Source organism: Crocodylus siamensis, chromosome 3, assembly GCF_052110815.1.
Source record: "Crocodylus siamensis isolate JL-2025a chromosome 3, ASM5211081v1, whole genome shotgun sequence".
Classification (NCBI taxonomy): domain Eukaryota; kingdom Metazoa; phylum Chordata; order Crocodylia; family Crocodylidae; genus Crocodylus; species Crocodylus siamensis.
In genome coordinates this window covers 176,211,083-176,283,171 of record NC_143397.1, presented here as the reverse complement: position 1 = coordinate 176,283,171, position 72,089 = coordinate 176,211,083, and the positions used below count along the sequence as shown (strand labels likewise).

The 72,089-nt window shown below is 43.9% G+C and overlaps 1 long non-coding RNA gene across 2 annotated transcripts; it reads right to left on the bottom strand.

The window, feature by feature from the left end:
- Positions 1 to 31,620: 31,620 nt before the first annotated feature.
- On the bottom strand, positions 31,621 to 60,823 carry LOC149869167 (uncharacterized). 2 transcript variants are annotated; one of them, XR_016441082.1, is made up of 4 exons: positions 60,743 to 60,823; positions 39,848 to 39,957; positions 35,660 to 35,901; positions 31,621 to 33,402 (listed from the first exon to the last, which is right to left on the bottom strand). It is a non-coding gene; the product is annotated as an uncharacterized LOC149869167 (long non-coding RNA). The 2 variants fall into 2 exon arrangements; XR_016441081.1 differs by having other exon boundaries at positions 31,621 to 35,901.
- Between the last annotated feature and the right edge of the window lie 11,266 nt (positions 60,824 to 72,089).

The window sequence follows — 72,089 nt, the reverse complement described above, 5'->3', positions numbered from 1 at the left end:
AAATCTGCCTTCTTTGCATCTTTGTTTAGGAGTTCCCCCTGATTTGTTAACAGAGGACCCACAGGTTTTTCCTTGGTCCTTCTTTTCTGGCTCATTACAGAACCTCTTCTTTTTGTCCTTATCATTCTTTATCATTGCCTTCCTGATTTTGCCCCTGTGGGTTCTTGCTATTTCCTGGTATGCTTCCTTGGTGGCCTGCCCATTCTTCCATTGCTTCTATGCTTACCTTCTGTATCTGAGGCATTTTAGAAGCTCCTTGTGCAGCCCCCTAGGTCTCTTGCTATTCTTCTTGTGCTTCCATTGTGTTGGAACTGTTTTTTTGTCAGGCTTGCAATACTGTGCCATTTAGAAGCACTCAGCCCTCCTTGGTGCTTTATCTTGCAATCTATCTTCCCATTACACTATGCATATTCACTCTTTGAGTCAGATGAAATCTACCTTTTTCAAAATCTGGCATCCTAATTTTACTGACCACATGCTTTCGGTCTCACAATCTAGAATTCTATCAAATCGTGATCACTTCCTCCCAAGTTACCCACCCTCCACCACTCCTTTCCTGTTGGTCAAGACAAGATCTAAGATAGAAGATCTCCTAGTTGTATCTTCCACTTTCTGGAACAGAAAGTTGTCCTCCACATAAGTTAGGAACCACCTTGACATTTTATGTTTGGCTGCATTGTTCTTCCAGAAGATGTCTGGAAAAGTCATCCCATCAGTACCATCCCATAACTTTTGGATAGATTTGTGACCTGCTTGAAGAGTGCCCCATCCACTTCCTTTTCCTGATTTGGTGGCCTATAATAAATCCCCACCAATATATTGGAGCTTTCATCTTTCATTTTCACCCAAATGCATTCTGCTTTGCTGTTTTTGCTAATCACTCCTTATCTGCTTTTTATTCCCCCTCGAAGCAACCTTCATGGAACTTGAAGGGAGAAGCCTGTGCTATGTAAGCGAGGGAGGAGTTTGGAGGCAACATGAGGAAGTTGATTATAGCTAGTTGCAGTTGCCAGCATCTCTGTGAAAAGTTATTTTGATAAGCACTGACTCCTTTCTGGTGGGCAAGCTGACAGGCTGAGGTATTGATGAATACACAGTCACATGGGTGGCAAACTGGCTCCAGAGGGTGGTGGTGGACGGGTTGATGTCAACCTGGGAGGGTGTGGGCAGTGGAGTCCCCAGGGCTCAGTCCTTGGGCTGTTCAACATCTTCATTAGCGACTTGAACGAGGGTGTGGAGAGTACCCTGTTCAAGTTCACTGACGACACCAAAGCTGTGGGGTAAAGTGAATACACCGGCAGGCAGGAACCGCATCCAGGCAGACCTGGATAGGTTAGAGAAGTGGGAGGATCTGAACAGGATGCGGTTCAACAAGGACAAGTGCAGAGTGCTGCATCTGGGAAGAGGGAACCAGCATTATGGTTATAGGTTAGGGGCTGCCCCTCTCAGCAGCACAGAGGCAGAGAGAGATCTTGGAGTCATGATTGACTCCAGGATGAATATGAGTCGCCAATGTGACGACATAATAGGCAGAGCCAACTGCACCCCCTCATGCATCAACAGGGGCATCACTAACAGGTCCAGAGAGGTCTTGCTCCCCCTCTATACAGCGCTGGTCAGGCCGCAGCTGGAGCACTGTGTCCAGTTCTGGGCGCCACACTTCAAGAGGGACGTGGAGAACCTGGAGAGGGTCCAGAGGAGGGCTACTCAATGGTTGGGGGCCTCTGTGGCCAGCCCTATGAGAAGAGGCTGAGGGACCTGAATCTCTTCATTCTCCACAAGAGGAGACTGAGGGGGGATCTTGTGGCTGCCTACAACCTTATCAGGGGCCAGCAGCAAGGGCTCGGGGAAAGTCTGTTGACCAGGGCCCCATTTGGAGTCACCAGGAACAACGGCCACAAGCTGAGGGAGGATAGGTTTAGGTTAGATATTAGGAAGAACTACTTCACGGTAAGGGTGGTCAGAGCCTGAAAAAGGCTTCCCAGACAGGTGGTGCTCTCACCTTCCCTGGAAATCTTCAAAAGGAGACTGGACAGGCACCTGGCTGGGGTCTTATGACCCCTCCCACCCCCAGTGCTCATTTCTGCCCATGTCAGGGGGTCGGACTCGATGATCTGTCTAGGTCCCTTCCGACTCATTGATTCTATGATTCTATGATTCTTTCATATTAATTTCCAGTAGAACTATGTGAAGCTTCTGGTGCCGATTTGATTCAGAGATTCGGCCTGATTCGGTAGCCAAATCTCCAAATCCAAACTGAATCAGAGGACCAATTAAAAGGTCTGAATCAATGCAAAGCTCTCTGAATCAATTCAGAAAAGATTCAGAGAGCTTCGGTGATTTGGGCAGTTCCCAGTCACTACAGCAGGGAGCTGGACCCAGACTCCAAGCTGGTAAGTAGGGGGCGGGGGAGGGAAAGCTGGAGGAGGGGGGAGGGGACCATGCGGGGACTTCCACCAAGCCCCATCCCCTGCCTGCCCCTCATCCCCCCTACCCCCATCCACTCCCCCAGCCCCCTCCACACAGCTGCCCTGCCCACCCCAGCTCCCAGTGCTTTAAAAAAAAGCCCCAAATCAGTGGGTGCTGCCCAGCAGGGGGCGATCCCTGCTGCCTCCATTGCTCCATGCTTCTATGAGCCCCCTAACTCCCCTCACTCTCCCAGCCCCCCATGGGTGCCCCGCCCATCCCAGCTGTGGCCCTTTAAGAAAAAACCCCCCACTCACCAGCTCCTGCAGTGGCCTTGGGGCTTTGGGGAGCCTGTGCAGAGCCCCCTATACAGTGTGGGGCAGTGTGAGGCAGCAGGGATGGCCCCCTGCCCAGCAGGAACCAGTAAGTCAGGGCTTTATTTGTTTTTTTCTTAAAGGGCTGGGAGCTGGGGCAGGCGAAGCAGCCATGAGAGGGGCTGGGACAGAGTCAGGGGACTTGTGGCAGAGCCCCCCATGCAGTGGGGGGCAGTGGGACTCACTCCCCTGCCTGGCAGCACCTGGTGAGTGGGGGCTTTTTTTCCTCCAAGTGCTGGGAGATGGGGCAGGTATGGCAGCCATTGATGGGGCTCAGAGAAGAGGCAGGGGATGGGCCTGGGTGATTCAGAGATTCAGCCAATTCGGCAGCAGCCGGATCTCTGAATCAGATTCAACTGAATCAATTTGGGACAGTGATTCGAATCACCAAATCGAATCACTGTCCCCCGAATCAACTGAATCTGAATCTGAAGTAAATACTAGATGAGATGGCTGGCTCCATGGATGTGGGGAAAGCAGTGGACATGAAACCCCTTGATTTTAGCAAGGCTTTTGATACGGTCTCCCACACGATTCTTGCTAGCAAGTTAAGGAACCATGGGTTAGATGAATGGACTGTAAGATGAATAGAAAGCTGGCTGGATCATCAGGCTCAATAAGTAGTGATCAATGTCTCAGTGTCTAGTTGGCAGCTGGTATCAAGTGGAGTGACTCTGAGGTCAGTACTGGAGTTGGCTTTCTTCAATATCTTGATTAATGATCAGGACGATGGAATGGAGTTCACCTTCAGCAAGTTTGTGAATAACACCAATGTGGAGGAAGTACTAGATAGGCTGGAGGGTAGGGCTATGCTTCAGAGTGACCTAGACAAACTGGAGGATTGGGCCAAAAGAAACCGCATCAGGTACAACAAGGACAAGTGCAAAGTCCTGCACTTAGGATGGAACAATCCCATACATCACTGCAGGCTTGGGATCAGCTAGCTAAGCAGCAGCTCTGCATAAAAGGGCTGGGGGGTTATAGTGGATAATAAGCTGGATATGAGTCAACAATGTGCTCTTGTTGCCAAGAAGGCTAACAGCATACTGGGCTGAATTAGTAGAAGTATTACCAGCAGATCAAGGGAAGTAACTATTCCCCTCTATTCTGCATTTGTGAGGCTACATCTGGAGCACTGTGTCCAGTTTTGGGGGCCCCACTACAGAAAGGATTTAGACAAATTGGAGAGTCTAGTCAAGAGCAACAAAAAAGGTTAGGGGGCTGAGGCACATGACTTATAAAGAGAGGCTGAGGGAACTGGGCTTATTTTGTCTGCAGAAGAGAAGACAGAGGGGGGATTTAATAGCAGCCTTCAACTACCTGATGGTTGGTTTGAAAGAGGATGGAGCTGGACTGCTCTCAATGGTGGCAGATGACCGAACAAGGAGCAATGGTCTCAAGTTGCAACAAGGGAAGTTTAGGTTGGGTATTAGGAAAAAACTTTCTCATTAGGAGGATAGTAAAGCACTAGAATAGATTACCTAGAGAGGTGGTACCTACCTTTAGAGGTTTTTAAGGCCTGGCTCAACAAAGCCATGGCAGGAATGATCTAGTTGGGGATGATCCTGCTTTGAGCAGGGGGTTGGCCTAGATGATGTCTTGAGGTCCCTTCCAACCCTAATTTTCTATGAGTCTATGATAATAACCTTATTCATAAGTTCATTCCATTTCAAATAAATGGAAGGGCAAAGTTTTGTATAACCAAGTTGCACTTCTGTCCCTCCCACTCCTGTCCACCTGCCCTACCAAAGGACACATTTTGACAACTGAAGGAAGCCAGGTAGCAAAGTCATGTGGAAAGAGGAATTCAGGGAAATGAATGCAGGAAAGTCCTGACTGTCCTGTAGGTCCAATGTGGTAGGTCTGATGTATACCTGGCAGCACAGAGCCCAAACTTGCCACTGCTGCTGCTGGGAGTTCAGCAGTTCTTGTGCTGCACACTGTACAGCCACACAGTCACAGCAGAGACACTGGCCATGCAGTCTCCAGTTTGCCAACCAGTTTGGCATAGGCGAGTCCACAGCAGGAGATGCAGCGCAGATGTTGCAGGCTATGCAGCAGGTGCTGGCTCTGTGACTCACCCACATCATCAACCCATGGGAGGTCAGCAGCAGGAAGAGGGCTCTGGTACTAGTTCTGCTACAGGAAGGAGGTGACCCTTCATCCCAGCCATGATCTTAACACATTACAGCAGCCTGTCTCTGTACCCATCACAAGGGGACTTCCCAGCTGCCCCACCGCCCAGCATGATTCTGATGTTGCCTCTGCTTCACAAAAGGCCCTGAGGAGACTCTCCTTCACTGATTGCATTTTCTGTTTGTAAAAGAGGGGACCTGGACAAAGGCTCAACCACCCACGAGTTCGTGCTCAGTGTCCTTGTTCTCTGTAATGACTTGTTGGTTTCTGTAGCATAGCAGCTACCATGTTTGCCTCACAAAAAGGTTCAAACCTGACAGAAACAACCCCCTCCTCACTGCCCTTCCTGTGGCCTGACTTATAAATAATGCCAGATGTGCTGACTCAGCAGGAACAGCTATTTCTGGAAGAGCAGAGGAGGTGAATTCCTGCCCTGTTCATGTGGGAGAAAGGACGTTATCAAGTCCATAAAGAAAGACAATGCTGAGCAGTGTGACTGTGGAAATCTGAGACCTGGGCTCCACCTCCCTAGGGCAGTAGAGCTCAGCATGATAGAATCCATGGAGACGTATGATGAGAGGCAGGGGGCAAGGAATGCAGTTTCTTGGGATGCTGGAAGAAGGAGGCATGCCCTGTGGTGCCATGTGTAAATGGATAGGCATAAGACAAGGCACTGGAAAATGTTGCCTTGCCAAGGAATTGCAGTTGTAAAGAATTAATATTTCTTTGTGAAACTACCATGTTTTTTTCCCCAAGAAATACTACTTGAATGGCTATGCAGCTGAGTTTTGCTGTGCTAAAAGAGTGTATTCCTTGTTAGAAATGTAACACCCATCCATGGGCTGCACCCATGGAAGATAACTTAATTAAAAAGCTCCAAAGCAGCACCTAATAACAGAACAAATGGACAGCATGGAGGGAATTAGGCTATTAGGAATGGCCTTGCACAAATGCAGCATCTGAGGAAGTAAGAACTGAGTCTGCATACAGAGCTAGCTATGGGAATAAAATGAGAAAATGGAGATAAATCTGTTTAACTATCTCATTGGGACAAAAAGGATGAGAAGCAAGTGAAACATTGCTGCTACGAATGAGACCCAATTGGAACAACTGGGCAAGGTGTTTGACAAGTACTTTGACCCAAGATTAATGAGGCCATAGAGGGATACTCTCTTTTACCTGAAACCAAGTAGCGAAGAAGGGGAACAGTTACTTATATTACAGAGCTGAGAACTCTGCATCTTAAAGACATTTAACTTTGGAGTCATTAAAGATTCCCTAAATAAAGATATTTGTTTGTGGGGGACACAATTCTATCTTTGAAAAAGGTTGTTGAAAGAAATAGATCTAACCATAGAGAAGTTTCTCCAAATAGCAAGGCAACTGAACTGATCAGGGACATGCTCAATACAATAATAGCCACTAGCAGAGAACAAATGCAAAGACCAAAGCTAAAGGAACCCAGGAAGAAGGGCTTGGATCATTCAACTTTATTCTGAAGTCATGAGAGTTTCCCCCATTCCCAGAAACATGCTTAAACTAATCATCAAATAGTTTTTTTTCTTGCCTCTTTAACGAGACCACCGTCTTGCTGAGAACAAGAACTCGACATGCTTTGAATCTAGCAATGCATGTTCTAGTCTATGATATTGTTACAAATTGCATTTTTCCAGGCTATTTACTCATATCTTTAATTTACATATTCCTTTCATAGTATCTGATGGAGTCAGCTGTTGCTCACAAAAGCTTATGCATTTAAGTTGCAGTTAGTTTATGAAGTGTCTCTCTACTTCATCTTCTGCCTCACTTCAGACTAACATGGCTAAATATCTCTCCCTTTGTAGGGATAAAGTAATCACTACAAGCCCTAAGTTTCATTCATTTCCCTTCAGTAGTACCTGTGACTTTTCTTCTAGTGCTAAAAAACTGCTTATGGCAACCTACTGGCTTGTGTACAAGTGCTCAACAAATGAGCCATTTATTTTCAAGTGTCTAGTCTAATCACCAGGGATTCTGGTTTTCTCTGATGAAAAAAATTGAGAATTCTCTGATTAAAAACTTCACGTCCATGATTAAAATGAAAGGCTGAGATATATATATGTATGTATGTATTTATGTATCAGTTGAATACAATATTTTATTGATATATTTACAGTTTTGAAAGCCTACCAGTGTCTCATTCACTATAATAAAATTAATTCTAAATAACTTTATATTTTGGCATTTGATTTTGTAGAATATGTACTGGATTTCATCATGAAAAATCGGAGTTCCTGCTGCAACCACTCTGTACACTCCAGGGAATTATGCACAGAAAAATTCAAAATTATGTGCAGGAAAACATAAATTTAAGCTAAATTAATTACTTTTTTTTTTTTTTACAAATTGAACTAAATATAACACTATTTGAACCTTCTTTAGAAATATATGCAGGTACTTTGTATGGTTGGGCGCGTGGGTGTGAAGTGTGTGTGGCTGGGGATTTGTGAAGGTGTGGGCAGATGTGTGGGATTTGTGGGTGGATGTGGGGTTTGTGGAGGGGTCATGAAGGGGTGTGGGGCTTGTGGGGTGTGGGAGGAAGTGGGCAGGTATGGGGTTTGTGGGGAAATTGTGAAGGGGTGTGGGTGTGTGGGGGGTATGTGTGTGGGTGGGTGTGGAGAGTCAGTGTGGGAGTATGTAGAGTTTGTGGGTGGGTGTGGGGCTTGTGGGGGAGTCGTGAAGCAGTTTGGGGGGCTGAAAGTGTATGTGTGTGGGGTTTGTAGGCAGGTGTGAGGTTTGGGGTGCATTGCCCCCTCTGCTGGCAACTCAGCAGCAGGAGGCTGTGGGTTCTCAGGGTGCTTACGGCCATGGCAGCCAGAACCCCTAGTAACGCCTCTGGCTGAGTCCCAGGGGCTGCACATGCTGGCATGGAGCTGGCCTGGCCCACTGCCACATGCCTTCGAACAAAACTGGGCTGGCTTCATGCTAGCATGTGCAGATTGTGGTACTGCAGGCAGAAGCCACGTGCCATTGGGCTGGGCAGGAAGCCACACATGGAGGCACAGGGTCATGCACCACTGGGCCGGGCAGGCTCCGTGACTCCATGGGCAGCTTTCTCCTGTGCCCTGTACCAACTAACTGCACAAAGCAACAACTTCACAGAACAGAAATCTCAGAACATTGTTCTTGCCATGTGGGGACTGTGCATCCCAGACAGAGGGTTTCAACATCGTGTCCCCAACCCTCTCAGGGAGGGAGGATCCAAGCATGCTCTGCCCACCCACTCCCATCCACACATGTCAAACCCACAAATTCTGTGGTGAAGGATGCTCCTGAAGACTTTTGTCTCTGGCATGCTTAAGAGTAGCCATAGGGGCATCCCAGAAATAGCTTCACCAGTTACTTCCAGGTTTGGCACATGGAAGCAGGAGTGGGGCATGCTGGGGAGCCTCCTTCCTTAATAGTTTTGGGAATAAAATGTCAACATATCCTCCTTCTTGGAAGCTCATTCCTTACAGGCACAGTTCCCACCCTGCAGGAAGAACGATCTGAGATTTGAGCAGCAAGGTGCTTGCAGGAGTATGATAGATTTGAACTGTTTATAACTTGGCCAAATGTGGACAAGTTTTAACAAGGCCAAAAAAAATTACTTTTCTGATTTGCTTTGGATTTACCCCAGTGCCACATTTCAAGTTTCAACTACAAACTACATTAGACGGATCTCAGAGCTCTTCTCAATTAGAGTTAGAAGAAGTTTATCATGGAGTTAGACAGCCTAAAGAAGGGGCTGGTCTCACTCACACTGTAAAGGCTAATGCTTCATATTAATACATTCACAACAAATTCTAAATTATTGCAGCAAATTACAAGCTCCCAGAGGTGTGCAGTGACTTAATATGTGATACCTTTTATTTATAACTATGCTATTTACAGGTTATGAATATTTAGTATAGTGAATGAGGACATCAGAGTATTGGGGGCAAATCTGTAATTGTCCAGGTCAATTATCTGACCACTGGGTGTTATGCAAGTGTTTTAGGTTGCACCTCCCAACCTGGGGCTGACTGTGCATCTTGCTGCAACACTTCACACTGCATCACATTGGGTCACATCCATCAGATCTTATTATGTCATTCTGAATCACTCTCTGTCTCACAGTGCAGCTTGATCGACAAACCCAGTCTGATGTGCCACAGTCTCATTTTTCAGCCAATATGTCAAACAAGCACAAGCAAAAAAACTTAATTGTGTTTAACTATGTAGAACATACTGTCATTAATGGTATAGTGATAACAACATCATCCTAGAGGCCCCACTAAGGTCAGTGCTCCCTCGTGCATGGCACTGTTCAAACACACAGTCAGAGTCTGTCCTATACGATGGAGGCTACAGTCTAACAGACTGGCACAGTGGCAAGTTCAGAAATGGAACCCAGTCTCCTGGCTCCTAGGCAAATGCCCTGTGCACTTGACAGGGCTGCATCTGTGAAAGTATTAACAAAAATCTTTTACATGCTTTTGTGTAGGATTGTCAGATGACCCACACAATCCCTGCACACTGTAGGATCCACCAGCAAAGGGATTAGTATATCCTTCTACATAATCTTTTCTCGTATGGATTCTCCAGCAATGAATAAACTGCAACATCTCAGGCTGGCGTGTCACTGGGAATCAATGGCAGGTCCAAGAAGCTTAAAAAGGTGAGAATCAACCACATCAAAGGCTCTGTAGAAGCTTTGCTTTACTCCTTTCAAAGTAGGTGGCTTTATTTCTTGCTATCACAGACAGGTACTGGATTTCACACTCAGAGGAAACCTGAATCCTAGTGAAAAATATAGTGCGTGGCCTTGTTTACTTGCATACCCCTGTAGACATTTCTTTGCTTTTGTCAGCTACGCCAAAGCAGAGAGATTCTATACAGGCCAACAGGCTGCCCCCTCAGTCCCAGTACTTTAGCATACACAAGTACTAAATGACTGTGCAGTAACCAGTGTTACTACACAATAGCATCCCTGAGCAGCTTCTTGGTGACACTGACTTCACAATAGCTCATTACTACTGCACAGTAGCATCGCATCACACTTTATGCTTCACAATGCTACTGCATGGTCGTAACAAGCTACTGCGCAGTCGGCATCTTGTGTAGACGCAGCCAGGGAGCTTTGATAGTGAGAACAAAGCTGGCTTCATTGGCTTTGAGGTCCATGTTCAGGGATCACTGGTGATGGGGTTAAGAGAAAGAAAAGGTATTCCAGTAGTGGCAGAAGAAAGAGCTGTGGAGTTCTTATTCTTTAGCTCTTCCCTGGCTACCACAAGTGCCCTGGCAACCTGGGTGCTGGTCAGAACAACAAGCTGATCTGCTGTCAGCCGATTGAAGGAAGTGATTCTTCCCCTCTATTCTGCACTAGTGAAGCCACATCTGGAGTACTGTGTCCAGTTTTGGGCCCCACTACTACAGAAAGGATGTAGACAAATTGGAAAGAGTCTGGCGAAGAGCAACCAAAATGGCTAGGAAGGCTAGCACACATGACTTCTGAGAAGAGGCTGTGGAGACTAGGCTGATTTTGTCTGGACAAGAGAAGACTGAGGAGGGATTTAATAGCAGCCTTCAACTCCCTGAAGGGGGGTCCAAAGAGGACGAAGCTAGACTGTTCTCAGTGGTGGCAGATGACAGAACAAGGAGCAATGGTCTCAAGCTGTGGCAAGGGAAATTTAGGCTACATTAGAGGTTTTCAGCCTGTTGTCTGTGGACCACCCACAGGTCCACAGACTATGTCTAAGGCAGGGATGGGCAAAATACGGCCTGCAGGTCAGATCCAGCCTGCCAGTTGATTGTTTCTGGCCCATGGCTGCCCCTGTGGTGCTGTGCATGGGGTCAAGCCCTTCCACTCCCACCCACACCCATCCCATGCCCAACAACAGCACTGCCCCAGCCCCAGCCCCAGCCCCAGCCTTGGCCAGTGCATGTAACTTCTCGGTGGAGCTGCTGCTGCAGCCACCCGGGTACTGTTTGGCTCCCCATATCTCCAGAAGCTCTTTCTCCTCCTCCTCTGCTCCTTCAGAGCCACTCCATGTTGAGGGGGTAAGCTGAAGCTAGGTGTCTCCTGCCACAGTGTGCAGGGCTCCAGCTCCCAATCACCTTTCATCTGCTCTGCTCACCTAGTGCGATGAGGTGCCACCTACGGGTGGCCGAGTGGGTAGAAGGTGGCTGGGAGCTGGAGCTGGACTCCAGCCAGGAGCAGGAGCCGCCCAGCTGCAACTTCCCTCTGACCCTGGAGCAGTGCAGCAAGGGCAGGAGGAGGAGGAGCAGCCCTACTAGGAAGCTGTGTGTAGCCAGGACTGAGGCTGGGGTTGGGGGCGGAGCCAGGGTGGTGCTGTTGGTGGGCACAGGGCGGGTGTGGATGGAAGCATAGCATAGGGTGCCCCAGGTGGGGCTCAGCCCCATGCACAGGATCACAGGGGCAGCTGTGGGGCTGTATGGCAGGGGTGGAACGCATCTGCACAGCACCACCTGGGCAAGCCCTGCAGCACATGCCCCCTGTCCCCTCCTCCTTCCCTCCTAAGACCTAGGATGCAGGCAACCACCACCATACACTCCCCCAACTCAGCCACACCAATATACAAAAGTAAGACTTATTTTGAGCTATTATGTGATAACCTCTATATACACGACTCAAAAAACATAGATCAGGACAAAATATTTTTTAAATAAAATTAAAATAGGTTATAGTAGATGTTTGATTTTTAGTATATTTTTTTATCACTAATTTGTTAAAATGATACCTTCTGGAATATTTTATGAGTATGGTTGACAGCTTGTTAAACGCATTAAGTGGCCCACCAACCAAAATGATTGCCAACCCCTGGTCTAAGGGATTCATAAAAGATAAAAGTGTATGAGTACCCACAGTTATAATTCAGAGGGGTCCACACTTCCATTTGAAATTTGCACCTCCATTCAATCTTTTTTTAGGGATCCACAAATGGAAAGAGGTTGAAAACCACTGGGTGAGATATTAGGAAAAGCTTTCTCACTAGGAGGGTAGTAAAGCATGGGAACAGGCTACCCAGAGATGGTGTGACATCTCCATCCTTTGCCATTTTTAAGACCTGGCTAGACAAAGCCTTGGCTGGAATGATCTAATGGGGGATGGTCCTGCTTTGAGCAGGGTGTTGGACAAGATGACTTCTTGAGGTCCCTTCCAACTCTCATTTTCTATGATTCTAACCCTAGTGTGCAATGAGGGTGAACCAGCTGTTGATACTCCTAGCAACACAAAGCAGTGCACCCATCCAACCCTGCACAGAGCTCCAAAAAGATGCTCCACAGATTGCTTGCACTAGGGCCTCACATCTTTCCTTCCATCTAACCACCATCCTCTGAACTGTTCACCAGCAACACAGCATCATTGTGGCAATCCCATCGCATTCAGACATATAGTGAGGGGTGGGGTTTAGCCCATTGTGCAGGTCTCATTTTGGTTTTTTTCCTTGCAATGAGTCAACATATACAAGGGGTTTATGTTGCTATCATCCAAACAATGATCACACAACTTTTTGTATTCCCTTTTCCTTCCCTATCAGCCTAAAACAAAGAAAGGAAAATCGACAACAGAAAATGCATTTTTAGCATTAGTATGAATGTCAGAAATGAGACATGGACTGGGTTTTTTTGCCTTTTCCAATGAATGTGTGATACCTGATATATTAGGTATTAACAAAGCAGGCTATTTTATATTGTCTATATTGGTAATATAATACTGATCAGCTGAGGGGGTAGGAATGTAGCTTTTCCTTTTCTATTATTGCCCAGTCAGAGCTGATCAAGTGTACAACATGCTTTGGTTTTCCTTTGATTAAAACCAGCTACCTGCATTATATGTACAATCTATAAAGTGTGTGTGCTTAACAAAAAGATAAAGTAATAATGGAGCAGCAGCCTTGTGTATGACTCTGGGCACTATCAATGTATTACGGAGGCTGTAGCCTACAATCTGCTAATTCATATCTAACTCATGCTCACAGTAATGATCTTGAGAGGTGCTGAAAACTTGCAGCTCACACTGAAAAAGGAGAAACTTTAGTATCATCCAAGGGCAAAGATCCCAATCTGTATTAATAAAGCATTGCGAGCCAGATTCTGATATAGTGGCAATGTATACAGGGAATAGCATTTTTATCTTAGTTGTACATAAAAAGGAGCAAGTTATAGGTAGATGAAGCTGTTCAAATAGCGTAAGATCCTTTTGAAATGTTGTGCAAAATCCATCGATACATTTAAGCATAACTGCTGCTCTCCATTACTGTCAAGCTATGTGCTTTCCAGTTTTTCTTCAATCCCGTTCAGGAGCCTAATCATGTGGCCCCTAAAATCAGTGACAGCACTCAAGAAGAGGGTCAGGTGCTTGCTGAGAGAGAATTCAGCCTGCCTTGTTGTGTAACACCTTTCATGAGCAGGCACAAAAGTCTAATGTGTCCTGTACCCTCCAGGAAACTGGTTGGTGACGGTCTCAGTTTCATTGCTCCTGGACAGAGGATTGCATCATACAAACCACAAACAAAACTGGCACTAACTCCTCTATAAATCCCAAAGAGCAGAGCAGAATACTGGATGAATAGTCCAGAACTCCCTTTGCTTGATAACTGTGCTGCACCTATTCTTTAGATACTAACTGCAATGCTTCCATTTCCAGGGAAGCCCCAATGTGGCCCCTTTCATCAGTGCTGAATCCCCATTGTGATCAATGGGAGCTCTAAGCATTCAGTACTTCTTGGGGTCAGGGCCTAGATCTCCACTGAAAGGCTGGATTTGAATGGAAAACATCTCTGTACTGTATTAATAATCCTCTGAACCACTTAGAGACCTAGAAACCATTCTACCTCCTTACTATTACTTTAACTCTTTGTGATTATCGGAATAGTGTAGGTTAAAGGGGACAAGTATTAAGATCCTGTCATGTTCCTTCTGTGGAGTCCTTTTACTGAGTGATAGACTGGACAAAACATTTATCAGGGCAGCAAGGAAGAGGAGCTGTTTTATGTAGGATTTTCTTGATTGTCGAGTGCTATCCTGTGTATCTAGCACCATGGTGTTGTTTAAAATGACTGCTTCCCCTCTGTTTTATTTTATAGCAACTTTAATTTATGGAACACCTGGAGATGTTTATGAGACCATCCAAACCTACTTTTAGTATATCTGATATACACACACAATCCATTTCCTATCACTTGCTTCTCAGAATTGTGTGTCATACATAGAACACAGTGGAATTTAACACAGAAAAAAGGAAACTTCTGCCCTAGCTGTAGAGAAAAATTTTGAAGCCACATGGCCATAAGCAGCATGTTATGTTCTAATAGGATAATTATGGTACAGAAACATGGGGAGGGGGGTGTTCTCAACTTTTCTTTGCTTGTAGAGGAAGTGACAATGGGGTGCAAACACCTAGCTCGAGATTCTACCAGAAGGATGAATTTCCCTGTGTGCATCGTGATACTGCAGTAAGTTCCCGCACCTTGAGCATGTCTACATGTGCAATTAATTTGAAGCAATAAACTCCAGCGCAAATTGTGCCAGAGTTTATAGGCCCTAGGTGTACTGTTTGAGCACATGGGACTGCAGCATGTTAAACCTGATCGGAGCAGCCCCAGCTGAGCTACCAGCCCAGGACAGCTCAGATCCAGTGCAACATGCTGTGGAGGGGCTAGCTGGGGCACAAGGGTGCTCCAGTATTGATCTAGCTGGCAGGCAGCTCCCATACTGAAGTACCTTCATGCCCCAGCCAGCCATGTCAGTGTCTACACATCCGTTGCTGCACGTGAAAAAACTCTGCAGCAGGATAGTACTTGTATTTACAAGTATTCTCATACTGCAGAATTTATTAGTTTCCTGCGGCCTAATAGGGCTACACATGTAGATGTTGAGATGTTTACTGTGGAGCTAATTAGGCAACTCATTAAACATCTCATATAGACGTGCCCCTTCTTTCCTACAGTCCTGCACTTTGAGGGATTAATTTTGGTGAGATCAGAATAGTTTGAACATATGTACACTTGCAATCCCTAGTCTCAACATCATTAACAGCTGGTACATGTTAGAGCCGCCTCCAGACAGCTCTAACCTTTGTTGGCATGAAGGCTGCAGCAAGCAGGAAGTCAGAGAGCTGGTTCCACAGTGCAAGATAGAGCCAAGAGAGAATTTGGAACTTCGTTTCGTGTTTATTGTAGCAAGGTCTTGGATGCAGTTGGATGTTGAGACTAGTGTAGATAATTATTATTATATGTCCCAAATCTTCATTCCAAGGAAACATAAATATGTCCTTTTTCTGAAGTTCAAAAACATTGAGTATTTCTCTGCATTCACAAAGGAGTAAAACTGTTTTGCTGAGATGGGTGATGGCTGAATTTGTAGTAGAATTTTATAAACCTCTGTGCTTTCAGGATTTTACAAGGAGCAGGAATAACTGTTAATCACATAATACAACAGAGTTCCAGTGTTTTGGACAGTCTTCTGATGAGGTTTAGATAAACGTTTCTAAAACACTCAACTACCTGTAGGCAAACTTTCTGAAATTGGCTAGTCTTTTGCAAAGGGGTATTTCTTTCCTCTCAAAATCCTTGATTTTTACAACTGAGAAAGCTCCACAGAGAGACCTCCATTCCCTTTCCTCTTGCCATCTTGTGAGATTTGGCATGTAATTTTGTTATAAGCCAGAGGCCACATTATCATGAGCCTCAAGAAACAATTAGGGTTGTGGTCACAGTAACTTGCAGAGAGTGACATGAATTAATAGCTTCACATTAGATCTTGATAATGATGGCATGGCCCAAGTTTAGCATCACATGGCATGATAGGTCTCTAATACTAAAAATGGACCTGAAATAGAACCCCAAAACACTCCCAACCTTTGAAATTTGGCTCTTAATCCAAATGTGGCAGCTGGCCAATAACAGGCTGAACCAAAACCCTGGATCTGAACACCATTTCATTTGGGGCATATCCAGGTCTGGGAACCTTTTTAATATTTACTAAATAATTCATCAATGTTCAACAACTTACACCAAAGTTTAACTCAGACTCCATAGATAACTGAGGTGCACAGCTGTCTTCTGTTTGTAATGGTATCACCTCCAGTGGCTGGAGGTATAAAAGTTGTATCTAAATGCTGGTTTAACAATCCCTATTGTGAACTTAAGTTACCACATGGCCATGGAAAGAGTAGGTCTGCCAAGTGTGAGCTCCAGTGGGACAGCTCTTCATGCTTGCGCCCAAAAGGTTACATTTTGCTTGGTTTGGCAGAAACTCACCTGCTAGTGACTAGAGGTCTAAAATGGATATATATTACTAAATGAAGTGCAATTGCTTCTGACTATACAACTGTTCCTCGTTTATCTTCACTGAGAGAGGAGTTGAGAAGTTCCTTTGGGTCCAAAAGTTATCATTTCGAGGCGAAGGAGAAGCAGATTACTTATTTATTCAAGACAAAAGGAGATTCCAAAAACCAGCCTCACCACATGTAAAAACAAAGTTTCTTTTTGTAATCTCACATCAGATTAGATTATGGGGTTTTCACATGGTACATATGACTAAATCTGAAAGCAGTTCTACCTGTGGTCTTCAGAAGTTTTTTCTATTTCCATTCTGGAATTTACCTACCATGCTGTGTATCCAACTGTAGCATTGGCTTCCATTCATACTCTGTAGCCAGGATGTTAAGCCAGCACCCTCCTCCTCATCTGTGGGCTCAAAAGTTATTTCATGGCCTGATGAACATAGAGCAATGTCTGTTTCCCCTGTACCCCAACAATGTCCACTCCGTGGCTCTAAATGGCCTGGGAACTTTACCTACAATGCTGTTACCAAAATGATTTAAAAGACTGGGACACAAAAGCATAGATTTCCCTTTGTCATTATTGTATTTCAATTTTTTTGAACAAATGCACAAAATCAGAATATGAGAAGTAGAGATGAGTCTGAAGAGCATCACATTTGACCTCCAGGGAAGTTTGGATCTTGATCGTTATCTCAGGCTAAACTCTAATATCTCTGACAATGCCCTCCACTGACTACCCCAGCTCTTTGTCTATACTTCTTATCACTACCTTCCATAGCATTGTCTGGTGGACTGCATCCTGTGGACTGTCTGATAGTGTCAGTATTTCAGTGTTACTCCTAGGCTTGCATTTTGTTTGTTAAGATGTATGCCCGTTTCAAAACGCAATGACAGAAGACATGAATTACAAATATTATGATGCATTAAGCTGTGAAAAGACAATGGTTAAATAAGAAAGCTGATCGGCTGGGACCAAAAGAAAATAACTGGAATTCCATCAAAAAGGAAAGATGAATAGCAGAGCTACAGTGACATCTGCTGGTCCATTCATTAGTATTAGTTCTATAGATGTTGGCTGCCAGTGAAACTCGCTTTAGTGAGAAAAAATAATTTATGTTAGACTTAATAAACTCTAAACATGTGCCAAGCACCCATTCTTTGAAAATCAGGCTCTTCTAAAACGTCTTATTTGAGCTCTTAAAAACAATGGCACGCAACATCACTAGTCCATGAGTGTTTGCAAAGCCCATGGAAATTGATGCACTGAAAAACTATTATTTTGCCTAAAAATGTAGTCTCTTCACTATGATCTGTACATTTTGCTTAATAATTATAGTCTTTTAAGTGCCCCAGCAAAGTACAATCTTTACAATAAAGGCAAAAGATAGAGATCCCCAACTCCTCCCCACCTCATAATCTAGATCATGCATTACTTTTATTTGGTTTGAGACACGTTGTTTTTTTTTACAAGGAGTGGAATTTTTCAAAGTAATATTCACTTAACCCTGTATAACAATTTGCATAGTTTAATAAACAATGTATCGTTTTTTACTTCTTACCATACCTTTTCAGAGCAGCATCTTTTCAGGAGTCCCACTTTTTTCTTTAAAGGATATATTAATATTTTTCTTTTGCCTTTACTGAAAAAGTAATAAAGATACATTCCTTTGGAAAACAGGTGAATTATTTACAATTATGGAACTCACGCCCTTGATTTCTTAATCTTAATAACAATGGGATAGGCATGCCCCATCATTTCATGTCCAAAATACTGCTTTAGGATTGCCCGGGGTGTGTTTAGATTCCTGGAAGACAAGGTTCTTTGGGTAGATGTGATATCTTTTATTATACCAACTAAATAGTTGGAAAAATTGGTTTTTGCAAGCTTTCAGGTACACTCACCCTTCTTCAGGAAGAAAGAGAGTCCCAATTTAGATTCCTGTGATCTTATTGTGCTCACACATTGCACATCTAAAAGAGGAAGAAAATAGATCACATCATTATAAGGTGCAAGAGGGAGAAAATATATTATCAGGAGAAGTGTATAAACGTGGGAATAAGCCATTTGGAAGCCGTCTTATTTTACACCTATGTTTATCAATACCCAAGAGTCAGTAGCAGCAAACAGCAATAACGTATACTTGATAATACATGGCAATGAAGATTTGCTTTAGGACTACGCTGCCTAAGCAGTTAATTCTAGCCTACTGCATATATCTCTCACCTCAATTCACTACACAGTGTTACAGGACCAGAAGCAGATAAAAGGAAGTTGAATGAGATCTGTACCTGTCTATCTTTACAAGCTGTAACAGACACTGTTGTTATGTAAGTGGTTATGGAACTCCCTTTCCAATTTAAGTAGGGTTTGGAGATTTTCTTTTCATTTTCTTTGTTTAATTAGAATAGAGGACTTGAACATACAGTCTACAGGCTGGATCCAGTCCACGGAGTAGCTCTTTCCACTCCACAGGACTACCAGCATGGCTTGGGGAAGTGGTGAGCCACAGAACGGCACATGATGGCAGGAAAGTGATCGAAGGGTGAGAGGCCTGGCCACCCTCTGGCCACTTTGCTGGTCACCACAGTCACAGCCCTACCTTCCCACCGACCCACACTGCATACCCTGTGCTGGAGCCAGAGCTGGAGCTGCTGATGAAGCAGGAGGGGCTAGAGCCACCACTGCATGCTCCAGGTCACAGCAGGAACTTCTGCCACCACCACCGCATGCTCCAGGTCATATGTATAGCTGCCAGCACCATTTGCTCCAATCCAGAGCTGGTGCTCCAGTGCAGAGTTGGAGCTGTCACCACTACTACATGTTCTGGACAGGAGCTAGAGCTGCTGCCATCACAACAGCTTCTTCATGCCCCAGTCCAGATTCTGCCCACAAGGAGCCATGCAGTGCAGATCTGGCCCAGGGTACAAAGTGAGTTTGATTCCTCTGAATTAGAACTTTTTGCATTATTGTGATCCATACATGTTACATTTTTACATTTCTGAAGGCCAGAGGGCACTGGTGTTATTATCTAGCCTCCTTATCTAATAATTGGCTGTAGAATTTCCCCAGACTTCTACTTCAAGGGGTACAAAGTCAAATGAACATTCTCTAGGTCACCTTGAATTAGAGCAGTGATTCTCAACTACAGTGTCATAGCGCCCTGCAGTGCCTTGCGATCCTTTCAAGTATGGCACAGGGTGCCCTGCAATGTTACCACCGTTAGGAGTGCAAACATGATTCACTGCATAAATGCAGAGATTTCTGTGTTGGATACATTCTGAACTGCTTTGGTATTTCTGAGTTCTTTGCAACGGAAGAATTTCTCTCTCATTTTTTCATAGTCAAAAACACAACTGAAAACTAAGAGCTGGCATTTTCTGGGGCACATTGAGTCAAATGGAGGGGTGCCTTGAGTCTAAAAAGATTGAGAACCACTAAACTAGAGCATATAATTTAGAGAAAAATGCCAGTCTTGATTTTAAAATTTTCTGTGATAGAAGCTCTAGTACCAACCTTGGGTAGTGGCCCTGATAATGAATCATTTTCTCTGTTAAACATTTAGACCTTATCTCTAATCTAAATTCTCTCAGTTTTATCTTCCAGCTATTAAGATGATATATCTTCATCTACTCCAGTGAAGAGCACTCTAGTATTGAGTTTCTGTTTCACAAGAACATACCTATGGACTCTGATCAATTCATCCCTTGACCTTATTTTTGATAGGCAAAATATATTGAGCACCTTAAGCCTTTCACTGTGAGGCATATTTTTCACCTGTTAGCCATTCTTGTGGATCTCTGAACCTTCTCCAATTTTTAGCTTCTTTCTTCAAGTGTTAACCTAAACTGAGTACAGTATTCTAGTAGCAGTCATACCACTACCGATTGTATAACATCTCCATTCTTACTCAAATAGTCTCGTTTATATATCCAAGGATTATATTAGCCTTTTAGCTATTGTATCACACTGGGATCTCATGTTCCCAGGAAATAATCCACGATTCCCCAAAAGTTTTTTAGTCATTGCTTCCCAAGATACAGTCCTTGGTCTTGTGAATAGGCCCTGCATTCATTGTTCTTAGCAGTTTGCCATATTGAAGTACATATTATTTGCCAGCACTGTGTTAGCCAAAACTGTAATTTCTTTTAACAAAAAACATAATAAATGAGACGATGAGACCCAGTTTCTCATGTGATTCCATTTACTTTATCACCTTCCTTTATTTCTTTATTAATTGACTCCTATATCCGTTGTTTTACCCAGGATGAAGTCAAGCTGGGGTGCCAATAACGACCTAGATCTTCTCACTTGTCCTTTCTTAAATACTGACATTAGCTTTTTTGCAGTTAGCTGGAACTTCCCTAGTATATCAGGACACAATGAAAAGCAACTTTTACAGTGCATTAACATAACACTAATCAATATTCACAGAAACCCAGCCTTGTCCAGCTCTTTTGAAACTCTTGGATGCAAGTTGTCCAAACTTGATGGTACATTTAGTAGCTTGTGTTTAACATTGTCCTTAATTACCAGTATTTTAACAGTAGAAAGGAATCATAAGGTATGCATTATCTATTTTTCTTTCCCAAATATAGAACATAAACATTGTTAATGGTCCTGCTTTTTTGCATTATGGTTAGCTGTTCTTGCACGTCCAGACAACAGACAAGTGGATGATTCCCCTTGCTGTATGAAATCCTCCCTGTGTTCACAGTATAGCCCTAAATAAAAAAAAGCTGGCTCCGTCAGTTCTGATTCAACCACAAGGCGAAGTTTGATTTCTTGCACAATTTGGTGCTGTGACTCGGGTAGAGATGCCCGGAGTGATCAGTTGGGACAGACATCCCTTCACTGAGGCCCTGGCACCAAACCAAGATTAGAGACCTTTTGAAATCTCTATTGGGGCTTTTCAGTGAGAGGCTGTCTCTGTGTCTTCCTGATTCACTGCTTGAGGCTCACACTATCCAAACTTTTTTCTGCCAGAACTGTCAGACCCACTGTGTCAGTAGTAACTGTGAGTAGAAAGAGTTAAGGTTAAAGACGCTGTGTTGCTGTTGTCAATGAAAGTATTTCCCCGTGTGAATTGAGTTAAGTTCTGTAAAGAACTATGAGGTCTCTCTGAGGCCAAGGGTGGAAACCTTGTGCAGCCGTCTCGAAGACAACAGATTTGTTCTGTGTGCTCTTCGAAAACAAGGGTGCAAGGTAGAAACTCTTAGAGTGTGAGTGTTTGCATGATAACCGTTCACAAAGGATGAGACTAAAGAGATGCTCTTGAACCTCGTGCCTCAACGCAGAAATTCCCTTGTGTAAACTGAGAGAATGACTTGAGAAATACGAGCCACTGACCAGGTCTGAGACTAAGGTTGGGTTCAGCCGCCCCAAGGCTGTCCGGAAGGGCAGTTTTGAATGCAAGGGGGCCCAGCTGGAACCTTGTGACCTAGTGGACAGGTTTACCTTTTCCCCACCCTCATAAATGAGCCATGTCTAACTGTGAGTAACTGCATTGTGTGCTGTTATTGCAGTGGAGTCTTGTCTTTGGACATTAGCCATAGCATCTCTGTGCTGCTAGCAAATCTCACTACCTGACCGGACACCCTCAATAAGCCATTCCTGTATGAAAGACCTGTGTGAATTGAGTTTAAAGATATGGGGAGCAGAAAGTCTAAAGACATACCAGCTCCGCCAAAAGGGACTCCAGCCTTGTACATGTACACATACTATGGCCATAAAAGTTGTAAGTTTATAAATAAATGGAATTGGTATACCAGAGATAATTTTAGCTGGCAGTTTCCCCTGGGGGGAACATTTGATTTAAGTAAAATCATTCATCTCCACAGAGCCCTTGAGTCAAGAGGCAGTAATATACCACAGACTCAGTGGGACACATTTTTTGATTAGTATAAAGAAGCTTCCAAAAGACATCAAAAAAAAATCTCAAGTTCGGAGTCTTAAGGACTCCCAAGAGAAACTGAAATCTCAGATAAAGGAATTAAAACAGAAAAGTGCACCAAAAGTGCCCCATCAATAGTACCATCAGCACCAAAACAACTGGAAAATTGGCTCCGTGGTCAGACCCAGAAGGTAGTAATAGATGGAAGTCAATCATCATGGTGTCCTGTGACCAGTGGGGTCCCCCAAGGCTCTGTCCTTGGACCCATATTGTTCAATATCTTAATTAATGATGTGGACATTGGAGTCAGAAGCAGACTGGCCAAGTTCGCCGATGACACCAAACTTTGGAACAAAGCATCCACACCAAAAGACAGGCGGGTGATCCAGGCTGATCTCGACAGGCTCAGCAAATGGGCGGACGAGAACCTGATGGTGTTTAACACTGAAAAATGCAAGGTTCTCCATCTTGGGAGGAAAAACCTGAAGCATCCTTATAGGCTTGGCAGTGCTACGCTGGCTAGCACGACGGAAGAAAGAGACTTGGGGGTCATCACTGACCACAAGATGAACATGAGCCTGCAATGCGATGCTGCAGCTAATAAAGTAACCAAAATGCTGGCTTGCATCCATAGATGCTTCTCGAGCAAATCCCGGGATGTCATTCTCCCCTTGTACTCGGCCTTGGTGAGGCTGCAGCTGGAGTACTGCATCCAGTTTTGGGCTCCACAATTCAAAAAGGATGTGGAGAAACTTGAGAGAGTCCAGAGGAGAGCCACGCGCATGATCAGAGGTCAGGAAAACAGATCTTACGATGATAGGCTGAGAGACATGGGACTCTTTAGCCTGGAAAAGCGCAGGCTCAGGGGTGATCTGATGGCCACCTATAAGTTTATCAAGGGTGACCATCAGGATCTGGGGGAACGTTTGTTCACCAGAGCGCCCCAAGGGATGACGAGGTCGAACGGTCACAAACTCCTGCAAGACCGTTTCAGGCTGGACATAAGGAAGAATTTCTTTACTGTCCGAGCCCCCAAGGTCTGGAACAGCCTGCCATCGGAGGTGGTTCAAGCACATACATTGGACACCTTCAAGAGCAAATTGGATGCTTATTTTACTGGGATCCTATGACTCCAGCTGACTTCCTGCCCTTTGGGTGGGGGGCTGGACTCGATGATTTCCGAGGTCCATTCCAGCCCTAATGTCTATGAAAATCTATGAAATCTATGAAACTTTATCCACAAATAACTGAGAATGAATCTGCAGAAGAGATAATTGATTTTCTTAATGTGCCACCCCCATATCAGTCCCAGACACAATCCGAACCTGAAGAAGTCCAAAGTAACCAAATAGACTCTTCCAGCAGGATTAGCCCACCTCACCAGGAAACTATCACTCAGCAACCGTCACCTGCCCCCGGGCATGCCCACGTCCACTGGAGGCAGGGCGTCTGTCTCCTGAAATCTCAACCCCCTCCTCTTGTTTAAGGTCTGGTACCCAGTATGGTCCAACCCCTTCTTTAAAATCTAAAAATGCCCAACTTATGCCTTTACACCAACTTCCAGGGCAAGGTACAAATGGGGAAACTACAATCACAGCCCATGTCCCCTGGACCCCAGGAGATCTCCTAAACCTTGTTAAACAATTTCCCAACATCAGGGAGGAACCCCAGAAATTTAGAGATGAATTGGAAACTGTAATCCATTATTATAATCCAACATGGGCAGATTTGAACCATTTAATGAGAAGTGTTCTGCCCTCTGACATCAGCAACCACCTCATCGCACAGGCTACTTGGCCTACTCAAGACCCCAGAATAGGAGATCACTTAGCAGATGCCTGAGGACGCCTCCTTGAGGCTGTGCTTAAAATTTGCCCCAGGAAAACTGACTGGGCCGAAATACATAACTGTAAACAAAATAAAGAAGAACCCCCAGCAGACTACATGGACCGCTTGAAACTAGTATTTGAAAGACATTCTGGTATTGAAAATGCAGCTGAAACTGCCCCAGAAGCAGTTGCTTCTGCTTTTGTCCACGGACTTCTTTCTAAAGTCCAGGAACAGTTGTGCACAATTGCTGTAGGTTGGCAGACTAAGCCACTTGCAGAACTAGTCACCATTGAAAATCATTGTACAACCTGCCAGGAAAAGAAAAAGGAATCCACGGAAACTAAGCTAATATCATTACAATTACAGACTTTAGGCAGGGCAGAAGCCGATGTTTCCATCGAGGACAGTTCAGAGACAGGGGATGTGGTCATGGGGTGCGATGGAACGAGGAGGGTTTCAGTCCCAAAATAATGACAGTTGTCATTAGTGTGGCCAACCAGGACACTGGAAAGCTCAATGTCCTCACCAGCCTGGCCAGCCAGGGATGATGTTTAACCTGCCACCACCTCCTCTCTCAATTCTCTGTCCTGAATCAGGGACCCTCCTGTTAAGCCAGCCTGAGGAATAGTAACATCATCACAGCCCTGCTTTTCCCACTTAATCAAAATGATCCCTTTGTTTCCTGTGTGATAAATGGCATCTCTACAAAATGTTTAGACACCAGTGCAAGCCACTCTACTCTTCGAGCTGAAGAATTTTCCACAACTCCCCTCTCCTCTGCTGTTGTAAACTGTAGGAATTTCAAATCAAATAGTTCCTCATCCTGTTTCCCAACCATTACATGTTTCTCTTGGTCCTGTTTCTGATCAACATGCCTTTCTCCTTAGTCCTTGTTCTCCTGTTAATTTGTTAGGCAGAGACTTGCTTTGTAAACTTGGCTGTACTATCTATTACTCTCCTAATGATGTTTATTTGGATGTCCCCTGTGGTAATGAAATGGCTGTACTTGCTGCCTTAGCTAGCTCACCACCTGAGCCTGAGTTCCCTGATCTTTCTGTGTTGCAAGAAGAAATCATAAAAGCTGTCCCTCCGTTTCTCTGGTCCCAGCATGCTAATGAAGTAGGACAAATCCACACCGCCCAGCCTGTAAAAATTAAGTTAAACCCAGCTAAGCCTTTACCCAAAGTTGCTCAATACCCTTTACGTCCAGAAACTGAAGAAGGGATACGCCCTGTTATAACTGCCCTTTTAAAGCAAGGTATGATTGTCCCGACTAAGAGGCCCTGCAAAAAAACCTGGAAAGAATACCTATTGTTTTGTACAAGACCTCCGTGCGGTAATGTCTGCAGTTTTACCTACTTTTCCTGTTGTACCAAATCCAGCTACTATCTTGTCCTGTATTCTTCCTAATGCTTGTTATTTTACTGTCCTTGACTTGTGTTCTGCATTTTTCTCTATTCCTATACAACCTGATAGCCAGTTTCTTTTTGCATTTACCTATCAAGGACTTCAGTATACCTGGACGCAATTGCCCCAGAGCTATACTGAATCCCCTTCTCTTTTTTCTCAAATTCTGAAGAAAGATCTAGATGACATAATATTTAAAGAAACTTCTGTGCTTGTGCAATATGTTAATGATTTGTTCTTGGCATCTACCTCCCTTAAAGCCTGTAAAAACAAAGAAGGCAGCACATCCCCACCTTGGGGACCGTTTGTAAATTTACAATTAGATTTTATTCAAATGCAAAAATGTTGTTCTTATAAATACGTCTAAAAACATATGTGTGTTTTCTGGATAGGTAGAAGCCTACCCATATGCAAAAGCTGACACCATCACGGTAAGCAAAAAGTTGCTCAGAGACTTTATTCCAAGGTTTGGTATTCCTTTATCCCTAAACTCTGATAGAGGAACTCATTTTACTGAACAGATAATGAAAGAAGTCTGCAAAGTCCTGCAGATCCAACAGAACTTTCATTGCCCATACCATCTACAGGCCTCGGGCCAAGTGGAATGCTAAAATGGCATTCTGAAAAATAAACTGGCCAAAATTTGTGCTGAGACTCACCTAAAATGGCCAGATGCACTTCCCATAGCCCTTATGAGTATGAGATCTACTGCCAACTGAAAGACTGGGCTCAGCCCACATGAAATTCTAATGGGAAGACCCATGAGGCCCCTCACCTCGCCACCTGTTGCTTCCCACTTTTGCGATATACATTCACTTGATGATACCATTCTTATTGTAAGGCACTAATGAAGTGTGTTAAGGCTTTTCATTCACAGGTACAGATAGCTCTCCCCAAAGAACCAGATGAGCCCATTCCAGGTACTCCTGGCCACCAACACTGCAATGAAGTGTCAAGGACTCCAGACATGAGCCATTCTATCCTGCCTGGAGATTGGGTCCATATAAAAGTCCATCAACGAAAGTCATCACTGAAACCTCACTGGAAAGAGGCATCCAGAGAAGAAAGTCAAGAGGAGATTGGATAGGCACCTGGTTGGGGTCTTCTGACCCCTCCCACCCCCAGTGCTCCTTCCTGCCCATGGCAGGGGGTCAGACTAGATGATCTGTCTAGGTCCCTTCCAATTAATTGATTCTATGATTCTATGAAAGGCCCATTCCAGGTACTCCTAACCACCAACACTGCAATAAAGTGTCAAGGACTCCAGACATAGATCCACACTTCACACAGTAAGAAAACATCAGCCCCGTTAGAACCAGAGGCTCCTCCATATCAATCTTGTAATCAGCCTCCACAGACCGGTAGTGAGCCTAGCGCTTGCCAGCAGGAGACCTCAAGACCAGTAGTGAGCCAAGTGCCTACTGGCGAAAAGGATTTGCCACTACAGAGCAAAGAGGATGTGCCCCACCGACACCACTATGCCCTTCGGGACAGGAAAAAGGCCTCTACCTAGTTCCTGGGTCCCAAGGTGGAGTTGGTTAGTCATGATTTAGGTAGTTCTCAGTATTTCTTTTTGGGCCATCTTATATGAACTTGACTCATCAGTTATAAGAAACTCTGTGAACCAAACTACACTCCTGCACCCACAAAGAAGATCATTTCATGAAAATATGTTCTTGTCTTTAGTTAATCAAATTGGGATAGATTTAAATGTCTCTCATTATTGGATATGTAGTCATGTCCCTATCTATTCTACCAGAGAAATACCCATGATACCGGTACCCTTGAATGCAACTCAGATATTAGCCCCTTACTATTCAGATTTTCATGGAAACGAAACTTGGCAGAATGTAAGTTGCAGCCAGTCTAACTATGTATGATTAGCTTATGCAACCCCTGGAAAGTTCTGTTGGACCTGTAATGGATCTCATGTTGTAGTAGGAGTCAGTAAGTGCAAGGTAGAATTTAAGATAAATGGTGCTTGGTTTTCTAATGGTTCCTAGATATCTAACTATTCCTCTGCAGGTCAATTTTCAGGCTATTATACACAATGGATGATGTCCCCATGCTGTAATACAGGTGGATTTACTGCATTAGCTGGTCACTATTTTATGTGTGGAGATAAGGCCTATAAAAATCGTCCCTCTGGTTGGAGAGGAACATGCTATGTCTCCGCAGCATATCCCGCCTTTACTATTAGATCTCACTTACCTAAAGGAAGAATTCGCAATGTTGGCGAAATTACAGAAATCAAAGATTTGGGGGTATAATGTTCCCCAGCTATGGCACAGCTTAGCTATGTCCGAGATAAAGAAAGTTGCACCATCTCTGAAAAAGATTGCTAATGCCACTGCTGATGGTTTTGATCAAATAAATACAGAAATGAAGGAAATAAGGCAAATGACATTGCAAAACCGACTTGCGTTAGATTATATACTAGCCAGCAAAGGAGAAGTCTGTGCTTTAATAGGTAAAGAATGTTGTACTTATATTCCCGATAATTCAAAAGAAATCCAGGATTTAAGTAAACATATTCAAAAAGAAGCAGCTAAATTGCATGAGTTAGATAGCTGGAATTTGAGTTCTTGGTTTAGCTCTATATTCAATTCCTTAGGCTCTACTGTCATTCATAGTTTGTTGATATTGTTTGTTGTTTTTATTGGAGTATGCCTAGTGTTTATGATAGTACAATGTTGCTTAAGTGGTGCTGCCAAGCAAATGCGAAATAGCCCATCAACCAGAAATGAAGTATATAATTTGTATGTTGAAATAGCAGAAAGTAAAGAGAAAGAAAAACTAGAAGTTGAAAGGCTAATGGCCATAAATATCTAACTTGTTGGGGGAAAAAAAGGAGGGAATGTGGTAGTGGATTTGGTTGGGCTTCTGGCCTGCTTGACTAGGAAAACAGACAGAGACCAGAAGTGCTGATACTGCTTATTTCAGTTATATGATAAGGAATCCTGCATGCCTTGTTTTATCTTGATATATTACCCTGTGCACGGATGTTTTCTTTAAGTAAATTGTCGGTATGTCTGTGTGTAATTTACTGTTGTTTTGTTTCTCCAAGGTCGTATTTTTTTTCTCTTTCTCTGTCCTAAGTATAAATATGCTTGTAAACTTATAGAGTTCGAGGATTCCTTTGAAACAGACAAGTGAGTGAGTGACTTGCTGTATGGAATTCTCCCTGTGATCACAGTATAGCCCTAAATAAAGAAAAGCTGGCTCTGTCAGTTCTGATTCAACCACAAGGTGAAGTTTGATTTCTTCCACACTGTGCATTCAGCTAATGTGCAGTAAGTAAGTGTGCAATAAGTTAATGTGCATGGATTTGGCACTAAATTTAGTGCCAAGTCCCTCCAGCCCTGCCTTGTGCCTTTGTGGCCACTGGAGGGACTTCCAGGGTCCAGTCCTTGGCCAGCACTTGGCAGCCATCTTTAGAAGCCAAAACCCACTGCGAGCATTTGGCTGTGATCTTGGAAATACAACCCCACCCTCTGATCCATGGCCAGCCCCTTCCCTGCCCAGAAACCATGTGTCCAGTGCGGGGGCAGCATGCAGCATTTCCCTCCTTGCCCAAGCTGCCTCTCCAAGCCATAGATGCTCCAGCCCCTGCCCCTAGGAGTGACAACCAGTTTCCCATGTTTGCCATGGTGCTGACCTTGGTGGCCCCAGCAGGCCCCCACCACTCAGGTCGCACATAACGGCCATGGTAAATGTGGGTGTTCAAGCAGCCACCCTGTAGTGGTCCTGGAGGTTGCACAGGAGCCACCAGGCTTTTGTGTGGTGTGCCCTAAGGCAAAAAATGGCTGCATGCTTTTATAGCCTGCAGTAAGGGGCTACTGGGGAGCAGCCCTGCCCTGGCCCAGGAGAGGGTCTGAACCCGAGGGCTGGGCTCAAGCTGGCCCCCTAGTGTCAGGGCACACCACTAACTAAAATTAGTGTTGGGTCATGTCTACATGTGCGTTACTGTACCCCCTAGTGTTGGGTCACGTCTACATGTGAGTTACTGTACATTAACTAATCATGACTAAATTTAGTTACGATTAGCCATTTTTACTGTGCAGTAAGGGCATGCAAGTAGATGCACACCCTTACTGCGCAGTACACTAGACTAAGTTTCATTGGCACATCTTGTGTAGATGCAGCCAGTAACACTGGTGTAGATTCTGACCAGCAGAAAATTTGGTCCTTATCCACCTAACCAACAGGGGGCCACAGGAGAAAGGGAGCTCTCTGACCCTGGTCCTGGTCCTGGTGCTGCTCAGCTCACCCCAGAAACTGGGAACCAATCAGCGCCAGGACTGGGGAGCACTCTGCCCCCTGTCCCAGCTCCTGACATAGAGCTGGCAATTCCAGAGGGCAAATGGGGGTTGGGAATCTAACCCCCGCCAGGCCCCCAAAGGCGCTCCATACAGCATGGATCTTGCTGCTCTGGGGAGCAAGTGGGAACTCCCAGCTGCTGCCCAGTCCCGAAGCAGCCAGCTCTGAACCATGTGGAGCTGCTCTGGAGGCCAGGTGGGGCCTGGATTCCCAGTCCCTGCTCAGTCCCTGAAGCAGCCAGCTCTATGCCAAGGAGGGCAGCTGATGGAAAGCCCCATGCCCTCTTGCTCAGGAAGAGGCTCACTGTCAGCTGCCCTACACTTGGGACAGCTCCCAGCAACTCCCTGCCAGGCAAGGAAGCTCTGCCTGGCAGGGGCTTGCTGGCAGCTGTGTGTCTTGATGGGCATAGAGACAGGAGAGCTCTTCCCACTACAGGAACAGCTCTTTCCTGGCTTCATGCATATCAGGGACCCTCCTGATGAGCATGGGGCCAGGAGACAGCTGGCACTGCAGTGGGCAAAGCTCTCCTGGCCCCATGCCCACTGAGATCATCTCCATGCCCCTTGCCAGCCCCTGGGCTAGCACCTGGGGGAGATTGGAGCTCTGCTTGGTGGCTGAAGGGGGGCAGAGCAGGGCAGGAGAAGCCCTGTACCAGACTGCTCCCATTGGGTGCCTGAAAACATGTGGGGAGGCTGCTCTGACATGCTCTATTACAGCATGTCGGAGCAGACTTGATTAATTGAGTTTGCTGGAGTGTGGCAATTAGTATGCTCCAGCCAGCCTCTGCATCTTATAAATCAGCATCCCCATGCTTCAAAATGGTGGTGGAGGCACTTTAACTAAAGCTCATTCACACCCACAGTGTGGTAAATTTTGAGATATAAAGGCATTTTTAGTGAAGAATCCATATCCCTCGGAGAGTCAGTATTCCCTTACCAGAGGCAGTATTTGTTAACTTTCAAGGATCACCACATGGCCCCTCATGTTGTCCAGGGCTTTATCTTAAATAAAGATTTAGAACTGGGTTGTCATGGTGCTTTAAATCTCATGAAATTATGGCAAAAGTTGCGACTGGCAGCAAGAAGGTGCTTCCTAGCTTATTTCATTACTAGTTTGTAATTTCTGAAAAAAAATTGTTTGTAGAATCATAGAGAAGTATTGCTGGAAGGGACCTCCAGAGGTCATCTGGTCCAACCCTCTGCCTGAGGCAGGATCATCCCTATCCAAAGCATCCTATACAAATCCTTAATCTAAACTCTTTGTATAACTACCATCATCCCTGACACAACACATGACATAATACCCTAACCTGCCACAGGTAAAGCAGGAGAACCACAGTGGCCATTTCCTGCTTTTATAAAAGACTGCTAACACATGCTCAAGATACCCAAGCAGAAGGTCATGCCCCCTGCCACAGAGGAAGAAAACCTCCTTCCCTTCCCCCCCTCACCCCCAGTTCATATCAATCTGATCATGGGGTAATATTTCTGCCTGACCTCAATATGGTGATTGTTCTGACCCTGAGTGAAGCGGTAAGACCCTCTAGCCAGGAACCTCTAGCTGTGGTCCCAGCAGGAGAAGTGGCACACGGCAGTCAAAATCCCCAGGCTTGGCTGCATACAACACCCAATTGAGCAGGTTTTAGTAGATACAAACACATTTTATAATATTTAAAAATTATCATTTCTGTGTTTATTGACTCATGCAGCAGGGTCATCTCTTACATTGGCAGTTCTGATAACCACATCAGAGCATAGCACAAAATACGCACCTTGAGTCACTCCAGAGGTGAAGGGAAGCAGTCCTCTTTTTGGACCCTTTCTAGCTCCTTCTAGATTCTAATCTGAATGTAGAAAGAGGCCCTGCCTCAGAATCATGGGAAGAAGCCCATACATGAAAGAATGAAAATATTTTTAGCTTGCAGAAATGCAGAAATATAGGACGCTTGGTTCAGAAATGGCATTTTTTATTAGATCAACTGAGAAATTGCAAAAAAACCCAAACCCTTTTTTTGCAAGCTTTCAGGCTCACACGCCCTTCATCAGGCGCAGGGAAAGTTCAAGAAGGTAAAAAGTCCCCATATGTAGGAAATAAACTTCATTTTTGCACAGAGGAAGCAGAAGCTGGAAATCTGTCCCTGTGGGTCCATGAGAGTGTCTTTGTGAGGTTGCTCTTTGTTCTGCAGATCAAGCAGGATTTCTTCCCTGGTGGTGTCAGACAGCAGGCAGGGAGATGTAGAAAAATTTCCTTGCTGTTCAGCAATGAAGTTTATAATCCAAAATCAGCTAAAATTCAGCATCTTCCATGTTTCAGGGATGTATTTGGTAGCTGTGTTGGTCTACATTTGGGAAAAATTTGAGACGGGGATTGTATGTTTGCAGTTTGTCCATCACAATAAGGCTGGGCTTCGATCAATAATTGTGGATTTGGAACAGATGGCAGAATTTAGTTTGTGAAAATAATAAGTACAGTGTAAAATAATGGAAATCTGATTTGGTTGGAGCAGCAAAATTCCTTATTTTCATGTTTTCCCAGCTTCCAAATATTTAGAAGGTAGTGTTAAAAAGGTCACAGGCTCCAGGATTCCCAGTATTTTCACTCAGGTTCCACTGACCTAAGTTGGACTTATCAGGTCAGTGAAATTAGCCAAAAGGTTAAGTAATTTCAGGATCAGGCTCTTCACCTGGCCCCAGTCTGGCAATCATTTATGCAAGTAATTAACTAAACAGTTCTATTGAAACAGCTGCAGTATCAGGATGTCACAATGCTAGTTTCTCAGTGGAAAGACCCTCTTTATATTTTTATACACATTATTAATAACTGAGTCACTATAAATTATAATACATAATTAATACAGAGAATTTGATAAAGTAAAATGTCTTGGTGTTTTTAAACACATAAATATAAAATAAGCCCATAACTCTAACTAAACCTTCCCCTGATCTGAACCTGTAGTAATTGATACAGCTTCCAAAAACATGCTTTAACTGAAAACAATATGCTCTCCATAGATGCTTGGTTAATATTCATCTGATTTTTGTAACCCTCTTCTATGCATGTTTCACATGGCAGATCCAGTTCCATGTCAGCAGAATGAAGTTTAATGCATCTTTGGTGCCTCTCACATTTAAACAACCCAGTTTTCATCCTGACATAGCAACTGAAGTGGGTTCAACCTGGTTGCCCTGTGTGTTTACTCGTGAACATATAAATCAGTTATTTCACAGCATGGCTGTTTCTTTTTTATTTTTTTAATATTAAATTCTGCCAAGTCCAAGGCTTTTAAAGAACAAACAAAAGACAATTCCTCATAGGGCGGTAGAGAAATGAGCTATGTAGCTTGTCACCCTCTTAAGAAGTGTTCATTTCCTGCCTGCAACAGTTGTCCTTCAACAAGCAACTAATGAAGCAGCAAAAAGAAGAAGAAAAAAGGCTTGTGCTTAAGTGATGTAGAATTCTGGGACCTGTAGATTCAGTCTACCAAGGCTTTTTTCTCCCTCTAGGGTATCAGCAAAGCTGTATGACACTCCAGCCTCCTAATTCATGGACCAGTGGCTGTTCATTCTGCTACCTGCTGGGCCTCCGTCATAATGATGAGTTTCAGAGTTCCAGTCTTCAAGGATAATATTTTACACATTGTAGCTACCTTACTCTAGCTCACAGAGGTACAGCCACAGTCTCGCCAGAAAGATATTCTGTATATTCACCCACCATTCCAGATCAGCATCTTGATTGAAAAGGAAAAAGTCACTTGGTATAAAATATTAATTGATTATAAAAGGAAAATTATGGATGTTTGGAAATAAATATAAAGCACATTAAACTAATTGCAAAATTCATAAGTAAGATATGGTTAATTCATTTCTTATGAAAATGATTTTTCAGGGATGTTTAGTACCTCACAGCCGTCTATAGACTTTAGTTGGAAATGTGGGTACCAACTGCCTCTAAATAAAGGATCCTCAATCCTAAATTTGCAAAGGATTCTCACAAGAGTAAACTGGATCTCTACTAAATGGCAGGGACAGTTATCAGCAGAGGCATAACTGGTAGAGGCTGCACCCTGGGCAGCGGAGGCGTACCTGATAGGGGTTGTGTGCTGGGGACTGGAATGGAGAGCGAGCTTGAGGGACTGGCTGCACAGAGCAAAGCAAGGGCAGGACATTGCTGCAAGGGGCCACCAGCTGCCAGGTTAACCTTCCCCTGGCTCCAGGGCCACCACAGTTTTAAATGGTGAGCAACTGTGTAAAGCCCCTAGTTTAAGAGCAGCTACAGGACCCAGAAAGTGTTAACCTGGCTGTTGGTGGCAACACCATCCCTCCCAGCAGTGGCATCTTCCACCAAGAAGAAGTGAGGTTAACAAGGGGATGCCTGCTATGGCTGTGCGAAGCTTTGATAGCCAATTTGATTTGGAGGAGATTCGACCTGATTCGGCAGCTGAATCTCTAAATCCAAATTGAATCTGGAGACCCATTAACAGGTCCGAATCAAACTGATACGGCGAGATTCGGAGATTAGGAAGGCCTGCAGCAAACAGAAACTGAGAAGAGGGAGGGGGAGGAAGTGATCTTCCATATATGGAAAAGGCTTAGAGGGGGGGAAAGACTGCTCTGATATTGACAACTGTAGCTGGCCAGTGACTATGATCTTTCTCAGAGTTCCCTTCCAATCACAGTGCTCTGGGGGAGGGACATAGAAACTGTATCTGAAGTGATCTGTGCCTTATGTGACCTGTGTCTCTCTTGGAGCAGCAGCGTCCAAAAGGCTCTGGCTTCCTAGCTTGTCTCTTGCCAGCTAGTCTCTCTTCTTGTAAGTTGTATTCAATCCTTTCCTGCTTACCCTTGCCTACAATCCCTATTGTTATCCTTATCCATTCCTTTCAACTTATTCTTCTCTCAAAATCCTCTTATATATTCTTGTTAGTCTGTCTTGATTCTTTCCCCCCACAAAAAGAAATCTGTGTTTTCCCTGACAGTATGTCATCACTGTGCAGGAAAGCACAACATATATCACACACACACACGCATTTTGCAGCACACCAAACATTATGAAGCATGCTGAAAAGGCAGGTGCCAGGTCTTTTGGCAGGGGACAGAGAGGGGGCAGAGGGACAGCTGCAAGTTTCCCCCACCCCAAACATAGACACACCCTCTTTCCTGGCAGTAAGGAGTCTTCTGCTGCTAGTAGGAGCAAGGAGATGGTAGCAGTGCCTGCGCCTGCACCACCACCATTAACACCACTAACTGGCAGCAGCATGACATTCTCCACCCCAATTTCAATTCCCAGCATGAGCCTTCCAGTGCCAGAGGAGGTGCTGGATCTGGAAGCAGAAGGAGCTGAGGGCCATGGCAAAGGACATTCTGGGAAAGGAGCGGGAACCTGAGTTTGTGCTCCAGACCCCTCAAAGTTCCTCTAGAGCCAGGTCTCCTTCTCTGGAAGGCACTTTGGAGGAGGTTGCGGGCTCGGGTGGCTCAGCTCCTCCTGTTGTTGTGCCTCAGCCTGATGATGAGGGGGATGAGGCAGGATCCCCAGCCTCAACCCAGAAGTGGGTGAGTAGTGTAATGTGTGATCATTTTGAGGTGTCAGATGATCCCTGGTATGCTAGCTGCCAGCACTGCCAAAGGCAGATCATCCAGGCAAGGAGATAAAACATTTTGCCACCACGGCAATGCTGCTGCATCTCACTGGGGAGGAAGCACCTCCTTGCTCTTGTTCCTCCTCAGCCTGGCACCAGTGGGAGCATGCCCAAAAAGAAGTCCCCCTCTCGCTCCACAGCCCCCGTCTCCAAAAAGGAGAAGCAGGCCACCCTGGACTAGTGGGGGAAAGGCAGAGACAAAGGGGGGCACATTCCGAAGGAGAGCTTTGGCCAGGGTGATTGGGATCAGCAGCCCCCTTAACAAAATGGTATGGGATACCATCTCCCAGATCTTGGTGGTCCTCAAGTCATTCCTCAAGGCCACCGAGAGCCTCGGCACTAGTGTTACCTTCCCTAGTCAGGTGATCCCCACAGCGAAGGAGCTTGAGAATAAAATGGAGAAGTTCCAGGGGATCAATGTTCCTGGCTGAGCCGAGCCGCCGTCACCACAGGTGCAGGCACTGGTGAAGCAGCTTAAGGAAGCTGGATCCATTGCAGTCCAGTACAGTCCACGTGGTGGCAGGCATATGTGGCCCAAGGGTGAAGGGGAACAACTGCAGCAGCAAAATCCTTCATCACTGGATGGAGGTGCTGGGGAAAAGAGTCAGAGAGGCAGAAGGGCAGAGGCATGGGGACGTGAAAGAGGGGGATCCACTTTCCCATGCCAGCACTCCAACCACAAGCCAATCTCCTTCACCACAGCTGCTGCCAATGTGGTACAAGGGTATGGCTCCACCAATAAGGCCAGTAGTGCAGAGGCCTCGGTGGCTACCTATCTCACCAAGGATGTGGAGCTGCTGCACTGCGACCCCTTGGCTTACTGGGCAACCCTCAGCCAGGTGCAGCAGGATCTGGCCACAGTTGCCTGGGAACACCTGTCCTGTCCACCGACCATTGCCAGTGATGTTGTGACACCCTATCAGACCACCTTGGATCCTGGTTTGGTGGAGCACCTTGTGTTCCTCAAGGTGAACCTCCCGTTGCTGGGGTTCCCCGAGCTCCACCTGCAGACGGAGTAACTGCCACCCTCCTCACTTCGTCTGCATCTGTTTCCTTTTTTTATTTGCTTTCAGAACCTTGTGGTGCACTTTCACAGAAACCCCTGCCATTCCAGCTGTTTTCATCCCGCTGTGCCTTAACCCACACAAGTGATACAAGTTTTGCTTTGAACAGTTTGAGGTGCAGTTTCCCAGAAACCCCTGCATCTAGCTCCTTGAAACTTGAGAGGCTTCATGCTCTCAGAAAGGGCTACCATCCCTGCTATTTTCATCTCAATCTGCAAAACAATGACAAAGGTATAGGCATTTTAGTGATTCCCCATTATAGTCTATGGCCGAATTGCTGAACTGGAGGTGAATCTCCAAATCTGAAATGGCTGAATCAAATTGGGACAGTAATTCAGATCACTGAATCGAATCACTGTCCCTCCTCATCAGCCAAATCCAAATCCAAAGTGAATACTTGCTGCTTCACACAGGCCTAATGCCTGCCCTTACTCTATTCTGCATGGCTAGAGACTTGAGTTACCCTGCATCCTTTCTGGCACCTTTCTGCACCCTCCTTTACTACATTCCTAGACCTCCTGCCTTGATCACTCACCCTTAGTCATGCTACTGGCTAACAAAACAAAACAAAACAGAGCGTTAAAATATATTTTCCTTTCCTTACATTGTTAACAATTTGACTTAGTCAAAATCCTCCAGACAAAATGTTTTCTTTGAAAAATGTCTATTTCTCAAAAGTGAAAGTATTCTTGAAAATGTTTAGGTAGCTGAAGTTTTCTGTGGCTTGTGTCTTTTTATTTTTTAAATGAAAATAGGATGTCTAAGTTGGTTCTATTTTCAAAACATACCATCCCAAAACTTCAGGAGACTCAGTCTGAACCAAACCTTCCCTGAGTGATACTTACACATTTAAGAATATTGAAAGTGAAACTGGATTGGGGTTGAAGGCACTCACAATTTTTGGGTCAGGGGCCAAAATGTTGTCTCTCTATATATATATATATATAATAGCCCTCTATGTTAACCTTTGTCATGTGTGTTTGAACTTCTTGGTTCCCTTCAAGCATCATTAGAAATACTGGATTCCTCACAAGAATTCCCACCCAGTGTGATACACTCAGATTTCAGGCAGTATTTGGATAAGGGGCCAAAGTGTTGAGGGCTTCTTCAACCCCAATCCTGTTTAACTTGCAATATGCTTAAATGGGTAAGTATCACTTTAAAATGTTATTCTTTTATTATGCATTTGCACTGAAGTAGTATCTACAGACCTCAAACAAATTTGGACCTTTCTGCACTGGGTGCTATTCACATAAAGTAGGTACAGACCTTCAAAAAGCCTGAGGTGGAATCTAAATATAAATTACATGGTTTTTTATAAGTGGTGTAGTTTAGATCAGTAGGGAAAAAACACACATTCGCCTTTCGGTGGGGCAAGAAACAAATCTTAGACCAGGTTCTGCCATTTTTAAACCAGTCTGTGTGCACCAAACTTCTGTTCCCTTCCAGATATAAACCAGTTTCCTATCACTTATACTGGTAAAAATGTAATCTCTGCCCCTGGCTATAGACAGCAACAATGCATATGTCTATACTGCAGTAGCAATGTGTCACAGCAAAGAGACTCCTGAAAACTCCACACACAGAAATACACCAAAGAGACTGCTCTGGAAGCGTCTCCTCATGGTAACTCTCAAGACTACAATCTTCAGCATGCTTGAAATGGCTTCTCGGGTCGATCCCAGAGTTGCCTCACTGGTGTACTTCTGCATCTGGACTATGCAGGTAGGAATGAGTGAGCAGAGCATGTTCAGAAGTGTCTGTTACAGGACATACTGTCTCTGCAATGCAGATGCACCTAGAGACCCTTGCCACACGTTACACTTAAGATATGATTCACCATTTAATCATATCTTAAGTTGTGACCTGGCCACATATTAAGGCACTTGACAGTGTGATAAGCAAGGAATAAGCCACAAAGTACTTTTTTGTGTAATAACTTTGTGGCTGGTTCCTATCACTCTATTAACTGAACACGTGGCCAGGCAGATGGCTAGCAGACTTGGGGACACGTAATGCACCCCATCAGGTGACAGGGCTCCCAGCCACGGCAGCTTGCTACTTGCTGATTCGGGGAGACTACAGGATCATGAACCCAGGGTCCCCTTGCACTGGTTATAAGGTATGATGGGATCTGATGCACAATCCCACAATTTATACCACCTGCCATGCACATGTGGCATGGCAGGAAGCACATTTGTGGGGATCACATATCAGATCCTAGCACCTTTACTTGCACATCTTGCCACAGGCCAAAGAGTCAAAGCACCATAAAGATTATGTTCCAATTAGGCAAAACAAATACAAAGTGGTAGAACAAAAATAATACTATCTCTATTTACAGCTAGGGAAATGAGCCATGGAGAGATTAAGGGATAACAGCTCTGCCTCTAAGCAGAATGTAGTAGCCTGTGTGCAGTGTTGCACTAACAGGTCTATACTGCTTTTTATTCCAGAGTTAGCATGCTCAGAGATAGCTTTGTGGCTCTAATTTGCACCATGTAGATGTATCCTAAATTGGTTGCCCAAGGCAGATACAAGAGTGAAACCCACATCTTGTGAGTTATAATATAATGTATTGTCTTCTGGGATCACATCACCTCATCTATTTTGGATCATTCTTGAAAATTAGTTTCCTCTTTCTCTTTATAGTGGTAGTATTAAAACCAAAATGAAAGGACATTTCTAAAAAGAGAACTAGGAGCTTGTGTATCCCAGAATTACTACACAGGATAATGATAGGAAGATTGCATGTTTTAAGAGCGTGTATCATACTACTGAGAACTGAAATGTCTTCTAAAACATTTCGGTCCATTGACTCTCTATTGCTAATCCCAACATCCTCTCTTCAGACTTCCCGTTCTCTCTCCTTGTCTCTGTTTATTCCTTTCTTGTGACCCGCCTTCTGCTTTAGCTTACTATCAGTACCGCCTTTCCTACCCATTAAATACCAGTGTTTTTGCACACACTACTAATTTCCATTGTTTTAGTTAGGGGCACTGGGATTTGGATTCTATTGAAGACCCTCAGTTCACTGTGCCACATATGTTCAAATATTTTTCCCTCAAAATAAGTTGTTTGAGCAAGGAGAAGAGTCATGAAAGTAAAAGGTTGTATATTGTATTTCTGTCTTACAAGCTGGTGCCATAAGAAATACCTATTTGTAGCAACAAGATCCAGATGCTGTAGTGCTCTCCTTTACAGGACAGCCTGGTTCTGTCTCTAGAGTTTTAGCTTCCCCCCTGAGAGGTAACCTCAGAAACTTTTCTTGTCATGGTCTGGCTCCTCAGTGCTAAGAAGCTCATAACTAATTACTACAACTTCAATTGTTAACTTGACCAGCTGTGTCAAAGCAAGGAAGCCATAGTCTCCCAAGTGCTGGAGGATCTATAATTTAACTTCCATATAAAAAAGTCAATATTGGACAAAAGAATGACATTTAAAAATCATAAAATAAGTAGCTTGGTATTTACCTAAGATGCTCTTTTCTTCCCGCAGTTTTATATAACATGTACTGCTCTGTTTATATTCCTCTTGCGCTTTTTTGTGAGTGGAATAATTCTCCTCCAACTTTAGAAGACTTCTAGGAACGGGAAGAAACAAGACCATTGAGAAAAATAATAGAGGATAGGAAAGCCTCTGAAGATCTCATGTTTTAATGATCTCATGTTTTAAAGAGGTTACGACTATGTAATTTGTACTTTTCTTAATTCTAAAATAGCATTTAAAAAATGTCATTGTTCTGAAGGGATAAAAAGGAAACAAAGGGAAACACTTTCTATTTTGCTGCAAACAGTCACGTTGGCCTGTAGCGTTTGCATATGGAGAGTCACTCAGAGTCTCACAGCAACAACAGCAGCAGGAGAAATCACTAGTTCTTTTAATATTAGAGCAGCTGCAGCATACTCTTCATCAAAGATTTAGGGACACTCCTGTAGCCCTTGGTCTGTGGGGAGTGAGAGCCTGCCTGCTCTCCTACCAAAAAATGGAGCCCATAATAGCAATTTGTGTGTGAGGACCTTGTTCTCACTGGTCATAGCAATGAGTCCATAAAAAGGGGATAATGAACTTTACCATATTTCTTTGCACAGTAAGTGTAGTACATAGATAAATAAGGTATATTAGGCTGTGATCCAGGTAATCCTTAGGCACAGTCATAGCATCACTTTTCTTCTGTAAATTGTCTCAGTGGACAAGTAACGGATGGATATCTGATGGAAAATAACCTTAATAAATATTTTGGGGATAAGAGATTCGTCCTGGTATGATTGGCATGTAATAGTTGTTTTGAGGTAAATACATATGTCTGAGTAAAGGCGATCAGTACTTTAGAAATACCAGGCAAGACAGAATTAGACAGCAAGTTGAGCTATATTGCTAAAATAATAAGTAGCCATTGTGGATAGTTCAATTAAGTTATCTTTCCAGCGTGCAGCAGAAGGCACATGCACATAGAGGATGCTTTCTGCATTAAAATGGAGAAAGGAAATGAGCCAGAAAATGCTATGACATTGGATCTGTTACTTCTCTCTCTTACACCAGCTTTGCACATTTTCACTACTGTATGTTACTGACTTCTATGAAGTGATGCAGATGGAAGAGGAAAACCAGGACTGTTATATGAAAAAAATACACACTGTCATTTGAAGCACCCTTCATCATTCTTCACTTCACCTGCAGAAAGTTTAGTGCAGTGGTTTTCAACCTTTTTTCATTTGTGGACCCCTAAAATATTTTGACGGGAGTTGTGGACCCCTTTGGAAATTTCAGATGGAAGTGCAGACCCCTTCAAATTGTAAGTGTGAGTACTCACATACTTTTGATTGATCATAGCTATGTTTCATGGACCCCCCCACAGGATCCACAGATGACAGGCTGAAAACCACTGTCTAATGGAGAAAGCCATAAATCAAGAGAAATGAAAATGGCTAGACCAGGGGTTCGCAACATTTTTGGGCAGAGTGACAAAAACATCTGCAACCTCAGCTTGTAAGATGTTGGTGTCCCAGGGGGCAGATGGCACGAGAGCCACAATCCTAATCCTTGTTGTGGCCATTGAATTACATGGATAGAAGGCCAGAGAATTACATGTTATGGGTAAATTTAAGAAAGGGGAGTTTCATGGTTATTTGGTACCTATGCTATGCAGACAAATAATCTTAAGCAAATCTCCTATTTCAGCATACACGCTGATCAAAAACAAACTCTGTTTTAATTATAAGATTAGTTTTTGTTAGGGTTTTCAGTGAAAAATGACATATTTAAAACTATATGAGGCAGATGGAAGGCACATTACCAATTTATTTCATTGCAATGGAAACTGATTTACTGTATCCAAAAGAATAAGATTAGCCATGAGTACACAGGGAATGAAATAGTAGAGAGTAATTAATAGGTCCATTCATACATAGACAGGGCAATTTAATTAATGAACTTCTATTTTAAAATTTTTCTTTAACAAGAAAAATAAAGGAGAGGCATGAGACTAAAAATGGGATTTGACAGTTGTCTACACATACCTGAAGGTAGTGAGGCTGGGCTTATAATACATGAGTTCTACAATATTTTGTAAATAGGGATTGTAGTGCAGCATTGAGCAAAGGAAAATAAATATGAGGAAGTGTCTGTGAAACAAAAATAAATTAGTAAGGTCATAATTCCTCCTTTTGTTCTTTCTTTCTGTTTTGTTTATTTACATTTGATTTTTCTCAATTAATCCTGAAAATACTTTGTATTAGCCAAAAAAATATTTTCTAATTCTGGAGGTTGTTAAGCACAGAACTTTAAAACAACATCATTCTGATTACCATCCTTCTTTCTTTTCTTTCCAATTTCTACAAAAATTTAGTAGCTGAAAGCATGTGATAGAAGTTATTGCCTTACAGCATTTTATGGAAGGAAGTATTGTTTTCTCTTGTTTCAAAAGACTAACTGCTGAAATGGCATGAGAATTCAAACAGGGAAATAAAAAAGAAAAATATTACTTAGAATGAGCTGGTTTCAAAGGTTTGATCTCTTGCAAGCTACCAGTACTAAAAATTAATGCTGTATACCATTTAGGAAGCTAGCAGTTTCTCATGGCTTCCAAGACAGCCATTAAAACTTGAATCTGTCACTGATCCCTCATAAAGCAATACTTTTTCTGTTGGTCCAAGACTGAATTTAGCACCAAGTCCCTGATTAATGTAATTCTCAATCTCAGATTAGACTGTGAATTAATCTACCCAAAATAAGGCATAGAAGCCTTGTCATCAGAGTAATTTAAAACTGGTGGGGCAAAGCAACCAAGACTACAGAGGATAAACCTGCACTTAGCCATCAGCTAGACAAAACATAACAGTTTCATAATATTTGAAATATCACCAGATTATTTCTCTGCCTCTCCAGTGGATTGGTGAATCATGATAGGCAACAAGGAATTTCCTAAGAATTGGCTAGCAAAGATTTTTTAAATAGCTATATGCTTCCTTCCCTGGCAGACATTAAGGATTTTCTGTTACTGAGGCAAGCTTCCTCTCATTGATTGGAACCTTTTAAGTGGGCATCACCCATCATCACATTGTCCATTGTAAGAAGCAATACAACATGCTGACAGCCATGAAATACTCTGATGGTCAGCATTCACATTTGTATTGCCAGCCTATATCTGATATTCATTACCATTCCAGCCCTTCTTTCCTATTCATTTGCACTACAACTGACCTTCACAAAAGTACAAATTCCAGTTTACTTCAGTTGCAATGCAAAAGTGAGAGCTGGCACTCTCAGGAGATAGCGAAGAATTCATTAACAAAGAATTCATTACTACAACATGAGAAAGATGTAGGGGGGGTAATGTTTACTCCCTACAAAGGGAGGAGGACAAAAAACAGCAGACAAGTATACCAAGTAGAAGACCAAGGGAGTATCGGGAAGTGATCTGATATGGTGGATAAGACTGAATCCTTACTATCTTGGTATGTGCGACTTCATGAGGTCTCTCAAACTAAAGGATGCAGTATTTGGAGGCCTTTGTTTAGAGGCTAAAGTAAGAATGATACAGTAAATGGGACTGATGATTCCTATGTGGCAATCTTTCTGATCACTGCATGAACACTGGGGTTGGAGGTGGAGGTCCTTTGAATGTGTATACCACCATCTGCTAATAGGACACCTCTGCTGTCTATATTGGATGAATCCCTACATGTAAGAATGAATAAACACTGATTTGCCATCAGATCCAGAAAGACACAGGCCTATGGCAGAACACTTTGACCTCCCTGGACGATCCATCACTGACCTCAAGGTAACAATTCTTAGGCAGTAAAATTTTAAAAACCAACTTATAAACAAGAAATTGGTGAATAAGAAATCATCCACAGGCTGAATTTTGTTAATTTGTTAAGCACAGATGCTTAAACTATATAGATCTTTGATATTTTTTATCTATGAGATGCAAATCTACCATCTTCTGTAAAACTAAGATAACTGAATCATAGAAATTAGAAATAGAAAAGGGTCATTAACTTCCCTGATCCACTCCCTGTTAGTACTGATTGCTCAAGCACATTCTTTAGTACTATAACAGTTTAGTTTTATTTAAACACCTCAAGGACTGAGACTTCAGACACAACCCCCCCTGAAACCATGTAGACATTAGTGGTTCCATCCCATTACAGGGGTTAGCTCCAAGTCCAGTTCCAGTTTGGGTAATTACTTTATGACTACATAAATTCCCTCTAACATCACTTCTTTACTCCATCCCTCTTCAGTGTCTGTGCCATGCTGTTGTGTAGAGGTGCTATGAGTTATTAAAAAGCTGTCCTGTTCCATCAGAAAGGGGAGTGCCTTTAGATTACAGCAAGAAACACATTGCATTTGGGATCCTTAAGGGGTGAAAAGAACTACATAGAAAGATAATAGTTGTTATCATCATCATTGGCTTGAGATGTAAATATAATTAGGAGAAGGTAAAGCAACTCTAAAATTGAAAAGGCAGCATGTGCATATTGATACCTTGGATATGATAATGATGACTCCAGATTGCCTTCAGCAGTCCTCCAAAAGTCTATGCATTCACACAATGCACCATAAAGCTTGGCATCCATTCTTACAGGCTTAAATAGAAAATTCATCCGGATTTAAAAAACAGGCATTTGTAATTTTTTGTGGGGAGGAAGATTTTAAAAGGAGGACCATATAGGAGGGCAACAAAATGGGTAGGGTGGCTGGGGCACATGACTTCTGAGGAGAGGCTGAGGGAACTGCAGAAGAGAAGACTGAGAGGGGTTTAATAGCAGCTTTCAACTACCTGCAGGGGGCTTCCAAAATGGTTGGAGCTAGAGTTTTTTCAAAGAGGTTGGAGCTACAGCAATGGTCCCAAGTTTCAGTAAGGGAAGTTTAGGTCAGATATTAGGAAAAACTTTCTCACTACGAGGGTAGTAAAGCACCAGAACAGGCTACCCAGAGGGGTGATGCAATCTCCATCCCTGGAAGTTTTTAGGACCAGGCTAGACAAAGCCTTGTTTAGGATGATCTAGTTGGGGATGGTCCTGTTTTGAGCAGGGGGTTGGACTAGATGACCTCCTGAGCTCCCTTCCAACCCTGATTTTCTGATTTTATGATTCTATTTATGTTTTTCTCACATACAACACCTACCTTTTCCCAAAAATAAGTTGCTGGAAACTAGGGTGCGCACTGTGAACAAGTTCAAATGGCAATAACAGTTTCTCTGTCATGAGCTTCTGCTAGGAAAAAGTACTGCACGTTCTCTGTAGGGGATGGCACAATAAGCATGCTGGGCTCCCTAGTGGCTGCTATTCAGTTAATGCTACCTACTGGTATCTTCAAGGAAAGAATGTTTTTTTCTTTCCTTTTGCCTTTTAGAAACAAGATGCATATCTTATTCTAGGTCGTGTTATACGTGAGAAAATATGATAGTTACTTCCTGTTTCCTTTTTTTTTTTAAAGGAAAATCTAAAATATCTCAATGTGTCCTTAAAATAATTTTCAATATATATGTAATTGTTAAGGAGTACGTGTGCTTCTTGCTACATACCCAACCACTGGAAATAACTGAAAAAAGGTTTGTGATACTGTCCCCATTTGAGCTGTTCCCTGTATTGGATTTCTATAAGCCACCAGGTATCACCTTACATTGGATTTTTTTTCCTTAGAATTCTTGCACTGAACTTTGAAACATCGTTACTAACTAAGAATGTTCTACGGCTGACATCTATGGTTAATCTCATAATGCATACAGCTATCTTATAAATTATTGTTTAATCAAATGTTCACAGGGAGGAATCAAATTGAAAGCAGTAACCAAATCTTGGAAGGGGAAGAATTTAACAGTGGTCACAAACACAATTGATATCTGACGGTGGACAAAGTGGCTCATTATTAAATTGCACCTAAAACCCATTTTGTAAAAATTAAAGGTTTCTTCAGATCATGGGACTTAGAGTAACCATTTGTCCTAACCTGGTCTTAACACTGCACTGTTTAATAGCTTTTTAGAAAGATGCTCTTAGATATGTTGACTTGGGAGCGTGCTGCAAAGTGCAAGTGTTAGATGCAGTCTATACATTTGAGCTTCCCTGTAGAATTCCCGTTTAATCCTTCAGTATAACAAAAAGGCTTTTCACTGAAGTACAATGAAATGTATGGGAATATTTACACTTGTGTCAGCTACTAGCCTCCCTCCTGATATCCTGAGGTTTGTCTCGAATCCAGTGAGGGGCACCTTGATTTTTTCACTTCTTTTGCCAACACAGAAACAGGTACTACATCATCACACAATTAGAGACAGAGACCTCACCCTGTCAATCTGTTTTACACTTTTGTTCTCAATTGTACACATTCTAACATGCTGACCATGTTGTAGCCATACTAAAGAAAGTTTGGCTTGATATTTTAAACCACAGAGACTTGATTTTCCACACCCGCATTTGACAGGAGGGGAGCAAACCTTGAGATATTTCCATCTGAACAAACCTCCAAAAGGGAGACTGCACTAACTGCCTTTCCTCAACATCCTTTTCTTGAAATAAGTGTTTTGGTGTATGATTCTCTGAGTGCATTTAGTGCTTCTATGGCAACACCCAAGATAGATAGATAGATGTCCTTCTTCACCACAGATATCTATATACAGGCAGCTGCAGTGTGAGCTTTGCCAGTTTATCTTCTGCCCCACTGCACTGACAGCAGCATGCTTTGACAGGCACTCATTCTGGGCAGACACCTCCAGGGGTGAGATAACAGTACCGTCTTTTTGCCCATTAAGTCCTTGGCTTCTTGACTGAGATGACCAACAGGAAAAGGGAGGTTATTTGTGTTAGTTACTGTGCCTGGGGTGTGGAGGCATGTCTGCTAGGAGCTTGGAACATCCTCTCTTTTCAGATACACTACAGAATAAACAGCAAATGCTAGCAGCTTTCAGCAGCCACTGGAGATCTGGGTCAAATTCAAATCAGCAACCTAGAGGTGAAAGTCTCCATATCCCATTACCAAATCCTGAGACATCCAATCCCCCATTCACATATTAATAGTTGATCATTATGAATTCCATGTTGGGATAATTAATTACTGCATCTGAACTCTGCCTTAGGAATTATTAGATCATTTGGGGCCTATAATTTATTTTATTTAGTACTGTATAAAATCTGCTGCTTTTCTTAAACTGTACTTTATATGCTTTAAGAGGTGTGCAGTGTTTTCTGCAATGCACAAACCACAAAACAAATATATCTCTTATTGGGTCTAGAGTAGTCCTATGAGATTTGTTAGTAGGCCGTGATGATAGACATGAGCAGCCATGCGTCCAGCTAATGAGCTGGCCCAGGGGATGAAGAACAGACCAAGCTACTAGCAATGGATGCAGAAGGTGAGCCAGGAGGATGGCAGAGAACACTGCCAAGTGTTGACTCTTAGAGGTGGTTTCATATATGAAATGAAAAAGGTTTTGCAAATGGATAACTTTTTTTAACCTATAATGAAACATTTATTTCTTAAAAGAGTATGTTATTTAATCCAATTATTTTAGTAACAAGACAAGCATATAAGTTGAGAGACAAATCAAATCCTTTAGATATCACCCAGTTCAGATTTCCAAGAGGCTTTAGTACAGCATGTGTCTTGAATAAGGACAGAGTCAAGGACTGCGGGAGCTTGGCCCTTAGTGTGCAAGAGTTAAAATTTGAAGGAGGTTGCCAGAAGCCTAATTCTGTATGTAAACAGCTAGGGAAAAGCATTAGCAACCTTTTTTGCAGCTAACATTGTTTACTGTTCCATCCTCTGCTGGAAAGATTTCTCTTATTTGGGGCTTAAAGTATTTCAAATGGAAGGGCCAGATTCTGTCCTTGAAGCCATGTGCAGAAATTAGTAATAATTTTCAATATTGTAGGCTAAAAATACTGTATATTGATTTTTCTCAGCAGACAGGGCACTTTGTGCTGTTTTCATTTGATGTCAACAATTGATAGTATCTAATCATAGGATGAAAAGTGTCCCAGTGGAGTAAAAAGTACAATCCTGATTTGTTAATAATTATAAGGCACCATAAAACCTCAAGCAATGAAATATTTGTCCATGCAGCCAAATTAACTCATGCACAGTACTAAAAACATTAAGCATCTTTCAAAACTTAGCTGTATACAATGGGATTAGAAGAACTTTGAAATTTTAATCTCTTTTGATTCTTGTCCTTCACCTTCCTACTTCAGGGCCAGATTTATCTACATCGCTACTAAACCCCATTATGATTTTTCCCAAACCTAGAAAATACTTGGTGATTCTTAAAGACATTAACTCATCCAGTAGTTACAGGCTTGATGCAAGGAACATTGGAAAAGCTCATATCCTGTGTTGCGTAGGGGGTCATAACAGTTCTTACCTTGGTGTCTTTGGTCTGCAGAGTACCTCAGCATCTGCACTAGCTCTTTGTCCATAGTATCTACTCCTTAGTTTCCCACCTGGTGGCAGACCAAGCATGGCATTCTATTTCTCCCCAGAGGATCTACACTGAAGATATACCCTTTGTGCAGAAGGGGGTTCACCAAAATGGGCAACAGCCTTGGTCTGTATTACCATTTATATATCAGCTCCACAAGGGATGTTTTCTCACCTTCCTGCCCCAACAACCACCCTCCTTATGGAATTTACCATAAGGAGCTCAACCTTTGACCCACGAGGGGCCCTAGCAAGGATACAAGGAAAGTGCTGTGACTAGGGTGACCATATTTCCCTAATTTCAAACCAAGACACCCCATTCTCTGGCATGCACAGCTGTCTCTAAGCTCTGGGCTCAGCTGTAGCGGAGAGCGTATACGGAGTGCTAGAGAAAGGGAAGCGGAAAAGGAGTAAGGGAGAAGGGAGAACAGAGGATATAAAACAACTCCATCGTTGCCAGGACAGTCCTAATTAAACACTTGCCCTGGGCACTTCATTGAAAATGCGGCAAAAGTGATAATTTGACCAAACCAAAGGGATGCCCAGGAAAAGTATTCATAATGGGTCTGTCCCAGCAAAAACAGATTGCATGGTCACCCTACCTGTGACCCTTTCTTTTGCAACCAGAATCAGGAGACTCCTCTGGTCCTTGTCTGTAATTTGAAAAGTCAGAGAAAGTCGTCCTCCACATCAAGTGAGTTTACCTGGATTAGTCTTTTACATCCATGGTCTCCTTTATTCTGTACTCTTGCATTACAGAACAAACTGCAGCCATGATGCCTGTGATGCCCACGGTTAAGGTATTCTGTGAGATTTGGAGGTAGCTTTTAGAGAAATCCCACCAAAACCTGAGGCTCAGGCTGAAGTCTGTGGGGATGCATTCATGACCAAGAACATTGCTATGGCATATATTCTCATTCTTTCTTGGATGTGTGCACATATTTAACATCCAAGATGCCCAGCTTTGCACAGTATTTGAATGACCATAACTGACCCTAACTCAGTATCACATAGATATTATAAAATGTCAAAGGAACTATAAAACACCCTTCAAGTTTCTGTATGGTTCAAATCAGGATGTTAGAGACAACAGTGACTTTGTCTCATGCTGCAAAAACTTAGTGTTTAGAACAGTGATTCTCAACCTTTTTTAGAATCAAGGCACCCCTCATTGGACTCAAGACAAACCTCAGGAAATGCCAGCTCTTAATTCTCACTTGTTGTTTGAGCAATTTTTTTGTTGCGAAGAACTCAAAAGGCCACAATAGGTCAGAATGTTTTTAACAGTGTGAATTCCCCCTTGAAACATCTGGGTTTCTTATGTTTGCCTGCCTAACAATGCCAATATAGTTTCATAGTTTGTAGGGTCGGAAGGGACCTGAGCCATGGCAGGAAAGAGTACTGGGCTCAAATGACCCCAGCAAGGTGTTTATCTAGCCTCCTCTTAAAGATCCCCAGGGTAGGAGCCAGCACCACTTCTCTTGGAAGCTGGTTCCAGCTCCTAGCTGCCCTGACTGTGAAGTAGCGCCTCCTGATATCTAGCCTGAATATACCCTCTGCCAGCTTGTGACCTTTATTCCTGGTCACTCCTGGCAGTGCTCGGGGGAACAGGGACTCCCCCAGTGCCTGCTGGTCCCCTCTGACTAGTTTGTAACAGGCCACTAGATCCCCCCTCAGCCTTCTCTTGTGGGGGCTGAATAGGTTACGGTCCCATAGCTTCTCCTCATAGGGCCTGCCCTGCTGCCCCCTGATCATGCAAGTGGCCCTCCTCTGGACCCTCTCCATGTTGTCCACATCCCTCTTGAAGTGCGGCACCCAGAACTGGATGCAGTACTCCAGCTGTGGCCTGACCAGTGCTGCATAGAGGGGGAGGATCACCTCCTTGGACCTGCTCAAGATGCACCTGTGGATGCATGCCAAGGTGCAGCTGGCCTTCCTGACTGCATCCCCACATTGCTGGCCCATGTTCATCGTGGCATCAATGATGACTCCAAGATCCTTTTCTGCCTCTGCACTGACAAGAAGGGAGTTCCCCAACCTGTAGGTACGGTGCCAGTTGTTCTTCCCCAGGTGCATCACTTTGCACTTGTCAGTGTTGAATCCCATCCTATTCTCATGTGCCCACCCCGGTAACCTGTCTAGGTCTGATTGCAGCCTATTCCTCCCTTCTAGTGTGCCCACATCCCCCCACATCTTATTGTCACCAGTAAATTTGAACAGGGTGCTTTTTACCCCCTCGTCCAAGTCACTGAAGAAGATGTTGAACAGTGCAGGCCTGAGGACCGAGTCCTGGGGGACCCCACTGCCCACATCCCTCCAGGTCGAAAATGACCCATCCACCACCACTCTCTGGGTGCAGCCCTCCAGGCAGTTGGCGACCCATTTGACTGTGTGGGTGTCAACACCACAGCCCCCCAGTTTCTTAATGAGAACAGGGTGAGAGATGGTGTCGAAGGCCTTCCGAAAGTCCAGGAAGACTATGTCCGCTGCTACCCCTGCCTCTAAGGATTTGGTGACCTGGTCATAGAAGGCCACCAGGTTGGTTTGACAGGACCTGCCTCTAATGAACCTGTGTTGGTTGCCCCTAAGCATGAAATCCCCTGCTGGCCCCTCGTGGACACGTGCCAGAATAATTCTCTCAAAAAATCTTGCCCAGGATTGAGGTAAGACTAACTGGCCTGTAGTTTCCCAGGTCCTCCTTCCTCTGCTTTTTGAAGATGGGAACCACACTGGCCCTCTTCCAGTCCTCTGGCGCCACACCAGAGCACCACAAGTGCTCGTAAAGCCATCCCAGGGGTCCCACAATGACTTCAGCCAATTCCCTCAGTACTTAAGGGTGGAGATCATCCAGACCAGCTGATTTGAATACATCCAGTCCCTCCAGAAGTTCCCTAACTAGTTCCTCACTAACGCTTGGCCTCCCCTGGGGCCTGAGGGGGGCCCAGAAGGGGGGTGGCTGTTCTGGTCCCTGCTCAGGAAAAGAGAGGCAAAGAAATCATTAAATATGTTAGCTTGGTCATCTGGTGTGACGACCAAATCACCCCACAGCACCCTTGAAAGGATTTCAAGACCCTCCAGGGTGCTGCATGACCCTGGTTGAGAATCACTGGCCTAGAACCTAAAAGGTTTTTGAAGTTCACCGCAGAGGGCCTCAGACTTCCAAGAGCTTTAAATTTGTGGCCGTCATTAAAGATTGATGCTCAGATTTCTTTGAAAAAACAACATATTGATTTATATGGAGATTACATAAAAAGCATCCACTTTCAAGTATGTTCTCTCAGGGGGTATCTCCACTGGGATACTAACCCACTCCATCTCAGTTGATATTGAAAGTAATTTCTCTAGCAGTATAGACAGTCAAAACATTTCTAGCAATTTTACAGAGGCTATGAAAGAAATTGATGCTTCCCAGGTCTCTAGCCTACATATTCTGATGAGTCACCATAATCTTTTTTGAGTGAGTAGGCCTACACTGCATGCAGCTCATGAGGAGGCAAACTACAAGATAGGGGACTTTGATTCAGTGCGTCCAGACAAGTGTGCACGTGCAGTCTGGAGCACCTCAAAGCTGTATGAGGCGCCACAAACCGCATGCAGCACTTGTGCAACCATTCACCATGCTGCTAATTAGCAGTGCAGTGCCAAAATGTGACACTAGGAGATCCTGGTGTCAAAAAAACCAAACAAACCTCCACAAAAAACCCTGGCGTGGCACACAATGTGGCACACCAGAAATGGAGTCATGCTCTAACTGCCAGCTAGGCTCTGTCCTGCTGGATCAATGTTGCTGCTGCCCCAGAAGGCTCCCAGGACCACAGGTCAGGCTTCTGAGGTCAGCACAGATGCTGGCCCCAGCCTCTCCTACCCCATATTTGGTGTGTGCCAGACTGCACATGCAGGGGCGTTCCCTGGGGCACAAAGCAGTAGCACAAACATGTGCCACTGCTATTTGTGCCACGGCAAATGCACTCCCCTGCAAGCCGGGATGCACCCTTTGAGATACAGACTGTATCTTCTTAGGGGTTCCTATAGCATCTAATACAATGGCACCACCATCCTAAATAGGGTCTTTAAGAGCTAGCCATGAAAGGAGTTATAGGCCCCATGTAATGAAGAAAGAACCCAAGAGACATTAGGATAAGATGCCTGGGAAGCAGGACTTATGGGGCAAGGCTAAAAGAACCGGGCTATTTAGTCTGGAGATGAGAAGAAAGACTGCGGAGGGATCTATCTGACAACAGTCTGCAAATACTCAAAGGGTGATTATAGAGATGGTGGAGATAAACTGTTCTCTGTGGCAGGTTATTAGACAGACACTTGACTGGGATGGTTTATTCAGGGATCATCCTACCTTCAGCAGGGGGGCTGGACTTAATGACCTCATGTGCAAGGATCCAGGTTTTCCGTTCACGGCAGAAAAATGTGGAAAAACCTGGATTTTCTCCTTTAAAAGAGAAAAACATGGATAGAATTTCTTCTTTAAAGGAGAAAAACATGGGAAATAACAGGTTGCTGCTTGCAGGGTGGCAGAGTTCCAGTCTGCAGGGGGCTGCTTGGGGCTGGGGGAAGTGGGATGCAGGGGGCGGCGTGTGCATATATGTGGGTGCACTATTTACATGGTAGGTTTTTGATGAGGAAATTAGTGCTATTTTGGTATACATTGCATGGAGACATTGAAGCTAGTTTTGTTTTGTTTTTGCATATTTTGTACTCTTTGGCATGCGTTTTGTGGCTTGAGCTGCTGCTGCTGCTGCTTTTATTTTAGTTTTTGAATGGCACCACTGGAGTTGCTTTGCTCTCTTCTTATTTTTATAGGGGTGAGTTTGTGGCTCTTGGAAATATATTTTATTTTTATTAAAGTATTGGAAAGTGGGTTCTGCCATGATGCACAACCAAGCCACACCATAATCGTGATGACAACTGTGCAGATCTCAGCTTGGCAAATATGTAAATAGTTGAGAAGCAATAAATATCTTCTCAAGATATATTGTAAGCTACATAGCAACAAGTTTAATTGCTTGATACTTCATACAATACAAAATGATCATTATCCTATTCTGTATGGTAAAACAAAATCCAAAACCTAATTCTTAGCAATGTTAAGGCTGCACCATGACACTGTCTAATTTTGTACCTCTTCTGAGACGCATGGAGAATCTACCATTCTCATTGTATGGAATTACAAAGACAAGCAAAGTGTGGATTACTATGGTTCCTCTTCATGTAAGGATTTACCTGTTTCCTGTGTTTATAGTTTCATAGTTTGTAGGGTCGGAAGGGACCTGAGCAGATCATCTAGTCCGACCCTCTGCCATGGCAGGAAAGAGTACTGGGGTCAAATGACCCCAGCAAGATGTTCATCCAACCTCCTCTTAAACACCCCCAGGGTAGGAGCCTGCACCACTTCTCTTGGAAGCTGGTTCCAGACCCTAGCCGCCCTGACCGTGAAGTAGCACCTCCTGATGTCTAACCTAAATCTACCCTCTGCCAGCTTGTGACTGTTATTCCTGGTCACTCCTGGCGGTGCTCGGGGAAACAGGGACTCCCCCAATGCCTGCTGATCCCCCCTGACTAGTTTATAACAGGCCACAAGATCCCCCCTCAGCCTTCTCTTTTGGAGGCTGAACAGGTTCAGGTCCTGCAGCCTCTCCTCATAGGGCCTGCCCTGTTGTCCCCTGATCATACGAGTGGCCCTCCTCTGGACCCTCTGCATGCTGTCGACATCCCTCTTGAAGTGCGGCGCCCAGAACTGGATGCAGTACTCCAGCTGCGGCCTGACCAGTGCCGCACAGAGGGGGAGGATCACCTCTTTGGACCTGCTTGAGATGCATCTGTGGATGCATGACAGGGTGCGGTTGGCCTTCCTGACTGCCTCTCCACACTGCCGGCCCATGTTCATCTTGGAGTCAGTGATGACCCCCAGATCCCTTTCCGCCTCTGTGCTGATAAGAGGGGAGTTCCCCAACCTGTAGGTATGGTGCCGGTTGTTCCTGAAGTGAAGTTTATGCATCAGTCAGATAGAAATGTGTGTGTTTCATGAGCACTTAAAGACTCCCTGGTTTGGGCCTTCTGGTTAGAGTGGATCTGGCTGAACTAAATATTGCTTTCTTCCTTGAACTACTAAAGTGGTATTCTATGCCCATCAATCATTAAGGCCATCTTCAGTGCACTTATGGTATTTCTGTATTTCCAGCGGTCCTATTATGCCTACTTGACTCTTCCTCTTCCTTCTGGCCTTATAAGAAGACTCCAGGCTCAGAGGTTGGTGTCTCTTTCAATTCCAGTGAAAAAACAACCTCAGATGTTTCTGAGATACAGTAAAGATTGGTATCTGAGACAGCTGCATACCTCAGCCTGCAAATCTAAATGCAAAACAATTCAGTCACAAGATCATTAATAGTTCCTGACTTTGAACAAGCCACAAAGGCTACAGACAGAAGTTACACATAAACTAGGAAAAGTTATTAGAAACTGCTTCAAATCAGTAACACAACACAAGCTCATAGCACATAAACTGCTTTCCAAATGTCAGAAACTGGATTAAGATAAACCTAGATGGATGTAGTAATTAAACTTAACAGATTTAGGTTAAATCAGTTTTTTTAACGTCTGTCCCAGATCCCCTCAGATTCAAGTCGACTCATCCCAGGATGCTATACACCTCCCCCAGACATACCCCTCCCCTCGCAGAGTGGCCAGACTAGCCTTGGCCCAAGCTGTCTACTCCAGCTGAGTAGGGAGGCATACTGTAGCCACCCCTGGCCTCTGGCCTGGGCCACAGCAGGCATGTGGCTTCATTTCTGGAATCAAAAGTGAATGTCTGTTCACTTGCTTATTGGTTCAATCTATGCAGTTTAGACTAACCTGCAAAGATTGAATCAATTCAGCCTTGGGCTTTTTGACCTGTACTTATCCAAATCCTACCAGAACAGCCTCTTTTTTTTTGCATCCATCACTTGTGCCTCATTTTTGCAGAAGCAGGAGATGTAGAGGAAGTGCTCTGTGGTGTGGATATTTTAGTATTTTTTTTAAAAAAGGTAGAAAGTCTTTGTTGCTTCACTTGTTACCCTATTTGGTAACAAAACTTCTGCACAGTCATTTCTGTCAGATCCCTACAAAACAGTTTAAGTTTATAGAGACTATATCACAGGTGAATGGATGTCCTAGTGTCCTTTGTAAGAGTAACCCACACTTACTCAGTAGCGCGCTCCCTACATGTCACCAGTTGTGGTGTAACAAAGGACCCTAGCCGTGTTGTGGGGAACAAGGGGCCAGGGGTGAAAAGTCAGAAGGGCTCCTTTAAAGCCTACACTCCTGGAGAGGAGGAGGATTGCCTTCTGCAAGCAAAAACCCTGACAACACATCCTGGGTGAAGGAGAGCTTGGCTACCAAGAGAGGCACCCAACTGGGCAGGAGGGGGAAGCAACTCACTATAGGGGGAGCAGGGACCCCTCAGAGGGAAGATGTCAGGCCCTGGGCTGTGGATTCACCCTCGCAAAGCCCAGTTTGTAATCAACCAGCTGCAGAACCAAGCAGTGAAAGGGGAGAAAGAGATTAGCCACCCCTGGGCTGGGAATTAGTCATACTAGGAGTTCATCCTCAGGGCATAGGAAAAGGGCTAGCCCGAGCAGTGAAGGGAAAGGAAGCCCTTCAGGGAGGTGAAGGGGAACATACACCCAGCCAGAAGAGCTGCTGCTCGGAAGGAGGACTCTCATCCAGCAGCGAGTGAGAGAACGAGTACATGGGAAGTCCTAAGGGCTTATTTTGTGTCTGGATAGGTGTTTGGGGAGAGGTGCATGCAGGGAACAAAGGACTATCTATTTTAACCTGGAAAAGTCCTAAAGGATGATTGAGTACCCCCAAGGAAGACTGAAGACTGTTTGTGTTGGCTCAGTAAGGAGCAGGAGAGGGGATACAACAAAGGGACCAGGACTGTTTGAGAGCCTTATATGCACATGCTTTTTGTTCTTTTTGTTTTCTCTGCTCATTTTGGTAGTAACACCTGGTGGACCAGTGGGGCTCTAAGGGGAGATATGGAGTCTGCAGAGCAGAGTATGCAGTATACCCTGTGATTTTCCTTGTGGCTTTTGTGTCTCCATTTTTCTACTTCTTCTGTTGGTTTTGGAGTAAAAGGCAGGAAAAAGCTCTTCTTTAGGCAGAAAGTCTGAGAGAGGGTCAGATCCCAGATAGGCCAGGGCCCTGACTAAGGTAAGAGGCCCAGAGCCCAACAGAGGTTGAACCCCACCCACAGATGGGGAAGGGGTGCAAAAAGGAGAGAGAGGAAGATCCCACCATTGCCCAGTCAGACCTGTGGCGGGGGAAAGAATAAGAGAAGGCAAAGTGCCTATAGCTTAGGCTTCTGTTTCCTAAAGGCAGCCTCCTAAAATTAGGGTTACCTTATTTCTAGTTTCAAAAAAAGAAGACATCTGTGGGGGGGAGGAGAGGGCATATGATTGTGGTGGGGGAGCAGTGATGTACCCATACCCTGTCCCTACCCCTCACTCCTAACCCACAGCCCCCTACCCCTCCCCAGCCCTGCTGGTGCCCCTCATTTCTGACCCATAGTCCCCTGCCCCCCCTGCCCTGCCAGTGCCCCTCACTCTCAACCATGCAGCTCCCTGCTGACACTGAAGAACCCTCCTACCCCCTTTGCCCACCTTCCTACCCTACTGTAGCCCCAGTGATGGCAGGCGGACAGGCAAGCACATGCACACACAGAGCATGTGATGGCCTGCCTCCAATCACCTTCCTCCGCTGCCCCCAGCCCCAAGTAGCTCCTTGCTGTAGCAAACCGGGGAGTGCTGGGAAAGCAGAGGCAGAGCAAAATTCCAGATAGTTTAAAGACCCACCTGGATGGAAATGGGAGGACACAAAAAAAGGACATGTCTGGGGAAACCTGGATGTACGGTAACCCTGTCTAAACAACACCTAAGATAACAGCGTAACAGCAAGGTGTGGATGCTGGGAGACAAAGGACCCAGCTTAGGGGGCTGGAGTAGGCAGCCACATCCAGCTCAGCCACTAGAGGGTATCCAGCTGCCTCATGTGATCAGAACCATAGAGCTTGATCAATTTTGCCTAGCATAACAGTATTTTCTATCCCCAGTGGATAAGATTTATGCTCTATAAGCACAACATCCTCAGTTCAATCTCTGATACCGTGGGCATAGCATCACATATATGGATTTTTTGCAGACTCTGTGGCAACCAGTCCTTTTTGCATGCCAAAGTAGTGGCTGGACAATAAGCTACTTAGGGAATGTGGCATAGGTTGTCTCGAGAGTTAGCATAGAGTGCTGAATAATCTACTTTGCTGACGAGTCTACAGAAAATGCATTATGCTGCTTTCTAGCTGTAGAAGGAGGAAATCTCATGGAATTCAGACATCCTCCACTCTTCAAAGGGATGTCAAGACACACAATGTGAATATTTCAGGGATCCACAACTTAGCATCTGTGTTCTTATTTCTAATAAAGCGTGACCTAAAAAAAATAAAAAAATAAAATCACAAAAGGATCCAGAAATACAGCACTTAAAACACAGAAAAATTACTAACAGTCTCCTTTTCATTGCCTATGCTGCTCCTTCATATAGGCAAAAATTAGCATGCTTACTTTGTAAAACAGAAATAGTTTGCCAGTTTATACATCCACATCTGAGGAGAGATTTCCAGTTACTTTGGCATTAATATTTTGGACAAGCTGTTCTGTAAAATTTGCTCTGGCATTCAATAGCTTGTGTCGACTGGTATTTTGAATGACCCTGGCACTATTAGCTTGGCCTGGCTGGTATTTTAATTCACCATGGCACTAATGTTTTGGAAGTGGTACTTGTTTTTCAGATTAACAAGTACCCTAAAAAGCATATAAAATTGGCTTAGAAAGATATGCTTCAAGGAGAGAGAAAGCACGGGTTGGAACTCTCTGGCCACTTCCCTCATCTCTCCTCCTTCAACAGTATACCCTGAAACGACTTTATTAATAATTACATCCTTGTCTAAAAGTTTTCTTCATAAGTTGTAGAAGGTGGTAAGGAGATCAGAGTTGCTTGACCACTTCAGGTGGACAAAAGCTTCATAGGGAAGCAAAGAGAAATGGTGGTGTGAGACAGGCCACATTTGCATTTAGGTCGCATAACAATTTGGGGCACTCTTGTCAAAATGTAATAATCTTTAAATTTAATTGAAGTGTTAGCACTGCCGTAAAGCAAAAGGGCAAGAGATTGTTATCAAATAGTGGACTCCAAAGTAAACATGAGTCGTCAGTGTGATAAAATCATCAGCAAAGCTAACCGCACTTTATCATATATCAGCAGATGCATGATAAATAGATCCAAGGAGGTGATACTTCCCCTTTATGTGGCATTGTTCAGACCGCAGTTGGAGTACTGCATCCAGTTTTGGGTGCTGCACTTCAAGAAGGATGTTGATAGACTTGAGAGGGTCCAGAGGAGGGCCACTCATATGCTTAGGGGCTTACAGGACAAGCCGTATGAGGAGAGACTGAGGGACCTGGATCTCTTCAGCCTCCACAAGAGAAGGCTGAGAGGTGATCTTGTGACTGTCTACAAATTCAATAGCGGGACACAGCAAGAGATTGGAGATGCTCTGTTCACCAGGGCGCCTCTTGGGGTAACAAAGAACAATAGTCACAAACTGACAGAGAGCAGGTTTAGGCTAGACATCAGGAAAAACTCCTTCATGGTAAGGGTGGCCAAAATTTGGAACAGGCTTCCAAGGGAGGTAGTGCTCTCCCCTACCTTGGGGGTCTTTAAGTGAAGGCTGGAGAGGCATCTGGCTGGGGTCACCTGACCTCAGCACTCTTTTCTGTCCCAGGCAGTGAGTCAGACTCAATTATCTGTTTAGGTACCTTCTGACCCTAGTATCTATGCATCTATGAAATATGCCTGAGATAAAAGATCACTAGACAAATCCTGAATTCTACCAGTAACTTTATGGAGTTTGCGTTCAAATGAGGGAAAGAGAGTAAAGTGGGGTGGAGGAGACACGAGGATGTGAAGGGAGTGGAATTGCTAGGACGGTAGGTATTACCAGTTCTGGTGCTTTCTTAGCCCTCTTATTTTCTGGTGAAAATTCATCTGAAGCGTCAAAGACTCTGCTTGCTGTCCTATGGGTCACTGATTCTCTCTCTCTATTATCTTGCAAAGGGGCAGCTCCAGGAAGTGGACAGCACAAGAAGGCAATGACATAGCTGAGGAACTCCAATGAGGGCACTGTACCCAGCAATCAGTGAATCCAGCTGTAATCATTACAAATCCCCCAGAATAGAAAAAGAAGCATTTCCCTGAGGGGCTGGAAGACAGAAATGCTCAAATTCCAGACTCTATAACAACACTGCATAACAATGAATACGGGTGCAGTGGAGGAGAGAAGAGGCTGCTGCAGGAACATATTTCCTTTCTGGACAGTCACACTAAAAGAGAACAGTTGAGTTTGAAAGTATTGCTAGGACACCATAACCTTACTAGCTATATATTGATCAACTGTTTTCTGGCTTTTCTTAAGCTGTTTGTTTTGTTATCCCAATTTTGCTTCTTTTTTTGGGTTTGAATTGTGGATGTGGGACATGAAAGTAAGAATATATGGTCTGCCAAGAGTGCTTGTGGTACATTTAGCCTTCCCAGGTTTCTGGAGTCCAAGCAGTGATACATTTCCAATTAAACCCCTAGACTCTTGAACACATTCCCTTGTTGTTGTCAAATACATAAAAGAAAGGTAACAGGAACTTTTATGGGTAAGATGCCTTCAAACTTACTGGGCAGAATTCCATTCATTATGGCACTGATTTAAATACTTGTTCTAAACCTTTTAAATATAAGGGTGAAAATGTGATTGTAGCAGTTATAGGAGGAGGCAGAGCTCTTAATCTTTTGGTCCCTTTATGATACCACGCCCAGCCACAAGCTGTTTGGATGCCCATCCTGTGACTTTTGGGTAATCAAGACAAAATACAAAGCTAAACAAACAGGACCAGGTGGAATGCTGCCTGTCTGGGAGGTGGGCCAGAAAGGTTTTAAGACTGAAGGGTGTAAGCTTATCACCCTTGATCACCCACCACTGAAACTGATAACCAGGAAAAGATTTGCTTCTGTACAAAGGGCTGGCGTTGGCTCTGTTCTTGGGATGGCTGATCTGCCTCCCTAGAACCTCTTCCCTGGACCTGCCTTGGGTTCTGCTCCTGCAACTGGACTCAAAAGGCAGCCTTTGTGCCCTACATAAAGCCTCATTAAAATCCAATGGATTCCATAAAGAAGCCAGCTGCAGAATGGGGGGAAAGAGTCTGTGTTTGACCCTTTTTCCAGTTCCCCTTCCTGAATCCTGCTGCCATAAAATCCTTCAGCAGTTACTTGTACAGCATCACCTCCAACTCTAGAATCTGAATTTTTACATACATTCCATAAGCAAATAAGAAGCTACTTACTCATCTGGTGATCCTGTCAGTCCTCACTTTGTTTTGCTTTGCTGTACCAAGGGTTACAAAGTCTCCAGAGTTATATTTCAGCCAAACAGTTTTAAGCAGACAGACAAATAACTGAACAGTTTGGTTTTCATTAACCTATTATGTTTTATAAAGTGAGTTTGTAGTGATTTATGATCAGTATAAAGCTGCATTTTCACTAGCCAAAACCAGAATAGCTCTCCAGTACCATGATCAAGCAAACACTATAACCAACCAAGCTCCATCTTTTCCAATAACCCTGCCACAATTCATCCTAATGGATATTCCTTTTTGTGTTTTGAAATTTTGTCAGTTATAGAAATCCCCAATAGATCAACTAAAAACTCCTTTTTCTTTTGGATGGAAAGGAGAGAATTGGGTGGGAGCTGACATCTCAGCCTTCAGTATTGCTCTTGGGCCCTGTCTGGTGGTGCTATATCAGTGTCTTTGAGAAGAACACAGTGGAGACTTTACAGAAAGCACTGTGACTGTGCCAAAACAAAGCTTCTCAAGTTTTAACTCTTCCCTTTGTTCTGCCACAGACTCTGGGTCTGCTCTGTGCTATATGAAGCTGGAGAGTTATTGCCCTGTCTAACAGTTCATGAAAATAAGTGAAAGAATGTTATCCTCCTCCACACCCAACCCTGCCATGCACATACCAACTCTATTAGTGGGAAAGGTCTTCCTTTTGTACATTGTTACCAGTATGAGATACTTCCTTCCCTCTCCTCCTCCACGGAAGCCAAAGCAACCCTATGTTTTACAAGTGCTATTTTCTATTTATTTAACTTGTCATATTTTAGACACCCTGCCAGCCTACAAGGAAATTGCCTCTAAGTGATTTACTTGTCATTGCTAGTGTTGGGAGACAGAAAAAAGACTGAGCTATGGGAGTGGAAAGGATACTTTTTTTGCAGCAACAATTTCCAAAAGACACAGACCAGTTTGAGGAGTGGTGATTTGGAAATGTAATCACTGTGGTTAGGCTTGTGTTGCCTATTGATCCTAAGCGGATCAATAGAAGGAAATCTGTCCTGCTGGAAAAAGGAGATGAGGTTACATCCATTCTAGGATAGCAGAAATAGTCTGATTCAAAGACCTTGGAGAGCAATGAAGTTAATGGAGAGATTCTTACCAATGGAAAGACCACTTTTGGCTCCAATGGTCTCCTTAGCAGGCTCAAAGTGTGCATAACTTATTGTCCAGGTAAAAAAGCCTGTCATGTTAATAACTATAGCTGGGAGCAGGCTGTGGGCCTCAAGAGTTAGGAATCCAAACCTTTTATCCATATGTTTTAATTGGATTTCAATGCAATCCTTATAGAATTGCAAAATAGTATAATATATAATTGACTTATAAGTAAAACAAAAGTTACAAAATACTAAAATGCTACTATCAAGTAGTCTCCCACTAGCAATTGGTGTGTTAAGTCACATTTATCTACTGAACAGTGTGAGATAGAATAAGGTGTGAATTCAGGTTTCCTCACATAATTCACCTATGAAATTGTGCAAAAAATGTTCCAGTTTTCCCTTGGAGTAGGGAGAAACAAACTTCCAAGCCTGAAGCATCTGTTAGTCTGAGTAAGGTATCTTAAAATCTCTGTTCATAACAATGTTATCAGAATCTCTTGTGTCTGCACGATTAGGTTGGAAATCTTGCTGTAACAGCTTGTCTTCTGGGAGTCAGAGTACTTCCTGCTCCTACTGTTTTGGAATTAAAGTAAAAATAGCTACACTGGATGATTATACACATGCTCCAGGAGGTGTGTGGGGGTGTGTGTTGGGGGGGAGGGGGTGCTTTAATTAGCGCAGCTCTAAGAGCTGCATTAATTAAAGCACCCACAGCATTATGTGCAGCACCATCCCCACGCTGAAAATGATGGTGTGGTGCTTGCACAGGGCTCATTGAACAGGGATGCTGGGGACACTGATGCATGAGATGCTGGAGGCTGCTGGAGCATTTTAATTTCCACGCTCCAGCAGACTCACTTAATTGAGTCTGTTGCAACATGCGGGAATTACAGCGCCTTGGAGCAGACTCCCTGCACATGTATAGGAGCCCGTTCTAAGTAGAATGAGGCATTTAAAGGGGGTATATGAAAATCTAAAAGTCGTTGGCTCAGTTCCAGTTTATTGAAATCAATACAAAGCTCATATGGACTACAGGAGGCGATAGGATTAGTTTCAATGAAAAGCAGAACAGGGAGGAAAAAGCTTATGGAACTAACTCAAGCTTCATGAAAGATCAGGTTAAGTTTGGTTTGAACTTTGTAAACATGAATTCAGAGAGGGCTCTTTAGGTATCTGTATGCTGACATCCACTGTTAACAGAGGTGGAACTAGAGCCGCAGCAAAATATAACAAAATAACTGGCTCTTGGCCTTCACCATCTTATACACGACTTGAAGAGGCAAGTACACTTTTACTGCCTTATTAATTCATTTACAACGTATTGTATTTAAAGAAGAGGACATTTCAAGATGAGAGTAGCTATTGATGCATTTCTCACAGATGAGTGGCTCAAGTGAAAAAAGTTTTCTGGATCAGCAATCTAGTGACATATTCCAAGGAATAGATAAAAAGGTGATTTACAGTAATACTTTACTTTTATATAGTGCCTTTCATCCAAAACTGCATCACAGTTTTTGCTAAGGGAACATCCACAAGGCAATACCTAGTCCTAAGTTTTAGTTCGAAACTATTTCAAATTTTTTAATTTGAATGCATGGATGAGTGGCCTTCAGCAGACTTCATAAGTCAGTCTGGCACCGCAGAGGCATCAGAATATCGACAAAACTGGAAGTTTCCAAAGCCATCATTCTCCCAGCCCTCCTTTACACCTGTGAAACTTGGACCACCTACCAGTGTCACGTCAAGAAATGAAACCATTTCTACCTGTGCAAGATACTAAAGATCAAGTGGCAGGACAAGATTCCGGACACCAAGTGCTCAGAAGATCAGCTCTCCCCAGTATTCACACTTTACTGAAACTGGCACAGCTATAATGGGCCAGCCACCTTTCAAAAAATGCCCGAAACTTGCTAGCTGAAGAAATTCTTGTACGGCAAACTGTCAAATGGAGTACACTCTCATAGTGCACCAAAGTACAATGACACCCTACAGGTGTCCCTAAAGAGTTTTGGCATTGACCAAGAGTCATGGGAGCAAATCGCTCACGGCTGTCCATCCTGGAGGTCATCAATCCAGAACGGAGCACTGGCCTTCAAACAGCAATGCACAGAAGCAGCAGTGAAGAAACACGTGGCCAGGAAAACAAAAACCTCTCATCGTACCCAGTCCTCATTGCTTTCCTGCCTCTGCCGCAGCAGATTGTTCAAGGCAAAGAAGTGGCTTATACATTACCTACGTACCCATGAGATCTAACCTCTACCCTGCTCCTTTCTTTTTCCTTTCTCTCTTCTTCCTGTTTCTTTCCCATTTCTTTTCTCTCTTCTCCCTCCCCCCTCACCTGCTGGATGTGGTCATCTTTGCCCACAAAGGATGAACAACACATTTCAAATTTATTTTTACAGTCTAAATTGTCCCCAATTCATCATCATAATCTTCATTCTTAAAACCAACTTTTCTAGGTAACTGATTTTTTTTCCCTTTTGAATAACTCAAGACAGAATTTACTTAAATGCATAAAATTCTAATGAAACAATCACTTCCAGAGTGCAGTGACTACTCCAACCACTACCATAAGCACCTGCCGTCATGGCTGACTGAGACGAGGAAAGCAATGATGGAAGATACTGTGAAATTCTACAGAACAAGATTTTTACTTATGAAACAGCTGAGTCTTTGTTGTTTACCATCCTTATCTATATAAGTGACTGCTAATCGAACAATCTTAAACATCAGTTTAGCTACCCAAGAATGAAAGCCTAAGTTAACACCAAGAAATTGGATTTGCAGGCATAGATATCTCAAACCCATTTCCTTAGACCACAAAGCCACTTCTGCTGGGGAATGGGATGAATGCCCTAGTTTTCTAAATAGTCATCCCATAGCTCATTTTCCAAAGTCCTTGGGGGTGGAGAGGGTGGTGTTGATCACTTTCCAGGTAGCATTAGTGCTGTTGAAGCAAGAAATTATATATTACTTAAAAATTAGTGATTTTTTCAGCAAAACCAGTTTTCTGCTTAATGAGTGCTTGTAGGAATGGGGCATAGTTGTTTAAATAAGACATTGATACTCATGAAAAATATTAAATTTCATTGAACAGCTAAAAACAAGATCAAATTAATGAAAAGTCATAAGCAGCGATCCTGGTTTTCTCTGATAAAAAACTGCAAGTTCTCTAATAAAAATCACAAATTCTCTGATAAAAACCCCAAAATCTACGATTAAAATGAAAGGCCACTATACATAGGTATTAGCTGAAGACAATGTTTTACTGATAGATTTACAGTTTAAAAGCAATTTGGAAGCCTACCAGTACCTCAATCATTATAATAAAATAAATTCTAAATACCTATATATTTTGGCATTTGATTTTGTGTTTTTCATCATGGAAAATCAGAGTTCCTGCTGACACCACTATGTATACCCCAAGGAACTATGCACAGAAAAATTCAGAACTGTGCACAGGAAAACTCAAAATTAATGAGCAAAATTAATTACTTTTATTTATTTATTTTTACAAATCAAACTAAATATAGCACTATTTTAACCTTCTTTAGAAATATATGCAGGTACTTTCTATGGTTGAGGGAGTGGTTGTTGGGTGTATGGGGGGGGGATTTGTCCAGGTGTCAGGGGTGTGGGGAAGTTGTGAAGGGGTGTGTTGGGGGGGAGGTATGGGAGTATGCAGGGTTTGTGGAGAGATTGTAAAGGGATGTAGGGGAGTGTGGGTGTGTGTATGGGGTTTATGATGCACAGCTCTCACTGCCAACAGTTCAGCAGCAGCAGGCAGTGGGGTGTTGGGGCACTAATGGCCATGGTAGGCACAGCCCCCAGCCATGCACCCCTCTGCCTGAGTCCCAGGATCTGTACGTGCTGGCACAGAGCTGGCCTGGTCCACTGGAACATGCCTTCAAACCAAACTACACTAGGTCCATGCCAGCATGTGTCGATCACAGCACTGCAGGCAGGAGCTGTGCGCCACTGGGTTGGGTGGGCTCCCTGCCTCCACATGCATCTTCCTGCTGGAGTGCTGGAAGCCCCATGTGGGGGTATGGAGCTGGCCAACTTGGCCTGAAGGCATGTGGACTGGGAGCCATTCAGCCAGGCAGGCTCTGGGCCTTCACATGGAGCTTCCAGCACTCCAGCAGGAGCCCACCCGTCCCAATGGTACATTACTCCGTGCCTCCGTGTGTGGCTTCCTGCTTGGCCCAATGGCATGCTGCTCCTGGTCCACACTCTGTCAGACTGGGCTGGTCCTCCACACAGGACTTTCCATGGACATCTTCCCACTCCCCATAGGTGGTAGAAGGCTACCATTAATGAGCCCCCCAATCTGGGCCAGCTCCAGCAGCTCCAGTGCTACTACCACCACAGCGTTGTACACAGCACCCCCACCGCACACTGCTCTGTTGCCACATGCACAGCACCAGTGTGCCAGCCCTGGAATAGCATGACACACTGGAAGAAACATGGAGGAATTATAATTGGCTGATAGTGAATTGAAAGGTTCAGATTCTCCTGAGGTAGGATGCAAAGGAATTGGGTTTTTTCCAATATTACTTTGTTTTTGTCAGCTTTGAAACAGGTAGGGATGCTTAGCACTAGATTAAATAGCCAAAAGGCAACTAAACTGGTATGCCAATATATGTACCAGTGGCTGCATGTGTCAGGGGTTACTGGGGCAAAAGCTTGGCCACAGGATAGTGAGGGGCAAGTGGGTAGAGTAGATGTGCCAAAAGATAAGGAAAGTCTCTTTTTTAAGCGTGGATTTGAAAGCAAGGACTCCACAGGCCAAAATCTGTGCCTATCTGAGATTGTATTCCACCCTGCTCAAAACCCATTAATGCATCTTCTTTTGTAACGCACTGTTATCTTCCCCTTAAACCCGAGTCACTTTTTGCATTAACTGTTTCTTCAGGGACTTAAGAAGGATAGAAAAGTATTACCATTGGGTGCTTAAATCCACTTACACACCTAATAGGTAGAAAAAAATCTAACCCCAATGTGTAACAATCCATCTTGGCATATACATGAGGCTAGGCCTACCTGGAATGGGACCCAAGAGGCATCCTACATACCTGCTGGAAGGTGGGACTGGGAGACCAATACAACCCTTGCTTCTTTTTCTCATGTCAGTGGGAGCCTACAGAGTTATGAGCTTGGCAAACTCATTTACAAGTGATGGGTAGAGCAACAAGACAAATCTGCTGCTTCTACAGAACTCCAGTAGGTCTGCGGTTAAAGTGCTCAGTAGGGATGGAGTTGAAGCCTCTCCTGAAATGACTCTCCAAATGTAGGGCAGAAGTAAGAGAAAGAAACTAAGGGAGCACTGAAATGCTCTAGAATCTTCTCAATGGAAAAGTGAATCTGCAGTCCTGTGAGAACAAGCTACAAAGTAAGGATTTATCTTCATCAACATACCTGCTTTTGCCCGCACTGTTTGCAGTTACTGCTGCATAATACCTTCGCCTATACAACTTCCTAATGTCAACTTCCTTGTCAAAAACGCCCTCCTCACCGCCCCCTGGCTCTCCAGCTTTTCACTTTTGTCATATCAAAAGGTTGAAGGGCCTCCTGAGCCTAGCAACCCATGGAGCTAAACACACAACCATTTCTGAAGTCAACAGCACACAAGAGATTGTTGTTAGCATTATATCCAGTTGCCTGTGACTTCCCACCACATACCCATTTACAACTGGACCAACTAGGGCCATGGAAGGATTCAGGATTTCAGAAAGTGGGGGTTAGGAGCAATGACTTGTGCTGCAAGGGTGGCTGCACCCCAGTTCCCGATTCCCCCCGCCATCCCCCACACCAGAGAAGGCAGACCGTGTGTGAGAGCAGCAGCTGGATTCTTTTTTAAGGCTCTCAAAAAAAGGAAGAACTTTCTCTCCCCCATCTCTTCCCTGCCTTCCCCAGCAGCACCTTCCTTCCCCTCCTCTCCCAATCCAGACCTCCCCCTTGCCCCACCTGCAGCTGCCACCATCCCAAGCTGATGGTAGGAGGGCCTGACACTTACCAGCCTGGCAGGGAAGATGGGCTGTCTGCTGCTGCTGTCCCTAGCTGAGCCCGACTCTGAATGGAGCCTCTCTAGAATGGGTAGAAGTGACTTTAGAGTTTCCTCCTCTGCCTCTGTCCCTACCCCTGGGGCAGCCAGAGACAGTGATAGCAGTGAGCAGTGAAGAGAAGAGGATGTGCCGCTGAGCATGGAGAGGAAGGGAGGGAGAAATTTGTACTTGCTTCAGGCACTTAAAAATTAAGTCCCCAGCTGCTTGCTCCATCAGCTGAAAAGGGCAGGGGGAGGGGAGGGAGGAGTATCCACGCCACTGCACCCCACTGGTTCCACCCCTAACTAAGTGTAACCTATGGTCCAAGTCCAGAACAATGTACCCCTGAAACCGTAGCGTAATGTTGTCATACTCCTATCTAGTTATATAGATAACCTCTCAGGTAGACAAATGTCAAAGGACAACATGGATTTTTTAACCAGCACATTTTGTACAAAGAAATCAACTTATTTTGATTTATTCACTCTGCAAACATAAAATATTGATTATGCTTTGAGATGCCTTTTAGATTGGCCAAAGGCAATTCGTAAGAAATTGTGGCAATAACTGCCATTAAACAAGGAATTTTAGTTCTTTTGAACCACTCTAAATAATGTAAGTTTCACTTTAATCCAAAGAGTTAAGGATGTACAAAAAACACACAGGGAATTTTGGCCTACCACTAGTGATTATATTTCCTTCTAAAGAGAAATGAAATCTTATCCTGAAGCTCAGAATTATTAGAGTGAACAGCTAGACTCTATTATGCTATAGAAATATCACACAGAGCACTCAAGAAAGAATTGCCAGACAGCTTGCTATGGTATGAAATGTTTCATCTTTTACACACTGTCTCATTCATTACTCCCCCTTCTCCCTCCTCCCCTTGTCTTATTAATGATAAAGTTGTAATGTTTGTAAATTAAAAACCCTCCGCTGTAGCTCTCAGAAGGCTACATGATCATTTATAAGGTTTTACTTAAATTTCTGAAAACCAGGGAATTGAATGATAAGGCTGGGACAACTTTGTGTGTTCAATAAGTACACCAGCCTTTGTGCAGAAAACTATTAGCTGTCAATGTGACTGGTTTGTGCATACTCTCATGCAATTTGTTCAAGCAACTCTAATTTTTTTAAGTGAGGTTGTACCTGCAGGTGAACACTTAGCTCTCTGTATCCTTTTCATTTAAGTCAGTCCCTTACAAGCTATTTATTTTGCCAAGTCTACCAACCAATTCTCCAATGATAGTTTGTATTAAACTTGTTAAAACCACCATGAACTACAACTTGCCACCAGTTCCTTTCTCTCTCAGGAGCTATGAGAGCTGTATCTTGTTTTCTGCTGTCATAGCTACCTCACTGTATCTCTCCATCAGTTTAAGGGTTATTTTTCTTTCGGTAACCTTGGATCCTTAGGCCAACAAGTTTAGAAACTTTTAGCCAAAGTTTTAAATAGATTAGGCACTTAAGTCTCACTAGAACCAGATGCAAGTGGACTCTGAAGTATCCACTCATGAAAACTTTGTCTTTTTAAACTTGCAGAGATACACACGGAACTAAGTGAAACAAATCAGTAAAAGCTGAATGGGCCTCAGATCTTTCTCTCTTAGAAAGAAGATAAATCTTATGGCTCATACATTTGAAACTAGGTCTGGAAAAATACTGTAGTAGTCAGCTTTATACATCGCTACATATGACAGAATGCAATCCTGAAGTAAAACAAATATTCCAACATACTTTTCCTACCAGGCTGAAATATAAATATAAGGTAAAAAGCACCTTGTTCAAATTTGCTGATGACACTAAGATGTGGGGGGGACATGGGCACACTGGAAGGATGCAACAGGCTACAATCAGACCTAGACAGGTTACAAGGGTGGGCGGACGAGAATAGGATGGGTTTCAACACAGACAAGTGCAAGGTGATGCACCTGGGGAAGAACAACCGGCACCATACCTACAGGTTAGGGAACTCCCCTCTTGTCAGCACGGAAGCGGAAAAGGATCTGGGGGTCATCATTGACTCCAAGATGAACATGGGCCGGCAGTGTGGGGAGGCAGTCAGGAAGGCCAACCGTACCTTGTCATGCATCCACAGATGCATCTCGAGCAGGTCCAAAGAGGTGATCCTCCCCCTCTATGCGGCACTGGTCAGGCCACAGCTGGAGTACTGCGTCCAGTTCTGGGTGCCACACTTCAAGAGGGCTGTGGACAGCATGGAGAGGGTCCAGAGGAGGGCCACTCGCATGATCAGGGGACAACAGGGAAGGCCCTACGAGGAGAGGCTACGGGACCTGAACCTGTTCAGTCTCTACAAGAGAAGGCTGAGGGGGGATCTTGTGGCCTGTTATAAACTAGTCAGGGGGGAACAGCAGGCATTGGGGGAGTCACTGTTCCCCCATGCACCGCCAGGAGTGACCAGGAATAACAGTCACAAGCTGGCAGAGGGTAGATTTAGGTTAGATATCAGGAGGCGCTACTGCACGGTCAGGGCAGCTAGGGTCTGGAACCAACTTCCAAGAGAAGTGGTGCAGGCTCCTACCCTGGGGGTGTTTAAGAAGAGGTTAGATGCTCATCTTGCTGGGGTCGTTTGACCCCAGTACTCTTTCCTGCCATGGCAGGGGGTCGGACTAGATGATCTGCTCAGGTCCCTTCCGGCCCTAGAAACTATGAAACTATAAACGGGTCAACAATTAACTCACACCATGTTTCTATAGACATAGCAGCATATACACTGTTCCAAAGGCTATTGAGACAATGGGAATATGGGTCTCATGTTTACATTCTCAGTCCTCTCCGTTTCCTCCTTACTAGAATTTCTTCACAGGCAAAGGTGACCTGTTAATGAAATATGAATCCTTAACTGGGTGTATCTTGATTCATGAAAATTTAAAATGACATCTTGGCCATTGCCTTAGCTGTGATCTGCATCTTTTTTTTTTTAAACTTGAACAAACTTTGTGCAAAAAAACTGGGGGAAATGCGCAATGCTGGAAAATCCATGTTTAGCTACTGAACTGAGGGTGGGCAGGCTGTAATAAGTCATGGTCTTAGTGACCACGTTTTTGCCTTTTATAAAAGAAGTTTTGTTCCCCACTACTAGCCCAAATGCAACTAATGAATGTTTAACAAAGATTCTTTTCTGTAAAATGTGAGGACTTTACACAGGAGATCTATCAGTTATAGCCTTTGGAGAGACTGAGGCATTGGTTTCCTTTAAAAGTCCATTTTTAGTCTCTCCTCCACACACTGCTTGTCTGACCTGAAAAGCAAAGGGACGCCACATGCTCTACAATTCAATTGAAATTGTGGCTGGAATGTAGGAATACACCAGTAGGATTCTGCTCATAACAAGAGTTACACTTTTTGTTACTGTAGCACAAGAAGAGGACATAAGGATCAGAGTTTCAAGCCATCTCTCTTCTTTTGTTCTGTCTTTGTTCTGCATTTCTCCCTTTCTGCCTGTATGAGGGTCACCTGGTATAGCCAGTATTTTCTCATTGCAGAATTTTGTGACAATATGTTCAAAGGCTTCTAAATGATGTTCAATGCCATACTGCACGTAAGCATTATACATAAATTCTGAAAGTCAATGAGAGTACAGAAACAGTTATAAAAAACCTCTCTGTTTACAACAACTGGTTTCCTACATGGAGTTTATTGCAGTACTGCCTCAGAAGAATCTTTGGACATTTAATAAAAAGCATGTACAACTGTCAGTAGGGTGAACAAATGTAAGCAGTGAATCTTGCTTTTCTTGTATAAAAAAATTGAAGTTCCTGGACCAGAAGTACCAGGTTTGGATACCTAATATCCTAAGCCTAGGGTCCTAAAAAGAAATTGGTGTTTATTTATATGCTAACATTTGGGTCCCAAGCCTGCTAATTCCTCACTGAAGACAGCTGCCCTTGTAATTTTACATTGTACCACTTATTCAGGTACGCTTGAATGTGATACCACTGATTAGGAAGAAAAATGTCTGGTTTTTGGGACTACACTGAAACTTTTTAATGAAAGCATTGAAAGATGGCTAGACATGCCCCCTCTAAGAGTTATGTTTATGCTGTAACATAATTTTATACATAATATATAATATAGCAAATGAATGCACATTCCAATAAAGTTATATTTGTGTTTGCTTCAAACTTGAAC